Raw genomic sequence first — 72,089 nt, 5'->3', positions numbered from 1 at the left:
AAATGAAAGCTGCTCACAGACCCTACAGATGGCTATGGACCAGAGGGAGTGATCTGTGGGGTCGTGCTACAGGGTCAGGACAGTCAGGGTCCAACCGTTGCTGGAATGACTCGAGGTCATGTCAATGATGATGCTGTATATCTCCGTGAAATGCTGAATTTTGCACCATTATTCCCATTGCTCTCTCTCTCTCTCTGTGGTTTTTGTGGCTCTCAGGGCCACATGGTGACCTGTCTCAGCAAGTTGAAAACCAGTTTAACCACCATTAACTCAGAAAGCTGCAGCTGATAGCCTTGAATATACAAGAGACAATTTCTATTTTGGGATAACCATCAGAGGACAGCTATTAGCTGCAAGGTGAGGATCACATGACTGGTGATGATCTGTTAATGTGATTACTGTATACGTTTTATGGCATGACGACTGTGGGCAGTCTGACTTGTAACTGGAGAGGCGCTGGTTCAAATCCCAGGACCTTCAGGTCAAGGACTGAAGTGCCCTCGAGCAAGGGCTCCCCGGGCGCAGTAATGTGCTGCCCACTGCTCCTTGCATGGTGTGTTCACTTGTGTGTAAAAAATGGATGGGTTAAAATTCAGAGGTTGAATTTCCCCATTGTGGGATTAATAAAGTAATGAATCTAATTTTAGTAGTAAAGTACAATACATTAACCAATAAGAGGAAGAAACATCTCTAATTATACCACTGTAACCACACAAATGAGAAACTAACTTTTATTTAATTGATTGTGAATTGAGAAATCTGTTGCATTCATAATTATAAAAGATATAATGGCTATATATAAAAGAATACCTCTTACATTCACAAAAAATGTTTGAATGTGAGAGGTAAAATTGTGAATGTGAGAGGCAAGAATGAATTATGGCCTAAACAGCCCCTCATAGATAACTGTCACATAAAACAAACATATACTACCATATAGCTTACACTGACAAACTGGTATAAGTCAGTTGTTAATTAAAAAGCTAATCCAATTAGAATAGGGGTTTGGTATTGGGCCTAGGGCCATATACAAGACTCTCTGGAGACCACCCCAAACTGTAAATACAACTTTTAAACTGAACAGCTATGAAGAGGAGCAAACGATCGAACTGACGGTACTGCACCCAAAAGAAGTTCATTGGAGTCGCCGAAGTAGAGAGAGCTGGTTGTGGAGACCCAGGACAGCAGCCAGGCGGTCATTCAACCTACATATCTCCAGAGAGGGAAGGTTAGACTAACCCAGGGAAATGTAGGTCCAGTCTTCATGTTGAAGGACGCTTTCACAACCCAAGTCTGTTTGGTTAGTCCGAATCAGAGAGAAATAGATACTTTTTGTCTGTTTAGTATTTAATCTGGTTTCCTTTGACAGCGCATAAATGTAAGCACACCAAATTAAAAAAGAAAGATTTGTGGAGGGGTGTGTATGAAGGTGGAGGGCTGGAAATATACTCTCTGTTAGAGGTCCCCAGAGGCCCCACGATACGATTTTATCCCGATTCTGATGAGTCACGATACGATATTGTTGCCATTTTAAGCATTTTTGCAATAAGGTGAGTATTGCGATACAATATATTGCGATTTAACTGTTTATCTGCATTTTGCATCCATAAAACTTAATTTAATCAAGAATTATTTGGTCAAATAAGAGAAAATTCTCAGTCTATTCATCTCACTTCAGTCTTTTTATTTCTCCACAATGAGAGTCAAACCCACAGACTGACCAACAAAGTATTCAGTCAAACTGAACAGCAACAACATCAAACTTTCACAAACAACAAGCTTCACTGCAGCGTTATTTCGACAACTTCCCGACACGATATCCAGCTTCCTTAGATCTTTTATTTTTATGTGATACCAGTATCTCCAGTATATTCCTACAGTGAGCTATGGCCTCTGGAAAAAAACGGCAAAAAAATACTGACGGCCCTATGGTCGTCGGACTGCAAATATGAATACTGTATTGATTTTTTCCTCCACCTTTACTCACTGTATTATTTTGTTTTATTGGTCAGAAAGGTAGCAGTGGAAAAACTGCACCCTGAGTACCTTTGATTATACTGGCTGTAATCCTGCTATAATGTTCCACCAGAGTACCATTGGAGCAACCAAGGACTTAATTGCACCAGAGTTTGATTGAAACTGACTACAGTTTGGGTTGTGAAAGTTCCCTTATGCAACAGTAGAGGCTACCAGGTTACAGGCTGGCTAGCCTTAGAAGGATATATGATGAGCCAGGATCAGCACAGCAGTCTTACAGGAATGTTGTTAGTTTTGCCAAAGCTTCACCAAAACCTTCAGGCTTTATCGTCTGGGCGTATCTGTTCCAATGTCATGACAAGCTATCCAATAGTTGGTGAGATGTGTCACTAAAAGCTTAGAATGTGATTTTCTTTAACCAACTGCATTCATTAGTTGGAATTCTTTGTCCTTTGAATCCTGTCCTATACATGTACAGTGCATGTTTTCCACCATACCTGCTAACTAACTGTTCAGAACAGATGCGGTATACACCAACAGAACCGTTTCTAAACGGCTGCTGAAATAAAAACCCACTGCAGTCCTCATTCAGACACAGAAGGCGAGCAGGAGAAGGAGACAAAGCTGGAGGGCTGTGAGCAGAATGTTTGCAGGCTTCTTTCTGTTCCACTGCTCCCCTCCCTCATTCCCTCCACCCCAGTTAGCTGGAGACACACAGAAAAAACACAGGCTGTTTGAAAAAAAAAAAAAAATGGAGGCAAAACGGAGCTACACAAAGGCAGCGCTTGCTTTCTCCATCGCCAACTTACTAATCGGCGTCTTTGCTGTGCTCGATGCATGCCTGTCGCCCGTTACACGGCAGCATTGCCATGGCGACAGGGGTCTGAGTAATCATTTGTGCAATGACCCCTATTCTCCAGAGGGAAGACGGAGGGATGGAGGAGCTGAGGGGGGAGGAGGCGAGAATGAAAGCAGAGCCAGCAAAAGCAGAGGAAGGGAGGGAGGAGGGAGGGAGATAGGGAGGGGTGGGGAGCAGCAGAGCAAAGCAGCAGGACCCAGACAGAAACAAAAAGGAAAAAGAAAACAGATTTTCTTTCTACTGGCAGCAGGGAAAAAACCTTTTATGTTTTTTTATATAACGAACAGAACTCTCTAAAAAAGAAGGGAGTGGGAGAACGTATCCTCAAGAAAAACTGTGATTCAGTCAGTGATAATGGTGGGAGGATAAATGCCGGACTAGAAAAGTGGAACATGCATCTAGTGGACAACAGAGGGAGATAGAGAAAGGACAAGAGAAAGACAAAGGCTTTTAAGATAGTAAGAGAGCTAATGTGCTGTGCTCATTACTGCACAACATGGAAGAGTTACAGGAGCCGGAGAAGCACTCATGTGGTCATAATACATAGAAAACAGTTCTTGCTACTTGTGATGGGCGTTTGGAAGAAACCTGCCAACTCAATTATCTATAATGATCTAACGATCTAACGATCAATTAATCGATTAATTGCTGCATGCATACATGGGCAAAATAAAAGATATATATACTGTGCTATGCAAAAGCCTGTTTTGATAACGGACGCTTTTATTTTGAAAGGATGAAAAGAGACTTGATCCTGTCAATCGTGAAATTAAATCAACTGAGATTAAACTGTAAAGATAATGTCAAGGAGTTCAGTGTTTTATGTTATGAGGTTAGTTTTCACAGCAATCTTCATATTTAAATGTGTTTTGTGTTCAAATACGTTTTGGATCAAATTAAACCTAGTAATTCATGCTAGCAAGGTTTGATGCAGAACACTAGTTTTGCTAAAAAAAAATAATACTCTTGTATTTCTGTGTGTTTTACAATTGTTGTTGCAACTTTCTGCAACTTAATTCTCAGCTCATTGGCTTATTGGCGTACGGCCACAGAACTGAACGCTCAACGTGTGTCAGTTCAGTGATACTGAATACTGAATACACAGTCAGAGATAAAATGAATAAATACACAGATCGATTTAAAATTCCACATGATCGACCAAATTCTTAACGACCAATAATCGATCATCAATTAATTATTCCCATCTCCACTTGCTATACAGAAACAGATATTTGTAATGTATAAGGGAACATTTTGGATTGGTGGTGGCAATGCAGACTCATCTCCTGGAGATCATCATAATAATTCCAGGATTTCTTACTCTGGAAGTGTTAGACAGAGAGATGAACAGATGAACAGATGGACAAACCAACATTACCCCACCCTCAGTGGGTAAAATATACAAGTAAATTAATTAATATATGTCCGACCGCTTAGGAACTGAGTTGGAAATTACGCGGTCAAAATGAACATATCTATTTGATCAAATAATCATCTAGTGATATTCTCAAGATCTTTGTAGTTGTAAATGTAACTGTAGCAGCAATCTGTCCAATAATCTTCTTTACCGCCATTATTAAGCGAAACCTTCAGCAATAAGTTTGACTGGTAATGAATCTTCTGATCAGGTAACTATGTTCAGAAATCTTTACTTGAAAAAGCAAAAACAAAGTTACAAGTTTCAATCATGAACGGACTGTCAAAAAACTATGTTGCTCCTTAGGCTGCTTGATCATAACTGACTCCCAAGTGGCTGTGACATCACAAACAATCAATCTGAAGGAGCATTTCACCATTTTTCTGTTAACTATTGAACACTGTCATTATGGCTCTTACAGTAACTAATAAGTTAAGCTAATAGAGTTCACTTAAATGTATGCATGTTATCCATTTTTCAGAATATGTCCGGTTAGGAACTGAGTTGGAAATTACATAAATACATGGCCCAAATGAACATATCTATTTGATCAAATAATCATCTAGTGATATTCTCAATAGCTTTAAAGAATTCCTTGACCCAAAATTGTATATTTTGACACCAAGATTGACCTTCTAAGTGGGTTGGAAGATTAATTGGTTCTTGGTTGGTTTTATGGTGGTTTTATATGGCAGCCATCTTGGATCCACCATCTTGATGAAGTTACTCCCATTGAAAATTGAAACTTATGAGGATGGAGAGTATGTGGAAAAAATTTGGTGCTTTTGGCCGGCGTGTCCCCATTCTTCTCAAATCTGGTTCTAAGCCCACTGACTATAGGTAGCTCTGTGTATTTTGGCTTTTTTTGTTAGCTATTAAGTAATTCTCATGCCACAGAAACCACAGAGAGTGAATCTTGTGTTTTGGATGTTATAATCATTCCGTTAGTGATGTGTTTTAGAGGAAAATCTCATGGAAAGACCAATACCAACAAAGCTGCACCATAAAGCTCCACTGTTGCCCTAAAACTATATATAAAAAACATATCAGTAAGCCACACTATTGCACTGGATGATGTGTTCTTTCATTACCACGAACACACTGCAGTTTATTTTAGACTCAATCCCATGTAACACCAACTGCTTTCCAGCAAATGGACCATTTAATCCTGAGCAATATTTGATAAAAACTACAATGGCCAGTTTTGAGCATGTTAAATAAATAAAACTGTATTGCGAGTTGTTGTTTAAACACATCTTCAGTAGGAACCAATGTTTGTCACAGGGTAGGGAAGTTGGAAGAAAAAGCATTTCTCTGCCTTTCCATGATTATTGGGTGGTTTTCAACAATAATATAATTTAAAACGTAATGCAACCCCAATTAAAAATGTTGGGACTGTCTCAAACGCCAATAAAACAGAGTCCCAATATAATATATTCAACTGAAAACGGTACAAAGACATTCATGCATATGGTTTATTTATATCTACTTTTTACACATTGTCCAAACGGCATGTTTGTGACCACAAAAGGAATCAACAGTGTTTGTAGGTGATCCAAACAGCCACACTCGTAGCTGGCGTGGGAAAAGACACACAATGGCCCTCATTTATCAAACAAGCGTACGCCAGAAAGTGAGTGTAAAGTGGGCGTACGATCATTTCTATGCAAGGCTCGGCATTTATCAATTTGGACGTGAGCAGAGGGTACGATCAGATCTCATGTCTGCTCTCAGCTCGTGTACGCAAATTTGAGTCAGCGTGAAGTCCACACGTCTGAGTTGGAGAATTGATCTTAGACTATTGTTAAATGGTCCAATGCTACTCTGCTGACAACACCACTGATTTCCTTCCTTTTCACTTTTTATGCTGCCAAACAAAACCAGTTTGTTGTGTTGCAGTTGTTGAACGTCAGCGTTTCACTTTCTGACTCTGAGAAATTCCTCTTCTTTTGGGATTAAAACTTACTTTAAAACATTGTTTACCTTCAACCAAAAAGCTGTGAAAACTTTTAAATCTGTGCTCCAAATGTAAAATATTCACAGAACTTGGTTGAGTTTATAACTATGAGTTTATACTAAGTACTTTTATTTCATAAACCTCCGTCACTGCGTATTTCTGTAAAGTGTATAATTCACTTCAGTTGTATTGTAACGGTGCACTTTGCTCATAAAGCTGACATAAAAAAAAAATACTCTTTTTGGCCGTATTAGCCGTAAACTCGTGAGGCGAGTCATCTGAATCTGGTATATATTAGGGCGTGGTATTTAAATGACACTTGTTTCAAGTCGCCACATTTATCAACAGCCGATCATTCGTACGCTGTTTGATTAATCACATGTGAACCCTGTCGTAAGACAAAATATATGTCAGATCTGTGCTTGTTTCTACGCTTGTTTGATAAATGGCCAATTTATCAATTCCTTATATCTATTTTTACTGTAAAATAGTCAACTTTTCATGTCAGAAAAACAGAAACCCTTTTTTAGCTTTGTGAGGGGGCATTTTGTGGCGTCTTCTCCTCTTCTTTTGTTGTTGGTTATTTTTTTCAACACAAACTACTGCACACACTAGAGCAGCTGGAGCCAAAAGCTGCTTCTCTCCTTAGTTTTTACTAAGAGCATGATGGGGGGAAAAAATGCTAAAAGAATCTAGTTCAAGATTGCGAGGCTGCAAGATTCAGTCTGAGACTAGGCTGGGACTAAAAACACTTGTCTTTAGATGTGAGCAGGTGTGAGCTGATAGTTTTCCGGGAGTCTTTTCCAAATCTTTTCAAAGTCTTCTGATGTATAGGTAGCAAAATATATGTCATATATGTGCTTTTTTCTACGCTCGTTTGATAAATAAGGGCCAATATGATTTAAATTGGGCAAAAACTCTTCAACTCTCTTCCCAACGACATTCATAGGTGTTGCACAGAGCTGTTCAGATGGAGGGAATGGAAAAAAGAGCTAGTAACAGCAGTTCAAACCCTGACTCTTTCTCAACTCCTCACAGCTGACTGATTACAGCATCAAATGGATGTCGGCTTGTCGGTTTTGAAAGTAGATGGTTGATATAGACCTCCTGACCTGATGTCTGTGACTTGGGACCACACCCAGCTGTGACACCGTGCCCTCTGAAGACTTGTTGTTAGGGTGCAGCAGAGAATATAAAAACTGTTAAATGGCAGCATGACCAAGATTTTCAGGCTGGCTGCAGTTACTCCTTCAAAGGGGATTAGAGAAGAGGATGTGATTGGCCATTACTGAAGCTCGCCATCATTAAAACTCTACCTGCTGATACTGCAGTTCTCTGAATAATAATGTATTCATCCAGCTCCCACCTCTCTCTCAGCCTGTGCTACGCTGCACCAACACTGTGGCTGTCAATACAACTAGTATAATCTAATTATTTAGTAACTATGCCCTGGGTTTGTGCTGGCAATTATGTTAGTGCCTAGTTTCAAGAAATCGTGTTGAAATGGCAAATTCCTAAATGTAAACATTGATCTGCCAGCAATCATTAAAGCTGCACGGATCAATTTCAAATGGGTCAAAGGGCAGTTTGTGATGTGAAAGGGTTGTTCATAGTTATGGTTTCACAACCAGCAACTTCACTGTTTTGGTTCGGTTCACCTGGAAACATTCAAATACATTTTGTTTCTGTCACACACAACTGAGACATGGTAGAACAGTTCAGTTCAAAACAAGCCTTAGTCAGTCCATGGTGAGGCAGTCAGTGAGGCGGGGGTATCCAAAGGGTCCAGGCAAAAAGGCAAAATACAAAGCAGGGTTTTGTGAAAACAAACACTCACAAAAAAATGTGTGTATGTGACATATACAGATATGCAAACATCCACCCGCCCCCCTATCCCACTCCTTCACCGATTCGTACCCCCAGCGAGACAAGCGGGTTTGTGACCAGCGGCTCAATGACTGCAGGACTGCCTGGCTGCTTGACTATGCTGCCCCCCCTCCCCTGTGGCATGTCATAAGTCTGTTCATGTTGTGAAGTGTATTGTGTATGTGCTTATGTTGCCAAGGGTTTTTTTCATTGTTTTTTCCTCCTTTTCCTCTCCTCACGTTGTGCTATATTTCTTTTCTTTCATCTCTGTCTCCCTGTTCTGTGTTTTAAGTATACGTTTGGACGGGTTGATGACTGATTTCGTTGTTCTAGTACTTTACACAGTTACTCTGTGCAATGACAATAAAGGGGATTCTGATTCTCTGAGGTAAAATTGTGAATGTGACAGGGGTATACTCACTATCGTTGCTTCTCCCACGTCACTTCTGCCTTGGGGTCATTGCATTACATTAAATACCAAAGCTACTAGAGGGCTCAGACTGCAAACATAAATATGTGACCCATAGGGTTGTATTTTGGTAGCCTGGCTAACGCCAGACTAATCACAAATGAGATTAGTCTGGAAACCAGCCATTCATTTTTCCGTAGAGGAGGCGTGGTTTACAATCGTCCAGAGCCGTTTATTTGGCGCTACGAATGTCTATCAAAAGTGTCTGTACGTAGCTCTTTGCCAATCGTATCAGTTATACCAAATGACGTATATAAAGCGACAGAAATTGATGTTTACATAGCCAGACTAGCCCATCTCTACTTTGAGACTAAAATGCTCAATTCTGCTTATGCAACGTTTTTCTGCAGCATGTTCTGACTCTGGCTGCTCACAGTCTACCGGCAGTGTTGGTGTGTGTGTGTTGTTTGCTGCTTTGCTTCTCCAGTTTTCGCTTTCTGCAAGATTATTTATTTTTATGCCTTATTCCCCCTCATCATCATTCAGCCACACACATCCACTGATTTTATGGGCAATAGACGAGCTGCTGGGGGTCTCTGGGCGGCTCCGCTGTCCCCCGACTCGTAGCCAGATCACCGTGATCACCGCGTTACAGCAGCGAGCGGTAGCGGGGCTAGTTGGTAGATCAGGCTTTGGCCAAATCCTGTCGGAAGCAAGGCTAAAACATCCTTTTTGGTGATGAAACAGGAGTGTAAAGTCAAACGTTGTTTTTCTTTTAAAATCAACTTTAGCTCTAAACTATTTAAAACGCCGTCTACAGCTAGATCCAAAGAGAGTTTCGCGTCTGCTGCAGCCATGTTGGATCCGTAAGAAAACTACAAAACTACAAGCTTCCACCTGTCGAGTAGTAGTCCCTCCCCGTTCTGTGATTGGATCCCTAAAACAGGGCTAAGAATCGGCTGTGGTTGCCAGACCGCCTTCAGGTTCGAAATGAAATTGAGCGTGCAAGGCAGTATGGGTATACCCAGGCTAGTATTTTGGCGGAGAGCAGTCTCACTATTCGCATTGAAAACTGTTCAAAGCATGGTAAGTGGATTACCACAGACACTATATATGGAAAGATATGTTGCTGTCAATTTTTTTAAATTATTTACTTTGAAACAAAATTGCATTTCTCCTCCATTGCATTGATGTTGAGGCAAAAAAAATTCTGTGGCTATGAGTGGCATCACATGTTTTTGTGTTAATTAAGCGGATCAACCCAAAATACATAAACTGACAATCTGATTGTATCTGAACTTGGCAGCTGCTCACAAATATAAGCAGGTAATATATATGGAATCTCTCATTAGACAACGCAACGTTATAGTGAATCCATATGTAAAAAATATTACTAGTTACCAGATCAAACATTGTTTCTTCCCTTAGGCTTATCACACAAGGTATTTCTCCCCAAAGCCTCATTAAATTCCACTAGCATGTGATTGTGTGTGATGGACATACATGTTAGGATGGAGAAGGCAAGCGTGATAGTCCTTCACAGGCCTCACTGAAGGAGAAAATAACTCAAGTCTTCTTCAATAAATCATTATATGCATCATTTTCAGTACTGTTTATTGTCTTCTTTTGTGGAATGCATTGCTGAAATCTAATTTTCTAAAACATCTGCTACAAACAATTTTTCTTCCACAAGGATAAGCAGAACAGTTGGAGGAGAGGAAGGTGAGAAGTGCAGTAATTAGACTCTAGATGTAGAACATAGAATAATATCTGCTGTTTGGATCCAGGAGAAGCACAGACAGTTACTTCTACAGGCTCAAGTGCTGACCATGCATGCAAAGGAAGCTGAGAGAAAACGGCACCAACTGTGTTGCAATGTTGCACTCCCTCTCCAAGCTATACAGAGAGTGGAGAAAAAAAACATGCTTAGGTGGAAGCTCAGGGGCGAAAATAAAGAGGATGTCAGTGCAGTAAGCAGAGGGGTGGTACAAGGAGACAATCGAGCAGTGAGGCTGAAAAGATGAGGGGGGACATAACTGGAAGAGATGAGCGAGGATGGGAGGACGGCTGTGAAAGTGCAGATACAACGAGGCAAGACTTAAAATAGAAAGAGAACGCAATATAATGGACTGAAAGAAAGCAGGAAGATGGAATTAAATCTGTGTGATAGTGTCATAACTGACAACAAAATTAGCATTTTTTTGAATAACTATTTATGCACTGGAATTACAATTTAAAAGAATATGTGCTTTCTCTCTGACAGACAGATAAAGATCACATTAACCATATTATCCTTCTAATCTTTACAAACTTTAAGCCCAACTCGGTGGATATAGGGTCTCATATAATTCATTATCCTCAACCGCTTATCCGCAGTCGGGTTGCAGGGGGCTGGAGCTGATCCCAGCTGATGTTGGGCGAGAGGCAGGTCCACCCTGGACAGGTCTCAGACTATCACAGTGCTGACACACAGAGACAGACAACCATTCACTCTCTCATATACTCCTACGGGCAATTTAGAGTCACCAATTAAACCGAGGTGAATGTTTTTGGACTGTAGGAGGAAGCCGGGGTACCAGGGAAGAACCCTCACTGACACAGGGAGAACATGCAAACTCCACACAGAAGAGGCGGGAGGCCAACCGGTTAGCTAAAGTTAGCCGGCGATCGATAGCGTGCTAAAGTTAGCGGGCTAGCAAGACCAAGACCAACTCGTGCCATTGAGAGAGACTCTAAAATGTTTATCATTCAGAGAACCCACGCTGACACGGGGAGAACATGCAAACTCCACACAGAAGAGCCGCAGGCGGGAGTCAAACCTGCGACCCTCTTGCAGTTCTTGAGTTTGCTGACTGTTTTGCATAATGTCTCTAACTTTTGTTTCCATACAGCTGTTTTTCACAATGTCATGCCGAGCATGATCCGCTTATGTGTCTGTTGATGCATTTTTATTAGGGCCTGTTTACATGTCAACGCTCTCGGGTGAAAACAACAAAATATTTTATCAGATGAGCCTTTCTTTTAGATAGTGACGGTGTTTTTGGGGCTTAAAAACGCAAAAAAAAATGAAACCACCCTCCAGAGTAGAAATCTAAATAACGCTCCACCGTTGCGTTTTCATGTCAGAAAAACAGAAACCCTTTTTCAGCCTTCTGAGGGGCATTTTGTGGCGTCTTCTCCTCTTCTTTTGTAGTTGTTGTTGTTGTTTTTCTAACGCAAACCACTGCACACACTAGAGCAGCTGGAGCCAAAAGCTGCTTCTCCTCTATTTTGTACGTTTTTACTAAGAGCATGATGGGGAAAAAATGCACGGTAGATAAAAAATGCTAAAAGAAGTTGTAGTCTTGTAAATAGTGACCCTGAAAGATTCACAGTCTGTCTAAAATCTCAGTGTGAGACTAAAAACTCTAAACACTTGTCTTTAGAAGTGAGCAGGTGTGAGCTGATAGTCTTCCAGGAGTCTTTTCCAAATCTTTTCAAAGTCCTCTGATGTATAGGTAGCATCCTCCAGCCTTCTCTTTCAGTCTTTTTTCCTGTGTTGTTGCAGCTTGTTGGGCTTAATTGGCTCCAACCACCTGCAGCCTGTTGGGCTAGATTGAGTCACACACCACACCGCTCTTATGTGCACATGTCAGTCTGACCCTGTCAATCAAGTTAAAACCACACCTACCATAACACTCACCATGTCCCAAAATGCTTAAAATCGTAGCAATATCATATCATGACTCATATCAGGCCTCTGCTGATTCACACCTCTAGCACTTAGCTTGTTCTGTCCACCAACACAAATATAACTGTTTCTGAAAGAAGTGATAAAACAAATGACATACAACATTTTACTTAGTGAGCTTCTGAGGTGTTGGAACAGAGGCAACCAGAGCTGACCTTATCCTGACTCATCACCGACTCTTTTCTATCAAATTAAATGTGATAGTCTCTCAGCAATTTTACTATAACATGCCATTTACGTCTATAATAAATACTAGAGGTGGGGGAAAAAATCAATACAGTATAGTATCGCAGCATTTGGCGTGGCAATATTATATTGATTCATGGCTGCCAAGTATTAATATTTAGCGTTTTCACCTGGTTTTAATATATTGGAGATACTGGTATCATATGAAACTAAAAGATTTCAGAAATCTAAAAGCATCATGTGCGTCAGGATATTGTGTTGAAATAATGCTGCAAAGTTTGGCTTTTTTATGTTTCATTCAGAAATATTTTTAGCAGTGAAGCTTGTTGTTTGTGAAAGTTTGATAAAATGCTGCAGTTGTTGTCGTCCATACATGTTTGATATCAACTCAGTTCACTTTGACTGAATACTTTGTTGGTCAGTCTGTGGGTTTGACTCTCATTGTGGAGAAATAAAAAGACTGAAGTGAGATGAACAGACTGAGAATTTTCTACTATTTGAGAAAACAATTCTTGATTGAATTTAATTTTGTGGACACAAAATGCAGTTAAACAGTTAAATCGCAATATGTTGTATCTCAATACTCACCATATCGCAAAAAAAAGCTCGCTGACTCACACCTCTACTAAATACATGAGGAAATAAAAAAATATGTGTAACGCTTTATATTAAGGTCCTTGTAGTAACCATTAATTAACAAGTAATAAGGCCCTTGTGAGTCCTTACAAGATGCTTATTAACATTATTGTGTGTTTATAAGCTTATATAAGTGTTAATAATGGCATTACAAACACCCATGATCCACCCATTATGTCTTTGCCATGCCTTTATTAATCTTTATTTTGTTTGCTTATTAATATTAAAATATACTTTAATTGCTCATCTATTATAAGTTAACTATAAGTTAACCATGCTTTTTGCAACTACCGGATCTAAAGCGAGAACAATGCCTTATTACTTGTTAATTAATGGTTATTAAGGACCTTATTATAAAGCGTTACCTACATATATATATATATATATATATATATATATATATATATATATATATATACATTCTTTCATTTATTTCAGGGGACTTTTATTTCATAATGTTACATTTACGTTTTTCAGAGGACTTTTTCATTTCATAATGCCACATTTTTCCCCAAGCTCTTTTATTTTAATTAAATATTAAAATGATGAGGCTTCAGACGTGGCTGCAGTCTCTGTGCCTCTGAGACTGTTCAGTTGTGATCTGTGCGGCCTGGTGGGATCACTGCTGATTGTAGTGTGACAGCAGCAGGAAGGATTTGTGGTATCTCTCCTTCACACGGTGCAGCGGAAGCAGTCTGTCAGTGGAGGAGCTGTCCAGTGCTGTCAGAATTTCCTGCAATTAGACATCTTCCTGCTTTCTCCTACCACTTCCACAGCACTGGGGGAGCATCCACAGACAGGGCCGGCCTTCCTACACACTTTGTTTAGTCTTGTTTAGTCCTGTCTGTGCTACTGCTCCAGTGGCAGTGGTGGAAGTAACTAAGTACATTTACTCAAGTACTATACTTAAGTAAAGTACAAGAACCTCAAAATTGTACTTGAGTATTTCCATTTTATGTAACTTTATATTTCTACTCCACTACATTTAGATGCAAATATTGTACTTTTTAGTCCACTACGTTTATCTGACAGCTTTAGTTAATTTACAGGTTGAGATTTAACATAAAAACATGATAAATTTAAAGTGATTTGACATTTTTGTTTTATGACTTAATAACAGTATATTAGGTAGTTAAAATGAGCCCAACCTTAAGAAAAAACGACTGCTATAAATGCCTCAATTATAATAATAATCCAATAATATGTTTGGAATATATAAAACATTACATGTCATTTAGCTGACATGTAATGTTTTATATATTCCAAACATATTATTGGATTATTATTATAACACTCTGAGTGTGTCCATTCTGCATAACGAGTACTTTTACTTTTGATACTTTAAGTACATTTTGATGCTGATACTTTTGTACTTTTACTTCAGTAAGTTTTGAATGCAGGACTTTACTTGTAGTGGAGTAATTTCACAGTGTAAGGGATCTGAATTAGGAAGTCAAGTAGTCACAGTTTATTATTAGCTGGAATTAGCTGGCTTGACTTTTATGAAATGAAAGTCCCCTGAAAATAATAAAAGCATTCCTTTGAAAATTTAACAATTATTTCTGCATATCTATCTATCTATCTATCTATCTATCTATCTATCTATCTATCTATCTATCTATCTATCTATCTATCTATCTATCTATCTATTTATTTTATAGACATTATTATTTTTACACGGTCGCCCATTAACTTAAATTAATTATGCATACAACCACAAACTAGAGACCTAGAGCATTCAGAGGATGTGCAGCTTCCCTAGGTATATTGACAATAACGAGGTTTCTCAGCAGTCTGAGGAACAGAAGTGCTCGTCTTCCAATCGCTGAAAATACAGAAATCTCCAAAATGACAAAAGTTTTTGAACCCAAATCTCAGCATGGATTCTTCTATGTTGTTCTAAAGGTCTTGGCATGTTGATGTAATATTCTGAAGGGTATTTTAGACCATTTTTATCCATTCTGGGTATGAATAAAATTGCATTATTGAGCACCAAATGTGTGTATCAAATGGTATCAACCCAAAACTAGCTGCAACAACTTATGGGACATAGTTGAACATGGAAATGGACTTAACCTGCAAAAGTGTGTCACTTGCTCAAAATGGATAACTCATTCCTCAAAAACAAGTATTTATGTCAATGAAAGTATCAGTGTCATCAAGATGAAAAGTCCTGACACCATGTTTATGAACGAGATAGTCAAATGTCTCTGTCATGTTTTCATTATGACAGTTTACTCTGGAAATGTTTTCCAATGCAAAAAAAGTCAGATCTTGGTGACGCTACCTGAAAATGCTCAAGTTACACATTACTGTATTCAGTGAGGTAACGGAGTACAACACACTGAATGTTTATGTTTCACATTTTTACTGCATTTGTTCTTTGCAATTATAATTTGTTCACAGCATTGTGCAAAAGAAAAAAACCCTTATTTACAACAAACATAAAGTCCCTTTGGGTAGATCTGTGCACAACTGTAAACAATATTGCAGTACATAATGGAACTGAACATATAACATACATAGTACTGTAAATCATTCATGCACATCCAGACGTTCCTCTCTGTCTGGCCACATAGTTTCATCTACATCACAACCAATATCATCTCTGGTAATGCAGCGAGAAATGTATCTCCTTGAGTTACCAGTCCACCCTCTGCAGTGAAAGCTGAGGTTCACCTGAGAGAAATTACTCCATTTAGGAGACATTTTCAGGAAAGAAAAAGATTTAGAAAAAATATATAACATTTGCTTGACAGATTTTGACAACTAGTTCAACATTTTTGTATGTAGTGACTCAAGCAATGAAATGAGGCCTTTTAGTTTTATATGGAATGCCTATTCAGCATTCTCAAGTATAGTTAATTTTGACTGACATGACATAAGTAAATGATAATGTTATAAGACAGCAGATAGTTGTATGAAAGCAATTGATGCATGTCCAAAACCATTTGTAATTTGTTGAAAGGAATGAGAAACTGCTACTATGATGAGCACAAATGACTAAGTGTTGTGGAGGTTGAACTAACTGTTGTGCAAATGTTAACCCTTAATAGGGCACTCATTGAAATACTTGCAAATTCCAAATTTCAACCCTTGAGAATATTGGAGGATATTATACAGCCAGAATGTGGACTGTGGAAAAAAACATAGGGACCCAGGGGAGGGGGGTAATATTTTGAGAAAAAAATTTACAAGATTAAAGTGGCAAATCTACGAGAATTTTTTTTGCAGATTTATGAGATTTAAAGTGGTGAATCTGTGAGAATTCACACAGATTTGACACTTTAAATCTCTTAAATCTGTCACTTTTTTTTCTTGTGGGGGTCAAGTCACTGAAGAATAACACGACTGTTTCTTGCAGATTTTTTTTCTACATTTTTAAATTTTACATTGGAGGTCAAGTCAATAAAGTTAATATTATTATATTATTATCATACTGATTGGTCAAATGTCATGGTGTCCACTGAATATCCACTGAAGTCAGTCAGTGAAGGGTTAACCCTTTATCGGGCGAAGAACCATATTTGGCAACTTCAGTGGATACCAAAATGGGGTCCCCATGTCTCTCTGTGAGGTCGTAGAACCACATGGATTTCTTCCAGCTAATCAGCAAAGATCAGGCTTCGTTACTAGATTAAAGTGGCAAATCTACAAGAAAAAAAGTTGCAGATTTAAGAGATTTAAAGTGGCAAATCTGCACGAAAAATGTCACAAGAAACAACAAAAAGCGAAAAAAAAAAAACTTTTTTTCTCCCAGATTCACCACTTTAAATCTCATGAATCTGCGCTTTTTTCTCATAGATTTGCCACTTTAATCTCGTAAACTTTTTTACCATTAATTTGAGATTTTTTTCTCATAAATTTGTAATGTTTTTCTCAAAATATTACCCCCCTCCCCAGGGTCCATATGTTTTTTTTTACACATTCTGGCAGTATGCAAAACCTCCAATATTCTCTAGGGTTGAAATTTGGAATTTGCAAGTATTTCAGTGAGTGCCCTATTAAGGGTTAATAGTGATGTGAGGAATGCACAAAGCAACTGAGAAAAACTGTAATTATATGAATCATTATACACCTTCATAGGTTGCAATAATTAAATAATGAATTAATTAAGTCATTTGTAGTCGATATTTTTGACCAGAACAACTTGACACACAGGGCTGCACACACAGCTTTCACAGCTTCCAGATGATGTCATCACTTCTATGTGGCATCTACTGTTGACCTGCTATCTCCCCCTAAACATCCACTGCCCACAACCACCAATTCTACAAAAAAGGACCTTGAACACTAAATAAGTTCTGAGAATATATTGCACTTTATCTGTCAATAACAAATCACATTGTCACAATCATTTCATGGAAAGAGGTAAAGGAAAATATTTAATACCAACTTTATGAGCAACCATGTATTTATTTATTGATTTATGTATATATGTATTTCTTTAATTAACATTGGCTCAAATTGCAACTTGCATAATTTCCACATGGATTAAGAGAACATTGAGTTCTGCAGATGGTCCTGATGTCGACTGTCACACTGTAGAGATATTCTCAAGAACATGCTCATATGATTTCTAAGAAAACTTGTGCAATGCAGTTCATATAATGTTGTCCGTGTATTGTTACAATGCTATACATTTGATGCATTGTCTTGTATTTAAAAGTGGGCCTTTGTTCCTAAACGTGTCATTCAAAATGTTCTCTACTCTCACAGAAGATTCCTTACTGAAAGCTTTCCTGCACAGATCAATACGGCACAGATTGCTTTGTGTGGATGCTCTTCCTTATATGTTGACGATGAGCTCCTGCCACTCCAACGAGCCTTTATCTATTAAAACTGAAGGAAACCTTTGGAGTGCAAACAGCTCTACCTCCTCTGAAAGGAAAGATGAGCGTGTGTGTCCCATTCTGCATCAAACATTCATCGTTCACAGAGATCATTAGGCGTCTCTCAGTGTGCTCCTGGCCTTATACATCCAGAGGGAGTTGCATGTTCTCATGACTGCTGGGTTCAACCTCCGTGGAGATAAATATATTGTTGCAGGCTGCAGAAGCACCGTCCCGCCTCAGAATGAGTAACAAAACACTAATCACACAGGGCAGAAAACTAGTGCTGCACTGGCCTCTACAGGTTCAACACAGGTTATTGCACTCACATGACAAACACATGAACCTCTGCTTTAACCTGTAGAGGCCACTGCAATGCTGGCTCCCTGCAGCATGTGACTGACTTCATCTGGGACTCAAGTCAGACTACACAAAGAAAACGTGTGTTTTCCTCTCTTCACATCCTTTATTTGTTTCAGCGAGATGCCTTTAGGATTAGATTACTCACAGTAAACTGTTTTATTTATCAGTTATCTTTCCAAAAATGTTTTCTGACAATATTGGTTATGATTTTTGGTCCAAGGACTCACTACAAATACATCAGATACTGTGATGTGATATGAAACTTGCTGTCTACTTGACTGTGACTCCTGAACTGCTGCTACAGTCATGGAAAAAATGATTAGACTGTTTTTTTCTTCAATTTCTTGTTCATTTTAATGCCTGGTACAAATAAAGGTACATTTGTTTGGACAAATATAATGATAACAACAAAAATAGCTCATAAGTGTTTAATTTAAGAGCTGATATAGAGACAGTTTTTTTTTATAATAACCAAAGTCAGCAAAATCAGCTCTAGCTCTTAAATTAAACTGTTATGAACTATTTTTGTTGTTATCATTATATTTGTCAAAACAAATGTATCTTCAGTTGTACCAGGCATTAAAATAAACAAGAAAATGAAGAAAACAATGGTCTAATATTTTTCCATGACTGCATATCTACTCTAATAATTAAAACACTGACATAGTAGCTGTTGTTTTGCATTGGAGGATTTGGGTTTTATTGCACACTGCCGTTTTAATTTAGTCGTATGTACATGTGTATTTCATATAGACTGAAACACCTCTCAATCAAATCAACCAAATAGCCATTATTGTCATTATATAGTCAATTATACAACCAAATTTGGAGTGCCACTGTTTGAGGTGTATAGTTAAAGCAAACATAACAACAAAACAAACATTATGAGTAAAACATTTAAAAATATGGTAGACCACTGAGCTAAAACAGGGACTTGTGATGTCATAAATAAATATAATAATAGATTATTACCACTGAAAAATACTATAAATATAGTATAGATGAGGTGTGTTGCACATATTAATTGTATTGCACATATCAGTTTTATTGCACATCTGTCCTGTACGAAACTCCTCCAAAATATTATTATTATGTAATTTTTGCATTAATTATATTCATTTTAAGTAGTGATGTGCCAGTGAAGCCTCATGAACCGTTTTCATTATTTTCTGAGCCCACTAGATGGAGCTGTTGGTTTAAAGAAAAAGGCTGAAGCTATGGTAATTGATTGTTTTCAGCTTTTTGTTGGACAGAGAGCGCCATCTAGTGGGCTCAGAAAATAATGGCAATTGTTCATGAGGCTTCACTGGCACATCACTAATTTTAGGCCACTTGGAGTAGCAGAATACAGCTGTAAGACTGTATGGCAGTGTCATGTTCATTGAGGATAAGGTAAACGTGTTAACAATATTTAAATGGGTCCCAAGATTAACTGATCTAGATCGATAAATAGCCACATATCAGAGAAGATTCTACTTCAAACACACGCCCTCCTTGTCTCTCTGAAAGTCAAACATTCCCAACATTTAGCCACGTTAGCACAACTAATGCTACTTTGAATTGCCCCTAATTCTGCCTCAGTTACTGGAGTTACTGTGTACTGTTTTGTTCACACAGACAGGCAGCCAGTGTTGCTACAATACCAAAATTAGAAGGATGACACTCAGTAAACAGTGTCTCAGTGAGGATTTGATCATCCAGTGCATCACTGTTTGCTACTGTTGCAAACTGTACTGTTGCAGCTTAATGAAATCATATCAAGTCTGCTTTAAATTGCATGTGTGTCATATTGTTACCACTCTACCAGTCAAACTTCTAGTAGCCACAGAACAACATCACCATTCATTCTGAGTCGTGTTCCTTTTCACCCGATTTAAGCCTTTAATATTGACTCTCCTTTAGCAGCTCTCTCTCTCTTTTAACGGTTTGGTGCAGAGCAAATCTGCCGAGTGTTTAAAACAGCTGCTGCTGCAGAAAACAACGCTATAAGAGAGCTAAGCGTTAATAAGTTGTGGACTCTATATAACTGTAGTTGGTGATTCTTCTCTATCTGATGACCCATTGATGAAAATCATTGTCAGTGGGTCAAATTAGTGCAGCTTTAACCTTCATAGCTTTAAATTGACACAAACAAGTGAAGTTGGAGCCTCAGTAGAAACTCTGACCTCCTGTGGATAAAACAAACAAGTGAAAAGTTCAGATGTTGTGAGTTTATTTCATGGTGGTTGTGGTCTGTTTGTGTGTCTTCACAATATCCATTAATTAAACTTCTTCCTGCAGAAAAGTAGTGAGACTTTGGCCAGGCTTTGAGATATTTATGAATGTCTAGAGTGAAATAAGATTCTGTGTTATAACAATTTAATGATTTGCTAACAATTTCATAGGGACCTTTTTATTTTGTAGGAAGTAGTTCCAGTGATAACAGGACAATATTTCTAAACAGATACATGCTGCTTTCATTTTTAAATGCAATTTTCCAAAACTGTATGCAAATGTCAGAGACAGATATCGAAAACAAATAAAAAATAGATACCTCAAGAGGTAAGTGAAATGTGTGTGTGTGTGTGTGTGTGTGTGTGTGTGTGTGTGTGTGTGTAATGTATGTACATGTCTCTCCAGGTCTTTATACTGTCTCGTACTACTTCATATTGCTATAAATCCTTCATTTAATTATTTGTTTCTTGTCATGTCTGTTTTTTTTAACAGTTTGGGGACAAAATAAAGTTATGACTCAGCTACCTTGTTTAAAAAAAAAAAGATTAAAACAAATATTTTAAAGTGGATCAAAGGGAAAACTTTAAAATAACCTGTGACTACTTTTAACTGTGACTTTATTGTTGTTGCTGTTCAACTAACTAACTCACTAACTGGTTTTGTGGAAGTTCCGACTCTGGGGCAGCAGAAATGCGGACATTCCTGTTAGACAACCTGGGAGGAATTTGAATAGTACAGAGGAACCGCCTGACGCTGATTGGTCCAGAGCGACATATCTCCAGCATGCCAGGCTGCTACTCAAGAGCTACCAGGCAGCTGATTGGCTCTCCCAGAAGAGGGCGGGCTCTCCGTCTGGACTATATATGCATTCTGGTTTCAGGCCATCTGCGAATGAATGCTTGGTTTCATTGAGAGGCGGATCATTGTGTCCAATGTGTCTCCACAGAGCTGACTTAAACATTTCTCCTCGAACAAAACGAGTCCCCTTCAGATAGCTGAGAGTCGGGTTCGCTCTCCCGTAGAGGAGCTGGAGGTGGATTATTGGGGAACAATCATAATGATCAACACCATGGAATGCGCAGTGGACGCGCAAAGCCTGATCTCCCTATCCCTGATGAAGATCCACAACTCCAGGACGCAGAGAGGGGGGATCAAGCTGCACAAAAACCTGCTGGTCTCCTATGTGCTGAGGAACGCCCGGCAGGTCTACATCAAGGAGAAATACGCGGAGATCTACAGGATGCAGCAGTACGAGGAGGTGATGACGGTCTGCAACGAGATCCAGGAGCTCAACCCGCTGGATCTGGACGCGGAGGACGCCGACGATGAGGAGCAAACGCGGGCTGCTTGCTGCGGAGAGGAGGCGAGTCTGTGCGGCTCCGGCTGCCACCGAGGCGCGGCGCAGCCAGCGGCGCACGCCCGGACAGCGAGCGCTCTTTTCGGCTGCTCTCCGCTCGATGACTGTAGCAAGGAGCCGGATCCCTCCTACTACCGCAGCTGCTGCATGGAGGCTTCACCTGTGTCGCACTGTGACCAGTTTCCTGTAAACGGCAGCACGCACTGCAATAAAACAACAGTGCTGGATTTGGACACGCATGTGGTGACCACGGTGGAGAACGGCTACCTCCACCAGGACTGCTGCTGCGACGCGCTCCAGTGCAGCCAGGGCGCGCAGTCCCCGGCCAAGAAACGGAAGGTTGAGTTCGGCTGTTGTGTCTCCGACGTGGAGGAAGTATCGGATTTTACCGGGGCTCGCAAACGGGCGAAACGCGAGGACTGTTCCTTCTCCAACATAGACTACACAGACACTTCCAACATCTCCAACCTGATCTCCATCTTCGGCTCGGGGTTTACAGGGCTGCTGAGCAGACAGACGGACTTGGAACAGATCTGTAGCAAACAGGTCCTGGCCAGTCTCGGGGCATGGACCCGTGCGATTGTGGCATTTTGAATATAACCCTTTATTTTATAGGAGAGACCGGGTCATTTGTAATGTGTTTTCCCTCAGAAGTATTACAGTAAACCAGATCTACTGACAGTTCTTGTTGGGGAACATTTTCCAAGCTCAGGGGAATGTTCCAGGCTGATTGTTCTCCAGGAGATGTCGGTCTAAAGGTTTAATTTGTGGAACTTTTTTTGCATACTTACACCTGAAGCTCCACGAAGTCGTTTACTAATTGATCACACAATAATCAGTGATGTTATTTACGTGTCCATGACGGAATGTTTTAAAGAAAAACCTTCCCACAATTTCCGAAAAGCATTACAGAAAATAACTGGGAACGTTACCAGTTCACTCAGAACTCACTGTCCTGTTCTGTTCCACATCACTTCTCTATGTGCCAACAGTGAAAAAATGTATTTTGTTGAATCAGTGTTTTCACACAAGTTGTGTATTTATGGGTAGCCCCATGTGTGAGGTCAGTAACAATGCTGCAAAATAATTCAACATTTTTGGCGCAAAAATATGAGTTTGGTGAGTTGTAGATGTCAGTGATGGTCACTGCTTTGCTTATTAACTAACTATTATTCATGTTAAACACTGATATGGACATTTGAGCATTAACCTATAACTGCATGCATTACAATTGACCTTGCAGGGAGAACAACAACTCTGGATATTGGATTGGCTCCCCTCAGCAGCTTGTGGAACAAAACAGTGAAAATATAAAGAATTATACTTCAAAAACACACCTTTGTCTTTAAAAAAATCAATAACATATGTGAGTGAGTGCTCATTGGTGTGCAGTGGGGAAACATCCCTCACGCTGGTTTCTGATTGGAGCATATGGAGGCGTTACAACTGGGCCCGGTCTCCCCTACAAAGGTTTTTCAAATCAACTTTATTTTTGCAGGAAAAAGAAAAAGCTATTTAAAAAATTGAGCATTTAAATGGCAATAGTTTTGGCAGGGAGAGGCCAGAGTTGGTGCCATATATATATATATATATATTGTCACAATGGGAGAAACATGTCTCTGATGAAATGGATTGACTTCCATTGCCTTAAATCAACGCACACCACTGCTAGCTATAGTGTCATGAATTGAAAGTATGTTGAATGTCTCCTGTTCTGGGCTGAGGAGTCTTTTTGGGAAAATGGACCTTGCACACTCAGTTTGTTGTCATGTGAACATTAAAGAAGAGATGTAAGCGGACTCTGACCCACTCATGTCAGTGCCAACACTTCCATACTGTAACACGATATTTGGGCTACACTGTGGTTACCACTTCACCTCCACTCCCAGTGTGTGATAGTAAACAGTAAACAGGTTATTTTGGCAGTTTGACGTCCCTTCTCCCCTTTTAATCAAAGTTGTTGCTCAAAAGCCTTCACAGCAATTCATAATTCCAACTTCGTCTTGGTTTTGTGAGTTTTTTTAAATGATTTTTTTTTAGTCCTTTTGTTTTAAAAAGGCAAACTCATGATTTTAGCCATAACCTGAGAATCCACGCATTAGCTTTATGAGCACTATGTGTACCAAAATAAAGAGAGTATTCAGCCATTCTCTACATATTTTGTTGTTATTCTTGTATTTTTGTGCTTACTAAATTGTATATCACCGGGTAAAACTGTTCGAGAAGATATTTGTTAAAAGATTTATAATCTTAATAAAAAATGAAAACCTTTAATGGTAACTGTTGTTGTTTGACTGGAGACATTTGGGATGAATTAATACTGTAGTTGTCACACAGGAGACCCTGTTAATGAGAAACACACTTTAATGCACTAGCAGGAAATACTTCTACTACTAGATCAGTCTATAAGAGCAACATTTAGACACATAGGGAATAAAAAAAGTCTTTGGTTTTAATAATTAATAATAAGCTTCACAAGTCCACAGTTATACATGCAATTAATAAAGAACTTTTCTAATAATGCATCAAGTCTGCAGTAAAAGTTTAAAGCAAATATTTATATTACTCTTTTATTAGATAGGAAGCTACAGCTTAGTTTAGCACAAAGACTGAAATATATATATATTAAGATTAAGATTTCCTTTATGAGTACAAAAAATGTAAAAAAAATATATATATACATAAATAAATAAATATATACACCTTCACTCATAAAGTTGGAATTTATTTGTTTCACCTCTTTCCACAAAATTATTCTGACAATGTGATTTATTATTGACAATAAGTGTATATAACCTCTCAAGACTTTATTAATTAAGATTAAGATTCCTTTATTAGTCCCAAAATGGGGGAATTTCAGCATCAAGATTGATAAAATAACAATAAATGGTAAACAGCAGTATAAACTAGAAATATTAGAAAAGTATTAGCAAATTAACAAGTAAAAATATTTTTTAAAGTATTATAAATTTAAACAAGTAGAAAATATTTCTTAAGCAATTCAAACAAAAATAAAATAAAAAAATAAGAACATTATATACAATGTAGAAAAAAATCAATAATCAACCTTTTTTAAATGGTAATGTTGAAGCCTATTTAATACATTTATTCCCTAAATAAATGTGGAACTGTTCCTTTAATAAGTTCCTACTGTAAATGGTTATGTAGTCCGTATTCTGCACACACTTCCAGATGTTATTTTTCATAACAAGGTAACCTGAAACTTATTATCAACTATTTAACAAACTATTTGGATGGATGGATGGATGGATGGATGGATGGATGGATGGATGGATGGATGGATGGATGGATGGATAGATAGATAGATAGATAGATAGATAGATAGATAGATAGATAGATAGATAGATAGATAGATAGATAGATAGATAGAAAAAATATATTAATGAAATATAAAACTTTATATTTTTGTTTGACTTTGGGAACAATAGTTTGGTAGCTAACCTAAGATCCACATGTTGTCATAGTGTGGGGCTTTCAGCTGCATGCCATGGTCTTCCTCAGTTATGGATGTATGGAATTAGTTGAAAGCTCCAGAAAAAGCTGGTAAATGGACCTTGAGTTACACTGTAACTCTATTTAATTTAGGGTAAGATACCGGCAGCTGTGGTTGCCAGAACTTCACCGTAAAAAATACATTCAGTGGGTTTTTCTACTGTAAATTTAAATGTAAATATCAGCAAAACTGTAATTTAGACTGAGTAGTCCCTTTATTTTAGGGTAATTTTGTCCATGTGACATTATGGTATTTCTCCATTAAATTAACAAGAAAAAAACAGTTGTGTCCTTTTTCTTGATTTACTGTAATTTTATGCATCTACTACTTCAATTTTTAATTTTACGCCCTATTTAGCGTTTTACTGTTATTTTACAAACATTTTTTACAGTGTAATTATGAATCCACTTTTTACAGCAGTTTGCCCTCCATTCTCTGAGCCAAAATGTTGCAGAAAGTGACCAAGGTTTGTCATACAATCTATGTTTAACATCATAAAAAGGCTCATTCTTATTTTTTTCCTTCTGCCCGACCAATGCACTAGCAGCACCATATGTAACTTAGCCTACACTTTCCATTTCAGCCTCCTCCCTCGCTAAAACTTTAGTCCTGTTATCTCTGCTCTGTGCCACTTGGTGGTGTTCTTTAAAATCAATGAATGAAGATATCAGTCAGTCTGGGCTGCGTATGCAGAGTAGAGCCACCTCAGGCTGACCCTCCCTCCAACTCTTCCCTCACCAGCCCCCGGCACAATCCTCCTCCTCCTCCTCCTCCTCCTCTTTTTCCTCCTCCTCCTCTTCCTGGCTGCTTCATGTCTCTGCCTTTAGAGTGAGGCATCACTCTGCCCCAGCACATCACGTCCATAGCTGCTCTACTCGTTCGCTCCTCCAGCTCTGTAGGCTTTTTTTTTCCAGCTCCAGCTCTCCCGCTACCCATAATAACTTGCAGTAGGTTGGGTGTACCGGAAGGAATGATACTGTGAATAATGCATGGTGTGATTATGCAGAAATGGGATGCAGGATCTGATTATTTAAAGATCTGCCTGCTACATTAATACACAGCATCTTATCTTAAAAATAAAGATTACAAAAACATCACACAATGAAATGATATCACGGTTCAGCCCGCTCTGCTACAAATGGTGTGGACAATGGTTTTGTTTCCTGGTGTACACACAGCTCCTCCATCTGGATCGAAGAAGACTCACACCCATGAACATACACAATCAAATGCTCTGAGTTCCTGTTTGGCATCAGAGATTTCTTATGTGCATATGCATTTATATTTCCCCTCAATATTTTGATTTAATTTTGTTACAAAAAAAAAGCACGAAAACAACTATCCAAACCCGAAATGTAACAGCGTGTGGCATATTGTAAATACAATAAGTTTCAAATACAGTCATGGAAAAAAATATTAGACCATTGTTTTCTACACTTTATTTTTCATTTTGATGCCTGGTACAACTAAAGGTACATTTGTTTTTGCAAATATAATGATAAAATGATTTTAAAAAATAGCTGATAAGAGTTTAATTTAAGAGCTGATATCTAGATATTTTCCATAGTTTTCTTGATCATAACCAAAATCATTATCAAGAAAACCATGAAAAATGTCTAGATCTCAACTCTTATCAGCTATTTTTGTTGTTATCATATTTGTCCAAACAAATGTACTTTTAGTTGTATCAGGCATTAAAATGAACAAGAAATTGAAGAAAAAGGTCAGTCTAATAATTTTTTACAAGACTGTTTATAAATAAATATATACAAGGTCGCTCATAAAATGAGAATTCAATTTTCTTTTTTATCTCTTTCCATGAAATGATTGTGACAATGTGATTTATTCTTCTTTTACATAACTGTATTTCTCATGCGCATATGCATTTATTTCTCCCCTCAATATTTTGATTTAATTCTGTTGAAATATTTACAAAAAATGAACTATCCAAACCCAGAATGTAACAGCGTGTGTGATAATGTGAATACAATAAGTTTAAATGGATTAAAATGTTTAGATTTGAAGCATGACTTTGGATTTCCATACTTACAGTTAACATATTATTCGAGTGTTGTTATTTATTTCATTTCTTAGATCAACTGATCCACATTAAAGGACAATACCAGGTGGCAGTGGATGACGTGAGGGGGCTGGGGGGAGCGTGGAGACTAGTGTTGTTTTGTGGGGTTGCTGCTGGGAGTGGAGGGGGGGTGGGCTGGGGTGGGGGGGTGCAGGCATGAGGGGGGCTAGTCGGGTCGGGGGGAGGGAGGCATGCTTTGTCAGGAGAGGAGAGGGGGTTGATGTGTGTTGGGGGGTTTGCAGGCCAAATGTGACAGCAGAAGGGAGGGGTCGGGGTGGACTGTTGGGAATAGGTGTTCAGGGAGAGGGAGGCAGACTGTGGCAGCAGCACAGGTCAGCCAGGTTACACAGTGGTCTGTTGGGGGAGGGGAGGTCAGGGGGTGGTGGGGTGGTGGGGTCTGTGTGTGTGTGTGTGTGTGTGTGTGCGTGTGTGTGTGTGTGTGTGTGTAGACACATCTGAAAACTAACCACCACTGAAACAAACAATCTATCTTGCCACTACAGATTTTTGTAGATTTTTATCCAGTTGTCTGCCTCAAATATTTCCAACCTCCACCCAAATACAATTAATAGGTTAATGGCATTTAATTTAGGGTTCTTGCATAGTGAAAAAAAAACCCTGAAATGTACACAAGTAGCTACAGTCCTGCTAGCAGCTTAGTGCGACTCTACCATAGACAATAGGGGTGTTTCCATTACAGTCGATACCCGGAATGAGGCGGGTGTCACTTGCCGAAGTGCCCCGTATTTGAATATGAGCCGTCCTGAACGGTCTTTTGTCCAGACTTTTTTTGGCCCTGTCGAAGAGCAGGGCTGTTTTTCTCCTCTAAAAAAAGCCTGGTTGCTGATTGGATAGAGGGCTAAGCAGGATGTGACGTAGTACTCTACGCCACAACAACACGCGCCATTTGTAAAAGCCTGCAAAGCAGTGTTGTCGCTATATTTAGCAACTTTTCAGATCCCCCCTAGCTACTATTTTGCAAAAAAGCGACTAGCTACAAATCTAGCAACTATTGGAGACTCGTTCTTACTCTTCTTAACAAGCGGCGGGCCTGCAGCTCCTTAAGAGGAGTAAGAATGAGTCGAAGCAGCACAGTCCCGATTAGCGGAGACGCTGTACATTGTTAGCCATGCTGGTTTGCTTATGATCAGCGGCGGCCGCCGAAACACCCCTAATTTGAATATGAGCCGTCGAACAGCAGGGCCGTTTCTCTCCCCTGAAGAAAGCCTGGTTGCTGATTGGATAGAACGCTAAGCGGGATGTGACGTAGTACTACGCCACAACAACACACGCAATTTCCAAAAGCAGACGAAGTAGCGAGTGATCACAAGCAACAAGAAACATAAGCCCCTTTCATTGTGCTGTCCCGCAATTTTGCAGGAAAGATCTGTGCCGGCTCTTTGCCTTAGGGTGTTCATAGTGATCCGTTGAAGGCAAAGTGATATTCTGCCCTTTCATAGTGCAGTCTGGTATCACGGATTGAGATGCACAACAGCACAGTGCTAATAGGCTAACAGTTAGCTCTGTAGCAGTACAGTGTGTATGTGCTGTAGCAGTAGGTGTTCACTTAACGATCTCTGTTTGTTTAAAACAAGCACCAGACACTCTGTGTACAGTTAGCATACCGGTTTGTTTACAATAAGCGGCGGACGATGTGCACAGTTAGCGACGACTGCCCGCAGTTGTGCCTTCTGTTGAAACTGTTGCTAAGCGATTACGCGACGATCGAAAACCATACGTCATCTCCAGAGTCTCGTAAATCCCTCTGGGGCCTTTTTTTGTAATGGAGACACGCTGAGTGAGCGGCCATTTGAGAGGGCGTGGCCTGAGACTTTCTCAACGGCCACTCTTTACCCTAATGGAAAGTACTTTTAGGTACTTTTTAGTTACGTTTCCCTCTGGTGAGCTTCTATGGGTGTGGCTTGGAAGAGAGGATCCGCTCAAGATCCACCCAACTTCACCGGTTAGCGGCTCAGAAAGTACCTGCCTCTGGTCGGTACTTTCTGAGCCGCTACTAACTAGTCGACACTGATTGGATATGGTTGAGGTGGGATAGGACGTGAGTAGAACTCGACACAACCACAACATAACAGCACCATTTTTAAAAGAAATAAGCAGAGCAGACTGAGACGAGTGAATCGAGAACAAGAAACCAACTCCTCTCCTTCCATGTTGATGTCTTGACTGTTTGGACTTGCATCATGGTCAAAATTGTCGCTGAACAGTCACGTAAGTGTCGCAGAACTATTTATGTCATATTGGAATTCTGTTGGTTAGCCACTACAAAAGTACCTGTATGGGAACAGATGCCGAGGGGAACTAACTAGTGGGCGGAGCCAAAACACTTCACATGCTTTACAAAAATTACTCTGAAAGTACTCAGTGGAGACATGCCTGTAGTCTCTGTGACATCATCACAGGTTTCTGAAGAGCCGTTGTGGTTGCTGCAGCTGTACCTGACTCTGCTCAACTGCCAGTTAATATAAAAATGGGCAAAGAAGGTAGAGCATGGGTGAACTGAGGCAGGCCATATATAGCCTGGTTGCAACGCGCCCCCTTTCATTCAAAAATGGGCTCAAATTAGTTAAAGAGACCAACAGCGTTTCTTGAACCACGCTGTAAATCTATATTTCTCTGCTTTAAAAGTTCAGCTTTTTATCATGGGGGTTTATGGGGATCATCCCTTTTGCAGCCAGAGGCTATTTGAGGAAAAGCAGTTTTGAAAACTATTGCGTTGGTTGATTCTTAGCAGTTCTCTATCTGAGTGTGTTGTAATAGTCTGCAGACTGACACAGTGTTTTTGCTGCAGATGAAGGTGTAAAGCACACTGACACTGCTCTACTTCTGTGACTTAACAAACCTCATTAATTTTGTTATGTCGATCCACTTAATGTCATTTTCACTTTATGTTTCCTCACATTCTTCTGAAAGGTGACACAGTTCGCTGCAATATGCAATAGGACAATCCTCTTGCTTCTGGAAGTAAAAAGGGGTGAGAAAACACAAATGAGCTGCTGATTACTTACATATTAAATTAAAATACAACAACTGTCCTTCTTAATAAAAAAGAGTCTGTGCCCCTCGTGGAAGATTCACACAGGATGACACAGATTAAATTATGACCAAACATGGTGGTAATCTTATTTGCATACAAAAAAAAAAAAATAGACCACGCCCATATTTATACACAGGTCTCTCTTCTATTTTCATAGGTTAACAAAATAACAGTTGGTGCATATTATGGAGAAAAAAAAACAATTTTACATAGACAGAAAAGGGCCACACCCTGTTTGAATATTAATTAGCGGTTTGCATGTTGAAAACTAGGTTATGCTCTTATTTGCATATTGGGGACAAACTATGCTGTATCTTATTTGCATATCATAATAAACCTAATTAGGTCGCAGTGTTCCTTGCACACTGAAAATAGAAAATAAATCAAAATCATTTTGTATGCAATTTCTTCTAATAAAAACATGGTTAATAAAACCCATTTATTTATGTATTTCCCTATGAGTCATTATTGTGTTTTCATATCATTCAGTCTGTTTACAATAGAGCGTTATGTTATTGACTACTAAAGTGGCCAGAGTTTCCCTTTTATACATGTAACACAAAAAACCTCACTGGAAACCAAACTCCATTTGGTTGATGTGAGGGGTGGCCCAAAAGGCGGGACAGCACTTTGCACAAATTGCAGGGGTCATATAGTAGAGTTGGGGGAAAAACTGATACAGCATAGAATGGCGGTATTTTTGCGTGGCAATATTATATTGATTCATGGCCGCCAAGTACTGATATTTAGCGTTCAGACGGCCAGCGGGCAGTCAGTATTTTTTTCCACTTTTAAGAATATACTGGAGATACTGGTATCATATATTCATATGATAGAAGATCTAAGGAATCTAAAAATACCGTGTGTGTCAGGATATCATGCCTGGAAGTCTAAATGATGCTGCAAAGTTCGTTTTTCTTTATGTTTCATTAAAAAAATGTCAGAGCAGTGAAGCTTGTTGTTTGTGAAAGTTTGATAAAATGCTGCAGTTGTTGACGTCCATACATGTTTGATATCAGTTCAGTTCAGTTTGACTGAATACTTTGTTGGTCAGTCTGTGGGTTTGACTCTCATTGTGGAGAAATAAAAAGATTCAAGGGAGATGAATAGACTGAGAATTTTCTCTTATTGGACAAAACAATTCTTGACTGAATTTAATTTTGTGAACACAAAATGCAGTTAAACAGTTAAATTGCAATATGTTGAATCGCAAAGCTCACCATATCACAAAATACTTAAAATCGCAATAATGAAGTATTGGGTGCTGTTTCACACCTCTGTCATATAGTGCAGTGGTTCTCAACATTTCAACATTTTTCAGTGTACCCCCTGTGAAATATTTTTTCAGCCTGGTTGGAAAAAAACAACAACTTAAAAACAGAGTGCTATGCCATCACAAGACTTTTACCTGGTTAAATAAAGTGTGTGTGTATATATATATATACATATATATATATATATATATATATATATATATATATATATATATCGCTATATAAACTTTGGAACTGATAGAAACATACAAAATTCAAACATTTGAGGAAAAAAAACCTATTTCAAACAAATGTTAATAATCCATGACTAAATTTATTGCAAATATTTATTTTCCTAATTTTCCTAAAATACTTAATAATTAATTATTTTTAAAGGATTTTTGCATGGATGCTACTTTTTAAATGTATATTTTAAAATCTCACGGTCATAGTCTCTTGCTGTTCCTTGAATATTCTGGACTTTATACTGACTGAAGTTTTTCTTATGTCATTGCTTCCAGTTAGATATTTTGCTTTCTTATCGTTCTGCGCCAAACCCATTATTAAAGTGTCATGTCATACCCACTAGCTCACCGTGAGTCCTCTGTGATAACCGGCTCTATTAACACATGCTAAAGTCTTTTTAATATCTGTTTGTGTTCTTACATACAGCCTTCAGCCAGCTAATGCATGTGTGACAGGTATGTTAACACAAAGGTTCCCAACCTCTAAAGGGTTACAAAATAAAATGACGGTGTCATGAAGTCTTAATTTCACTCGTCATTGCTTTGTGTGGATGACTGTATAATTTGACCTCATTCAACCATCTGAGAAGTTAAGGGGAAAAATAACTTGGGTGGAACAGCAACACCTCAGAGACTGTGTAGTGAAGTAGAAATATAAAGTCGTAGAAACTGTAGAAATATAAAGTCGTATCAAATGGGAATACTCAAGTAAAGAGCAATTACCCCAAATTGTACTTGAGTGCTGTGTTAAAGTTAATGTATTTGTTACTTTCCAGAACTTCTCCCCACCATCTTGAGTCCGCAGCTGCCTCCTACTTCAGAAACTGCCTCCATGGAAGCCCACATATCAAGCCCAGACGTGTCAGAACGGGTCGACGCAGCTGTCCCATTCCAAACATTCCTCCCAATGAGGCCAACGAATTCAGCTTTTTTTCCCTCAGAGTTGTACCCCCAATCCATCACGCACACTCTCTTGTGAATCACAGGGATGCCCGTCTTTCAATGTAGTCTGGAGTGAGATTTGGTTTTGGCGCATTTTATGAGCAGGCCTTGTGTGTGAGGTCATCACACCTCAGCCCTGAGGAATTTGGTTTAAAAAGTTCAGCAGCCAGATTCACAATTTCTAAAGCATTTATAGATGCAAAGCCGAGTCGATAATCAGGGTAAATGATGAATAAATGTGGTTGATCAACATACTTGCCAACCTCCCAGGGTATTCCCATGGTTTGTACACAATGTCCTATGACATACGACCCGGCTGTGTTTTAAGTTAACATTGTGGAACAAAGCAATTTCATTAGGTTGAGGCACCAAAAATACAGGACAGGGTTTGTTATAAAAACTAGTTCCACACATAACTTCCAATTGGACACGAACGAGACACAAACACTGGTCTCTTGGTTGAAAGCAGGGGTTTGTTTGATCCATGAACCCCTCCTGCATCCCCTCTACCAGGGGTTTCAAACTGATCCATGCAAAGGCAGTGTGGTGTTCCAACCAAGCAGTCATTCATTCACCTTAACATCTTCACTAGGTTGACTGGTTGGTTGGAACAAAAACCTGCAGCCACACCAGCCCTTTGGTGGACCAGTTGACCTCCCTGCCCCATAAGGGACCTTAGTGGCTTTGTCACAGGACAAATTTCATAGGAAATATTACTTTTTGTAGGAAATTGTACAAACACTTCATGGGAACCTCCAGACATCAGAGTACAAGTGAAGCTGATTTATGAGAGGCTGTAAAGGCCATAATGCATTCTTCCTTCTCACTTACACAAATAATACCTCTCACATTCACAATCTTACCTCTCACATTCACAATTTTACCACTCACATTCACAATTTTACCTTTCACATTAACAATTTTACCTCTCGCATTAACAATTTTACCTTACATTCACAATTTCACCTCTCACATTCACAATTTTACCTCTCACATTAACAATTTTACCTCTCACATTCACAAAAAATACCTCTCACACTCACAATTTTACCTCTCACATTCACAAATTCACCTCTCACACTCACAAAAAATACCTCTCACATAAACAATTTTACCTCTCACATAAACAATTTTACCTCTCACATTAACAATTTTACCTCTCCCATTCACAATTTCACCTCTCACACTCACAAAAAAATGCCTCTCACATTAACAATTTTAACTCACATTAACAATTTTACCTCTCACATTAACAATTTTAACTCACATTAACAATTTTACCTCTCACATTAACAATTTTACTTCCCACATACACAAGTTTACCTCTCACATACACACATTTTTTGTGAATGTGAGAGGTAAAATTGTGAATGTGTCATTTTGATTATATAATCCTATTTTTCAACAGGCACGTTGTAGAGTGACACATTAGAACAGTTAAACAGTTATCTCAGTTGAAACCTCTTGCTTAGTGTGTGGCTCCCTGAGGATCATCATTGTGTCTGGTCCCATCCCATGTGTGCCTCTGGTGCACCCAGGGAGCCTCACCACCAAATTACCAAAAATATGCTTGGTCGTCTGGCAGGGAGCACTTCATTGCGAACTGGCATTGTTTCTGTGTTCATGAAAATACAGCTGGACACCCCAGGCTCTATTCTCAGCATTCTTGTGAACACAGAGTAGCAACTTACCAAAGACTTGTGGAGGTAAAAAGATAAAAACAAACGTGCTTAAGACTGTAAGGCCAGCAGCATATTCTACACCAAAACACAGTTTGTGGCTATGTACGATTATTAACAGTAATATGATGATGGTGACACCAAATAAAACCTGTTTTAGCCACCAGTGTTAATACATATATTAATGCAAAAACATGTTATAGCATTTCACAGATTAGAGGGTCAATTCAGGATTGGTGTTGAATCATTTCAAATCCCAGAACTCTTGTCACTCATGAATAACCAACTGAGGCGGTCTTATGATGTCACCCATGCTCTATCACAAAAAAATAGGTGCATAAATACCTATTTTTTTGTGAATATGAGAGGTAAAATTGTGAATGTGAGAGGTATTTTTGTGAATATGAGGTAAAATTGTGAATGTGAGAGGTATTTTTGTGAATATGAGAGGTATTTTTGCGAATATGAGGTAAAATTGTGAATGTGAGAGGTAAAACTGTGAATGTGAGAGGTATTTTTGTTAATATGAGAGGTAAAATTATGAATATGAGAGGTAAAACTGTGAATGTGAGAGGTAAAACTGTGAATGTGAGAAGTATTTTTGTGAATGTGAGAGGTAAAATTGTGAATGTGAGAGGTATTTTTTGTGAATGTGAGAGGTAAAATTGGGAATGTAGTGAGAGGTAAAATTGTGACTGTGAGAGGGAAGAATGAATTATGGCCTATATGGCCCCTCATAAAATTAAGCCTTTTTCATAACCAGATAAAAACTCCTTATACCACATTAAACACATTAATTTGTTTGCAAATCCACTATCGGTTGTGAGAGCACGTCATATTGACGTTTTTGAGGATGTTGAGAATAGCCCGCTGGTTTAACAGTCCTCATGTGGTGATGAGCAACAAATTCAGGCTGCAGATGGAAACAAACAGCAGAGTTTATTTCTGAGTTCCAGTTTTAACATGTTGGCTTTTTCAGTGCAGCCGTTCTCATGATGTATTTACCACTGACTGCACACAAAAACCTGGTAAATACAAACTGTAGAGCGTCTGCAGTGATGACTTTTCACTCCTCTGAAGGACACACCTTAAAGGGCTTCATCTGAATTGGAACACAGCCGCTGTTCTAGGCGAGCAACATTTTACACAAACTGCCTCAGTTGCCGTTGGACTACTGCACCTAATTCCACCACTCTCCAGAGCAGGCCAACATCCTGTACGTAAGGGAAATTCCACCCCACTCAGTATGAGGACTTGTAGTAAGCAAAAAAAAAAATTCTGTTGCATGTTGTTTGGGAGTTTGACATAATTTGGAGTTCCCCTTCTCCTGGTAACCACATCTGTTATAAGAGAGAGAAAAAAAAGCAGCATCCCTCACATGAAGGAGTAGTGTAAAGTATCTTGACTCATGCAATATTCAACACTTTCTTCCCTCATCTCAGAATCTATCTGCCTCACTGCAGGGTTCATTCTTGGGTCACAAGCTGAAGTCGAAGTCTACCTCCCAATAAAACAATGGGCCTCATGTATAAACAATCGGCACAAACATATTCATGGTTTTAAAGAATTTATTTACCAGTTTTACTTTTGGTACTCTGAAAACTCTCCATTCATGAACTAAATAAATAAATACAGGCAGCCATTTTCCATGAGTTTCTCATAATGATTTTGGTTATCATCAATAAAACCATGGAAAATGTCTAGATATGGGCTCTTAAATTAAACTCTTATCAGCTATTTTTGTTGTTATCATTATATTTGTCCAAACAAATGTACTTTTAGTTGTATCGGACATTAAAATGAACAAGAAATTAATAATTAACTAATAATTACTAATAATTTTTCCATGACTGTAGACCTGAAACCATAATGCCCTCACCCAAATTAATTAGTTTAAATATTATACCATATTAAACAGAAATTAATATATGACAAATATAAGCTTAATGTATATTCTGGTCACCATATTGTAATCACAGCTGCAAATCTGAGAATTTTTTTTTTTTTTAGGAATTTTATTGTCATATTGCAGCACATCTGTACATTTCTATATCTGTACACCAGACATTGTAACCTACTGTAGACTAGAATATTCTCATATGAACACCTCGTTAGTCAAAGACTTTCCGAGCATATCAAATCATTCCTCTTTAGCGTCAAAGAGACGACAGCAGAATCATTCACGTTTTCTGATTGTTTTGCGTCCTCTAACACACCATGGATATGGCAAAATGTGTTTAGTCTGATGATGAAGCTTTGCAGACTTTTAAAGTCTTTGTGAAAATATTTTACATTATGTTTTAGGTTAATGTGAATTAAACCTCACCACAGAGTGAAAAAATGTTGCCTTATATGTGTTACTCCTTTTGCCCTCCCTGTGTCATGAGTGTCATTCATCTGGTGTCTTGTTTCCCTCAAGTGTAATCAGTGAGGCTGATTAAGGGAAGGTTACAAAGAGTGGGCGGCGAAAACTCTCTCTCTCTCTCAGCATGAGCGGCCTGAAGCTGCTGATCAGGCCTTTGGTTTGGTTTTCCCCTTGTTTTCCGGTGGCTTAATTTTTTTCGGTTATTTATTTCTGTTCCTTGTTTCGATTAGGTTATGGTTCTGTGGCAGAAGGGCTTCTTTTGAATCCGCCTGCCCATTGAGGGTTGGTCGAACTTTCTTTTATTGATTTTTGCCAGTCCACCAGACCTTTTTGTTTTCTGTAGTTTTTGATCTGCTCTGGGTTGTTTTGTCTGTTTAACTTCTTGTTAATAAATCATTGTTTTTTTGCACCACGCCTGACTGTGTCAATTATGTTAGATCCCCTTTTTGGGTCGTAACATATGGCACATTTCAGACTATCAGTTATACTGATGAGGAAGTTTGCCCAGTTTAGAGGGGTTAGTGAATCTGGTTTGGAGATGGCGTGTATATGCAACCCTTTTAAGATTATAATATGAAAATGTTGCATGCTACCAATTTAATCTGTTTCTCAAGATTTTTTGTTGTTCACTGTATAACTAAGCCCATGATGCAGCTGAATGAGGATGAAAAGACAAATCTTTTTTCGACTTAAAGCCACTATGTGCAGGATTGAGTGTGCAGAGTTAATACTCTACCATTGGGGGACGTTTTGATAGGAATTTTTCAAACTGTACATGCATCGCCGATATTCAGGTTGGGGTCACCAGATAAAAGATGAGAAAACTGAGAAATTTATTAAATCAGGTTTGATCAATGTAATCACACAAAAATAGCTTTGATCTTTAAAATGTGCCAATTTGAACACATGCAGAATGTAACAACATGGGTAAAAAACCACAATATTTTACCTTGGTTGAGAATTTTAAGGAAAAAGCTGCACAGCACACAACCACAAGAATTTACTCAAGTATGGTCTGTCAATTTACAATGAATACAATAACTGAACCAAAAATTAAACTAAAGGGAAACAGACGGAGGAAAAGAAAATATTTCATGCGGACATTAATACCTTAGGTGACTTTTTAAGAAATTATAGTGATTTAAATTCTGTACATTCCATTGATGAGCGATTGTGGAAGCTTAAAAAATGTAATACTTTATTTTTCCCCTCTGAGCAAGACATTGAAATGTCAAATAGGGTTTTTCGACCAGGTTGGGAGCTGGTGCCCGGCTGGTTTGAAGCCAGTGATAGTGCTGGTTCGCAGTTGGTTCAACTTGTGAACCAGCTCTGAACCTTTTCCACTACCTTTTCCTCTGAACCTTTTGGGTGTCCATAGTGATCAAAATGAGCAGCACAGATGTGTTGTAGAGACATGTAGTCTCTACAACACATCTGTGCTGTTCATTTTGATTAATGTTGGACTTTGTTATAAGCTAACGCTAGCCCGCTAACATAGGCCCACTGGCCCCTATCAATCACATTGCAGTTAAACAAATCAAATAAATGCTAGCGTGCTAACGTTAGCAGGCTAGCAAGACCAAGACCAACTCATGCCATTGAGAGAGAACAACTAAAACTGTGGACTGTAGGTGGAAGCCGGGGTACCCGGAAAGAACCCACACTGACACAGGGAGAACATGCAAACTCCACACAGAAGAGGCGGGAGGCCAACCGGTTAGCTAAAGTTAGCCGGCGATCGATAGCGTGCTAAAGTTAGCGGGCTAGCAAGACCAAGACCAACTCGTGCCATTGAGAGAGACCAACTAAAACGTTTATCATTCATTAAATAGATTTTTTAGCACAGAACTGTTTAGCATGCTTACGTTAGCGGTCTATCATTAGCTTACAACAAAGTCCAACATTAACATCTTACGTTCAGTGTTAATAAGAATGTATTCCCATGGTGATCAAGTTTAGCAGCACAGATGTGTTGTAGAGACATGTAGTCTCTTGTTATTATACTTGCAGAGAGGGCAGAGACATATACAGACGTTAGCAGTGATGTAATGACGTGGCTCTAGAAAACCAAACAGATTCAGAGCTGGTTTCAAGGTGAACCAACTGCGAACCACACCAGCACTGGCTCCGAACTGGCCCTGAAACTGCTTTGGTCGAAAAGGGGTATATGACATTTTATTTAAGAAAAAAAAACCACACAGTTATTTCTTAGCAAATTATTAATGTGACTTGCATGTTTGGATGAACTGGGGCAATTAAAATATTGGTATATAGGCAGCAAAAATAAAACATTTGGCTTTAAGCAGAACCAAGAAAATACCTAAAACTGAAGAAGAAACTATAACAAAAGGTTCTGAAGAGAAGAAGTCATATATGCATCACCTCACTCTCTGAAGGAGTCTACTGCTCATGAGGATCCACTTTGAGGTAAATTCAAGCATCAGTGAGCAAAAAAAAACAAAACAAAAAACCTCCCTCAAAAAAGGAGCCGGGTTCAACCTCTATCCATTATATAAATAAAATAACAAAAATATAAAGATGCTCCAAAATCACAAAGGTCATCCACAACAGGCTCTGCATTAAAATGATAGATGGCCTACAAGCTTCACGACCACATGCGTGCACATGTGGGAATGCGTGTGTCGAACTACATGTGGTTGGTTTTCTGCTACTGTTGTATTTGCATGTGAGGATGCCAAAGGAAGGGAACACTGTTGGGATTTTGGTCTTTCCATCGTGTGCGTGGCGTCAGTGTCAAGGCTTCCCCGGCTGGATGGACAGCAGGCTGCCGAATTTAAAGTGCTGAATCACAGGGAACTTCTCCAAACACTGCAGGAAGAAGAACACAGAGAGGGACTGTTTGAGCAACATGAGAAAAAGTAAATGCTTCAAACAAAGTACAGTACTCATACTACTACTGCGCCCATTATTCCAGCATGTTTAGACTGTTCATTATACACAAAGATGATGAAAGGCAGTGTGAACCATTTTACAAAAGTTTTAAGGTTATTTTTTAGCTGATGTATCACTGTCAACTATCCACAGTAGCTTGTAGGAAAAAACATAAGTAGCTAGAGGTGTAAATCAGCAGAGGCCCCTCGATAAGATTTTATCAAGATACTTGAGTTACGATATTATTTTATTGCGATTTTAAGCATTTTGCGATATGGTGAGTATTGAGATACAATATATTGAGATTTAACTGTTTAACTGCATTTTGTGTCCACAAAATTAAATTCAATCAAGAATTGTTTTGTCATAAGAGAAAATTCTCGGTCCTTAATTGGGAAGCAGCCATGTATGTAAAGAGGAGACTTGTGGGAACCCAGAGAGCCTGTTTTAATTGAGATAGCATAGTGTCAGAGGTTGCTTTGAAAATCACCATGAAACAAAAAACTTCCCGACACGATATCCTGACGCACATGGTGCCTATAGATTCCTTCGATCTTCTACTATGCTGTATCGATTCCCCCACCTCTACAATAAGCAGTCTTTGTTGTTGCACCCTCCTTGTGGCATCCCACAATTTGGGTTGTTATGTACCATCATTATGAATTGTCAAGAAACAAATGACCAAAAAAGATGATCAAAACAAAGAAAGTAAGACGGTGTGCTGTAAACGGTCATTTACTTTAACGAATCAATATCTGACTCTTCTACTATGTTTTTTCTCAACTGAGTTCCCATTCTGCACTAAGAGTTGCAAATTTGGTTCTAAATTCTGGTCAAAGATTAAACCATTTTAAACTTTGGATAACGTAAAACCATTGCCGCTGACCACTAGCCCTTTCCATTTGCTGTCATTTCGCCTTAGGACATTAATACTGATTCCGCAACATTGTAATATCGGTGTCCCCAGTCTGAATTTACATTGCAATCCAGCATTTCAGAACGAATTCTGGTGTTTCTCACTGTAGAGATTCTACATACTTAAGTTCTTCTGCATTTTGCTGAACTTGATTCGATTACTGTCGATCTCAAGGTAGGTGTGTTTCTGATGGTACGGTCCGCTTCCTTTATTACTACCCGAGTGCTGGTTGCACCAATAACATACGTCACATATTTTCTGTTCACCTGGAACAGTCTCGCCAACTTAATGCCTCTGTTACTACCTCCGAAGGCGGTACAGAGCTAGGATCACTTGGTCCGCCCATTATGCCTCTGGGATGTTCAGATGGAAGACGAAACGTTACGGGGGCGTAAATATCGCGTCTTGAAACTGCAGTCTGAAAGGGGTTACTGTCAAACAGCCATTTAATCACAGCGGAGGAGGGGTGGGACAAATGCTACAAAGACCAACCATCACATGGAGTGCTGAACAACAGAGGTGAAATCAATACTGTTGGCCATGAAGACTGGCGGCGAGTCCGTTCTGGCTCCCTTAATGCTTCAGCTTCGCCTTAATCCAGAGCAAGAACTCTAACCTTGTGCTAACATTTTTATTTCTGTTGATAATCTGTATCCTGGTAACTAGATTTGCTGCGTGCGTCACTGCTCCTCCAAAGTGCAAGGTTTGGTGGCCAATGGAGTTGTGAAAGTAACACCAGCGATTAACTGACCAATGGCAATTTGGTTGGACAGGAGCACATTGACCAGCCAACTGACCAACAGACCAGAAGATTTCAGCCCTTGTTTGTTTTTTTCAGTATTTATATCAGATATATTGGTTGCCTACATTCATTATTTGTTAAGTAGATCAAATATTGATATCCTGCCACTGATCATTGAAGTTTCTCCCTATAATGAGTTGATACAAGCAAGTGTGGAAGCTTTGACTTCATCTGATTATGTTCAGAGACTTTCCAGTGGTTGAGATTTAGTTCCAGAACACATTCAGTGCAGCCCAAATAGTTAACCTTTACCTTAAGTGTTGCTTAAACTCTTCCTACTGGCTTTCTCTTTGAACGTGTCCAACATGGTTGTGGATAAGCCAAGAGGAAGCCCTTAGTGCCTACTGACATGGACCCAGTTTTGGGGAGCAGCGGTGGGGACGGTGGGTGTCTGCAGTGGGGGTTGGGGGAGCGCGGTGGAATTGAACTAGTGTGTGCTCAGTCTGTCTGCGCAGTGACACTATCAGTCATGATCATCTGGGCAGAACTGGGGTGGAAACACATGCCTCAGAGAACTTTGGTCTGAAGACATATTTAATCATAGAAAATGAGTAAAATCATCAAAAGGGTCACTAATAAACTCTTCAGACAAAACATTCAAAGCAATCATACTACACTGTCATCTAAAATATAAAACTAGCTTATTAAAATGTAACATACACTGAATCAACATGATCCGTCCTAACTTGATCCACAAAAGTTGTGTGTGCTCTATATCAATAATGACTTCAGTGTTTTGATACATTTTGGTCTGTGTTTCCACTATCATTGAATACCTGGAATGAGGCGGGTCTGCCTCGCTGGAACGCCCCTAATTTGAATGTGAACCGTCCCTAGTGGCGGTTTTTGGCCAAGTAGAAGAGCAGCGCCATTTTTCTACCCTGAAAAAAACCTGGTTGATGATTAGATGACGTAGTACTCAACGCCACAACAACAGGCGCCATTTTTTAAAGCTGGCAAAGTAGCGAGAGAAGTCTCCCCTCCTCCCTGGTTGCGTGTACGTCCAACTTCTGTAGAAGATGAAACGTGAATTATTACAGAAATCGGGGTTCACTCTGACTGGGATCCTGCGAGAGCTGTCAGTCTGAATCCAGCACTGCATGACTTTACCTGTGACCTAAATAAAGGCCTGCTGCATTGAGGCCAGACTTTTTCTTTCAGTTGTGTTCACTCTTGGGCTTCCAATCTGCAAACCTGATACTTTTACAGGTCTTATTTTTGTTGTTTCTTTGGCAAGTGACCGTGGTATAAGCGGGATAATGCCCTTTGGTGTCCAGAATTAGGAATTAATGGATGACATGAAGGCCATAACTGTCCCACACGCAACCAGTGATTATGATGAAAATGGAAACCTCGTCTGGCATAGAGCGCAAAAGAGGAGAAACACATCTGCCAATCATTCATATGCATATGTGCGTTTATAGAGATTAGTCGTCTCTCAACTCCAGCTCCCTTCTTGTGTATCAAGTTGTAATCAGACTGTAGAAGAAGAGGAAGTCTTGGCTGGGATATCCGCTGGCTTCACCAGAACCCCAGAAATATTGGCCTTTGAGGTTAAATCATCATCCGACTGATGGCCGATTGGTTCAGAGATTGAACCAATCATTAATGTATCTACTAACAAGTTTTTAGTGGGTAAAAAATGCATCACGTGCTTCACTGTTGCACTGGATGAGATGTTCCTTTTGTTACTAAAAATGTAACAATAGAATGACAGAAGTCTTATCTTGTAAGTGTTTCTGGCTGTTTTCTCCCTTCCAGGCAGTCTGGGTGTCATTAATTTCACTCCAGTATGTAAATTAACTTGTTGAGACTTACAGCTAGTTCGTCAGTCACAGTGATGAATTATCCATCTCGAGCAAGTCGGTGCAAGTCTGTGCAAGTCGATCTTGTATAGTACATTGAACTGAACTAATGCCAACAACCGTCTGGTGAAGAACAGGAAAAACCCCACTTGTACGCTAGTAGGGGCATTTGAACTGGCGAGTTGGTTATTTTTATGTATTCTACTGTGTAATTCTGTCCATTAAAATAAAGCTAGCAGTCCAAGTCCATCCTCCATTGTTTCCCTGTCATTTCACACAATCAGTTTATGTTCCAAACAGGTGGCCATGCCCAAGAATTGCCTCCTCTTTCCCTCTCTCTCTCATACAGAAAATGGTGGATTCTGCTCTAGTACAGTCTAGTGCAACTCTCTGCCGAAACCCCTGTGTGGGGCCAGGAAAAGGGAGAGAGGAATGCAAGTCTGCTGATGGTTGCTCCAGGCTTGGAGGAAGGTCGGGACAGAGGGAGGGGAGGATTTAATGAAGGGAACAGCGGAGCAGGAGGAGGAGGGGGGAGGGAGAGGCAGACAGCTTGGCCCCTCAGCTCTTTGGGAAGACTCACAGGCTGCTCTGGAAAACACAGGATGTGGGCATGCAGGCGGGGAGAACGGGCTTAGACATCCCCCCAACCCCACCCCCAACCGCCCACACACACGCACACACACACACACACACAATTCCATTCTCTCCATTCCTCTCTTAACCCTTTCCTGCCCCTCTGCTACTCAACCAGTCTGTTAAGGCGTTTTGCTCATAACGAACTGGCTGACAGTTAATCTGATTTCTTAAATATCATGAGAAAAAGTGTAATCGGAGTAAGAAACATCTATTTTACGCACCAACTTTTCTGTTTAGATTTTTTATACCATGTGTTCTTAACTTCGTTTCAAACAGCTTTTATATGCAAAGCCTCAACGTTTTCACTGTAACGGCAGTGCTTAGGGAGGAAAGAAATAAATCACCACAAGCGGTGATTTTAATGATGATAATGATGTTAAAACTGGGTACTGAAAGTAAAAAATGCCTATAGTGACCGCGCTCACATGTTGATGTTTGGCATGTACTGTACCATGGTTACCGTCTTTGTGTAGTGTGCTAGCTCTGATTGCTAAGATACACAAACCAAAGTCAATCTTCTACCTCGGGATGGTGCTTAAGGAAAAGTAAGAGGATCATCAACGTTATTAATAGGCATATGTCATATTCATCTTGTGAGGACAATGAATGTTTGCACCCAATTTCATGGAAATGCGCACAAAAAAGTAGGAATTTATGTCAAACCCCAAAATGCCAACCTCATGGTGGTGCCAGAGGAAAAGTCTGGGCATCATCAAAGTTATTGAATTAATGTTGAGATATTTCAAAGGGATAGACATTGGCGTCCCTAGAAATAAAACATTTTTTACACAAATTCACAGTGTAAAAATTCACACAGAATGGCTTTTGAAATTGAGCGATTGAAAACCATCAGCACCGGCAGTATTTTTGCTGTTTTTCGGAGGCTGTAGCTGGCTCACTTTTCGGAATATATTGGAGATCCTGGTATCACATGAAACTAGAAGATCTAAAGAATACATTGGCATACGCGTGTGCGTCAGGATATTGTGTAGGGAAGATGTTGAAATAATTCAGCAAATTTTTTTAATACATGCATACATGTTTGATATCAGTTCAGTTCAGTTTAACTGAATACATTGTTGGTCAGTCTGTGGGTTTGACTCTCATTGTGGAGAAATAAAAAGACTGAAGTGAAACAGTTAAATCTCAATATATTGTATCCCAATACTCAACATATCGCAAAAAGCTTAAAATCACAATAAAATTGTATCGTGGGGCTGATACGCTGATTCACACCTTTAGTATATATTTGTGTCACACCATCCATTTTATATGAGCCTCTTTGCTGGAGCAAGAAGATACAGAATGGTCTGTAAGGTACAAATACATTCCCTTAAATTGATAGGGGTAAAGCACAACACCATGATATCTTCTATAGGTTGTGTAATTCTAGTATTGTGGTGTTCTATGTAGTTTCACATTAACTACTAATATAAATGATCATGTTATGTCTCAATTAATTAAGTGGTGTGAAACTAGATTCTAACTTCTTATCTTTCCAACTCTATATCGTTTTAACAATGTACGTTAGCCTCGGGTTTACCAGAGTCGGCAAACGGACAATAACGCTAGTGAAAGAAATTCCCATCTCCTCGCTGTTAAACAATGGGGGCTGCTGATTTCTTGGGGGGAAATTGAATGTTTCTGGGTAGGCCAAATAAAGATCACCATTATCAACCATCGTTAAACACTTCAGTCCTTCACAATAAAATACAGTACAAATACAGTATGATGCTACTTTTAAAGATCGTCGCCCAAGCGTTACAAAAGTTACTTTTGTATTGTAATTAGACATGTAAATCTCCATACATAAATTAAATTTTGACACATAGATTGTTAAATATTTATAAATTAATTATACCTACACTGGTGGTGGCGATCTTATTCAAAATTACCATAAAACACCAGTCTGATAAGGGATAAAAGCTCCGGGACACAGTTACTATAAGAGGGTTTTTCCTGGTTCCCAGCAGGGGCTCAATTGCGAACGGTTCTTTGGTTTTTCACCGCCAAAGGGCTGGCTCCTGGCCGGGAAAACTGGTTCCACAGCGGCAACAACTCTTTGCTGGTCTTGAACCACAAACCGCTACGTCAGGGGCTGAGGGCGGGGCTATCTGACCAACAAGACCAACTCGGGCCATCACTAGCCCGCTAGCTTTAGCTTACATTAAAGTCCAACATTAACATCTTACGTTCAGTGTTAAGAATATCTTCGGTGTCATCAGTGTTCAAGATGAACAGTGCTGATGTGTTGTAGAGACATGTAGTCTGTTGTTATTATACTTGCAGAGAGGGCGGAGACAAATACAGACGTTAACAGTGATGTAATGAAGTGGCTCTAGAGTCTGTGGAAAAGTAAACAGGAGCACCTGCCAGGCTCTGGCTCTGAACCGGCCCCCGGTAGAAAAACCCTCTAAGTGGTAAAATCCTGACTCCAAAGAAGCTGGGATATTTGCATGTATGAAGCTTCATTTGAAAGGTAACATCTTCAGTTGTGCTTGTTTAGCTTGTGGCAAAACACAACTGAAAGATCATCAGACAAAAACCAAGACAAGCGTACCTCAGCCTTGTACATTCTGATCAGGCCCTGATTGACTTTGGACCAGGATGGGACAGCACTGATGTTCCACAGCTGGTTAGAGTGCTCCGCAAACGGACCGGTCTTCATCTAAAGAACAGAGAAAGAGTGACAGTGAGATTAGTCAAACTGCTGCTGGATGCCTGATTATGGTGGAGGGCGACTGTAGCATCCCTGGCTGAATGACGGTCCACTCTTTTTAACTAATGGTTCCCAAGATTTGTTCACAACCGTAGCTCCATGAAAATAAAAATAAGACGATTGTTTGAACGCCTTGTGAAACACTTTTACAATAGTTAAGACAACAAAAATAGCCACTAATATGTGACAGAAGAAAATAAACTCCAACTAATCATGTTCCCCTGTCAGCCAGGCACTATAGAAGCCTTTTTCATACTTTATATCAACTTTAGATGAATTAAGAAGCACTCATAATTTACCGTTCGTTTTTCATTTAACAGTACACTTTATTTCCAGTCACTACCTGTCAAAATAAAAGCACCCGTTTCACCTAATGGATGGCACCTTTTCAAAATAAAAGCATCGCAACTTTGTAAAACACCTAGAAAATATACAAACATGAAAAACAAGCTATATAATATAAATACACCACAAAGACCTTAATAAGCAGGTTTATAATTGCATATAAGCAGGCTCAGCTTATGTATGTGTGCAAACTTAAATAACAAATGATCAGTAATTCAATTAAAAAAGTGAAACATCATTATTATGAAACATTTCATGTCTTAATTTATCTAATTTCTTCTAATTATGATGATTATGGCTTGCATTTAATGAAGACCTAGAATTCAGTGTGTCCAAAAAAAAAAAAATATTACTATAAAGTATGTCCATCTATATGACTCAATACTTGGTTGGGGCTATTTGACTTGAACTACTGGAAATGGACTTTTCATCATATTCTAATGTATTGAGATGCACCTGTATACAAACATGAAAAATAAGCTATACAGTATAAATACACCACAAAGAATCTTAATAAGTAGATTTGTTATTGCATATAAGCAGGCAAAGTTTATGTTTGTGTGCAAACTTAAATAACAAAATGATGCTTACTAATTTTAACCTCAAGATAAAAAAAAAAATCATAGCTCATCACTTTAGTTTATGGTATTGCACCACAAGGTTTTAAAACATTTTAACGGGACAGCTTTAGTCCTTGGAAAACCATCATTAAAGAGGTACATCCAATATAACTTTTCTGAGTACAAGTCCCTCTTTAGTCTGAGAAAGTGGCCTACAAAAGATTCTCCACTGAGCCTGAGCTGAGTCAGTTATAATGGATCCAACTCATGACCCATTTTCATGGCAGAAAAGACATATTTTGGCAAAACCTTTAGGAACACAGTGAGCTTATTGATGGACACTGGAGAAGTGGCTTATGTTGCAAGAGTGGTTTGAACTTTTTTTTTCACTTTCACTTTTCACTTTTTTTCTTTTTTACATGGTGAAAATGGGTCACTGGTGGAATCCATTGCAAATAACTGAATTAGAGGGGGTTTTCTAACCAAGGAACAAATGACTTGATTTTTTAAAATCCAAGTTTATTTTTTGTAGTTTTTAAAAGGAACTACTTCAGTAAAAGTACTTCTACCACTACAAGTTAAAGTAAAACGTACAAAAGTATCAGCATCATAATGTATTTAAAGTATCAAAAGTAAAAGTTATGCTTGTTGCTGGTAATAAGCAGTTTAATTTTGTCAAGATAGGGCTCATTTTAACTACTCAATATACTGTTATGTTGAATCTCAACCTGAAAATTAACTAAAGCTGTCAGCTAAATGTAGTGGAGTAAAAAGCACAATATTTGCCTCAAAATGTAGTGAAGTAGAAGTATAACATTACATAAAATGGAAATACTCAAGTAAAGTACAAGTACAATTTTGACTTAAGTACATTTACTTGAGTAAATGTACTTAGTTACATTCCACCAATGAAATTATAGTAATTAAACAATGATCGATAAAGTCCGTAAACCACTCTGTAGAGAGCATGTGGTCATCTGAGCCATTGTTAATATACTGTTGATTAGAGCAACTTTAAATATCGCTGTCAACTGTCCTGCACTTACAAGCAACCCCTGATCAACTGAGGATTGGGGAGTATTGATGTTGGCCGGCTGGTCAATGATTAGCCGCGTTTCCATTAGGGACTTTTCCCTCTAGTGAGCTGCTATGGGTGTGGCTTTGGAGAGAGGATCCGCCCAACTTCACCGGTTAGCAACTCAGAAAGTACCTGCCTCGGGTAGGAACTTTATGAGCTGCTACTGAGCGGCAATTACGCGCATGCTTGATTCATTTGTAGACTGGTGCAAACTGGACGCTGAGGGGTTAACATCTCCTGCTCTGACTGCAGCTGGGAGAGACCACTGTGGGAGGACTGGGCCGCTTGTGAGTGCTTTGGGACGGTGCCTGCTACTCGTTAAGAAGAGTAGGAACGACTCTCCAAAAATCTCCAATAACAGAAAAAGTCGCTAGAGGGGTCTGAAAAGTCGCTAGATATAGGAACAAAGTCGCTAAGTTGGCAACACTGCTTGCCGCGTTGCTCTGTTGTTAGCTGTTAGCTGCTACAAAAGTACCTGTATGGGAACAGAGGCCGAGGGGAACTAACTAGTGGGCAGAGCCGAAACACTCAGCTGCTTTACAAAAAGTACTTTGTGGAAACACGTCTATTGTAGCTTTAAGCTGCGTTCACCAGCACCCAATACTGCCCCCACTGTTGTCTGATGTCTGCAAGTGTGAATTGTGTGTAAATGATACTATCAGCAGATTAACTTGATAATGTGACAGTCAGTTTTGTAATTTTCTGCTTTTTTTTTTTTTTTTTTTTTTTTTAATTGTGTAGCTTAATTATTATTTTTGGGAAAATAATGTGTGTAAAATGAAGCTAAAATTTTTATATTTTCTCCAATGTGCAATATCTGTATAATGCAAAGTACACACACACACCACACACACACACACACACACACACACACACACACACACACACACACATATATTTATATATATATATGATAAATGCCAAATAGCAAAATAGCAGAAATGTATGTATAGAATGTATGAATATGTCTTGTTTTTTATATTCTTATTCTGTCTTCTATATCTACAGTCATGAAAAAAATATTAGACCACCCTTGTTTTCTTCAGTTTATTGTTCATTTTAATGCTAGGTACAACTAAAGGTAAATTTGTTTGGATAAATATAATGATAACAACAAAAATAGTTGATATGAGTTGAGACATTTTCCATGGTTTTCTTGAAAATAACCAAAATCATTATCAAGAAAACCATCAAAAAAGGTATCAGCTCTTAAATTAAATTCATATCAGCTATTTTTGTTGTTATCATTATATTTGTCCAAACAAATGTACCTTTAGTTGTACCGGGCATTAAAATAAACCAGAATACAAAGGAAAAATAATAGCCTAATAAACTAAATTTCCTCACTGCTTGATAAATAAAGTTACATCTTATCTTAAAAGAAACATTTAGAGCAAGAAGAAAAAATGCAACCAAAAAACAATAAGAAAAACAACATGCTGACTGTTTTCCTAAAATCATCCTAATAATGGAAACATGCAAAAAAAGCTGCTGATTACAGCGCTTTCTTACCACATTGATTACTTGGCTTCCAGCAATGTCATCAATGTAGTAAAACAGAACATGCAGAACAAAAGACTGATTGTTGTTTCAGCTAAATAACATTAATACATTCTGAAATCAGTGTGTCAGCTTGCAGACACACAACAAACAGTAAGAATATACACAACAAGAATAGTGAGACGGACAAAAACAAATGTATGAATTCATAAATGTATGAATGAAGTGAGGACTTTAGACTGTTTTCCCACCATTTTTCCCAAGAGGCAGGGGAACCCAAACCCAGACCCTGGGGCATCAATCTAACAACCCCCTCCTTTTTCCATCCCCCCCTTCAACCCCCCCTTCACACTGCTCTAGACACTTTCCAGGGCCTCGCATGAGAACACATGGGGGAAGGGCCTGGAAGAGGGAGGAAAGGGGGGTGGAGACAGCCCGTATTCCCTGGAGGAAGGAGTGATTCACAGCAGCATGTGGGGAAGGAAGTGACTCATGTTTAGGACAGCGCACACACACACACACACGCACACAGAGACACGCACACAAGGGCTTTGTGTGTGAATCAAAAAAAGACCACGAGTTTGTATCCACATGTATGTGAATAGGAGGATAATAGTTGCGTGTACACTAAAGAGGAAAAACAAACAACTAACAGATTCAAGAGGAAAATAGAAGAGCCTTTTTTCTTGGGATCCATTTAAACGACAGCCCAGTAAGAGTTCACTAAGTATTGTTGCTATAGTTACACACAGTTAAAACAACAACAACATCACTTTGGGTTCGAATGGAGCTGTGCCAAGTACATGCTATAAATATACTGTGTGTGTAATAGTTTATGTAGACTACTTTCAATTTAATTGACTATTTTCAATAAATAAAATAATGAATAAAATAAAGTTATTAACCAGACAGAAACAGGATGTGTGCAGACGTTAAGGTCCGGTCCAACCAGCATTTGAAACAGTCAGTACGTTTACATGACACTTGAAAAAAACGAATTATCGCCTTAATCTGACGGCATTAATGACAAGACGTCACATTTACGCATGATCCCATGTTCCACCCCCCGCGCTGGAGTATGACGCCCGGAACAAAAGCATTCAAGAAAGCCGGTCGCATTATCCAGTCTTGCGTTAGCCGGTCACGTTAGTCAGTCGCATTAGCCGGTCAGTAGCGACGGCACAAAGTGTCGAACTGAGGTCAATCGGAAAGGGCGCCATATTAACCTGCTGAAACGACGCATATCGCCACCCAGTGTTGGGGAGAAGGACACGTTCCCGTCAGTTATTTTATTTTCTCAGTTGCATGTAAACTGGGACAAGGACAGAAGTCCTATTAGACCAAAATCAATTTTTAAGCATAGCTCGATTAAACTGTGCATGTAAACGCACTGATCGACTCTATTGAAATCACCTGGAGCCATGTAGAATTAACTGTGTTGCACCATTCACTTTTATTTAACCTTCTCTGTCAGAGTTTAAATGGCTCCACAACGTAGGGATGGCTTGCAGACAGTGATGAGACAGGAGGGCAAATATGTCTTTCAATAAACAAAGCTATAAAGCTAACTGGTAGAGGTGGGGTAAAATCGTTACAGCATAGTATCGCGATATTTTGCGTAGTGATATTATATCCATTCATGGCCGGCAAGTATCTATATTTAGCAGTTTTGACGTTTTTTGTTAAGAAATCTATAGGCACCATGTGTATCAGGATATCGTCTCGGAAAGTTGTTGAAAGCTTGGCTGTTTTTTGATGTTTCATGGTGATTTTCAAAGCGGTCATGTGACCTCTGATGTCATGCTATCTCAATGAAAATAGGCTCTCTGGGTTCCCGCAAGTCTCCTATTTACATACATGGCTGCCTCACAATTCAGAAACCGCAATATATTGCATTGCAATACTCACCATATCGCAAAATGCTTAAAATCGCAATAGTATCGTAACGTGACTCAAGTATCTAGATAAAACCGTATCGTGGGACCAATACTCTGATTCACACCTCTAATAAATATACTATGTGAAAAAAAAAAAAAACTAAATTTACAAAATGAGTGGAGTCATGGCACTAAACAGAACTCCTATGGAACCCTAACTGATGTTATAATGTAATGTAATTACCTTTTTTTGAAAAAAAAAAAAAAAAAAGTAATAAAGTAAATAAATAAATAAAAAATAAAAGTATCTAGTGTACTTGCACTTACAGACTGTATTTACCAGATTGAACCAATTTATTTAAAATAGAGAACATTCATAAAATCAGATTGACTTGTTACTCATTGTCTAACAGAGTTCACTCATTAATAAATACTGTATAACAATGTAAGAGTGGAACGAGCATATTACTCCTGTCCATCCCTTATAACTGTCATCAATGGTAAGCACTCAGCCAGTCTACAAATATCGTTTTGTCTCATCAGCAGATCAAAATCAAAAGATATTCAATGTAGCATGAAACAAAAGAGAGAAGAGCAGCAAATCTACACACTAGAGAAGCAAGAACCAGAGAATATTTGGTCATAATCATGACCGAAATACTTGCAGACGAGAAAGATCACAAAATCTAAAAATGTAAGTAAAGGATAGGAGAAACCACGGAGGCCCGTCTTTCCCTCTCAACACAACAGCAGCATCCTTTCATGGCTGTGAGGAGGAGGGAGAGGTCAAACAGCAGCAGGAGGAGGAGGAGGAAGAGGGAAGGAGGTGGTGCTTCTGAGTGGGAAGGAGGAAAAGGATGTAGCTGCTCCAACAACGCCCTCCTCTACTTCCCTCCCCTCCTTTTCCTTTCGAAACCAAAAACAAAGCGAATAGTTCCTGCTCTGGCACTGAACCAACTCAATCCATCTGCCTTTACACGCGCTTCCTTTTCCTGGACAGAGCTGAGCTGGACTCATTCATTTACAGAAGTGAAATCAGACAAAATAAGTATAATGTCTACTCAAAGTAAACACAGTACTGTACACGCATATATATAAATACGTCATGTCATAAAACATATCTTTCGAGTAAGTACAGAGTGATAGGATACAGCAACAAAAAACGCATCTACTGTAGTTCACACCATCCTCCGGGTCTGAGCAGTGACGCCTTAAGCTGCATTCTACCAAAAATTCAAGCAGGGGGCGCTGACGGCGGTTGCAGAAGCATTTGAGTCCATTCATTTCAATACAAAATGAGAAAACTTCTCGCTTGATTTATTACCTCAGAATTTTTTTAGGACAACACTGTAGTCTCAATCACTAGAAAAAAAACCTTCTTCAAGACAATTTGATGTTAATAGTTCAGATATAGAAGATAAAGAATCGTATGATTTGGGGCGTGGCCTCCTTTGATTGACAGGTCACTAACAGGAGAGAAGCAGAGCAATGCGTATCCACGGCAACATGTCAATAAAGTTATATACATATAAAAAAGGACGTTTGGTTTGGTCTCATAACTTTGACCCTTTCACTGTATTTTCCACTTAATGACAGTGTATTTTTTTTAACATTTTGATCATTAAAAATGTCTTTTTCAACGTTTGGACTAGACACTCCAAGGAGTCGCTGTTCAGTTCAGTTTTCTGAGATCAGTAACGTACATTTTGTTTTTTGCCAAAACTAACATCCCAGCTAATGCTAACATGAATAAGCAGCAGCTTCTCTCAGTCAGGTTGAGGTGTCGAGAGGCTGTAGTCAGTGATCAGATCCCTCTCGCTCCTCCACAGTCCAAATATGGTCTGCTCCCCGTATCAGAAACAAGATGGCGACGAGTGTAACGCTGAGCTCGATGACTCCAACGGGCAGTCCACAAACCAGTGGGTGACATCACGGTGACTACGTCCATTATTTAGTCTATGGTTCACACAGTGAGAGTAATGTCCAATAGCGGACAGTATTTCTATTTAGATACCCCTCTTTCCTCTATTTGCACAATGCAGTGAGACGTACAGTCAGGTCCAAAAATATGTGGACACTGACACAATTTTTAGCATTTTGGCTCTGTACACCACTACAAAGGATCTAAAATGAGACAATCAAGATGTGCTTTAAGTGCAGACTTTTAGCTTATATATTCATATTTATTGATTCATTGGAACTCACTATGAAAGCAACCAAAGACGTGCAATGGCCAAGTCAATCACCTGAGCATGCATTTCACTTGCTGAAGAGTCTACAGGTGTGAATCCCCAGAGGCCCACGATACGATTTTATCACGATACTTGAGTCACAGTACGATATTATTGCGGTTTTAAGCATTTTGAGATATGGTGAGTATTGAGATACAATATATTGCGATTTAACTGTTTAACTGCATTTTGTGTCCTCAAAATTTAATTCAATCAAGAATTGTTTTGTCCAATAAGAGAAAATTCTCAGTCTATTCATCTCTCTTCAGTCTTTTTATTTCTCCACAATGAGAGTCAAACCCACAGACTGACCAACAAAGTATTCAGTCAAACTGAACTGAACTGATATCAAACATGTATGGAGGACAACAACTGCAGCATTATATCAAACTTTCACAAACAACAAGCTTCACCGCTCTAGATTTTTTTTAAACATAAAAAAGCCGAACTTTGCAGCGTTATTTCAACAACTTCCTGATATGATATCCTGACGCACATGGTGCCTATAGATTCCTTAGATCTTCTAGATTCATATGCTACTATATATATGTAGTATAATAGTATAATATATATATATACACATATATATATATATACATTTACATGTATATATATATATATATATATATATATATATATATATATATACACACACATATGCCTTAAAGTGCTACGGCCTCCAGAAAAAAACAAAAACAGAAAAAATACTGGCGGGCCACCAGAACACTAAATATCGATATTTGGCGGCTATGAATCGATTTAATATTGCGATGCAAATGTTGCGATGCTATGTTGTAACTTTAGTTGAATCAGTCATTAACATGAACAAGAAATTTAAGAAAGGTTGGGGTGGTCTAATATTTTTTTACATAACTGTATCACACTACATTGAACCCCGGGAGCTGACGACGTGAAGGCCAACAGAGCTGAACACTAGTTTAGAGGGTAGACTCGGGATGTTTAAACAGCAGTTTGAACTTGAAAACTAGTCTTAAAGAAAAAACAGTGAGACTGTGGTCATATATATACAATTAGTATCTATGGGGAAAATTTGATTAGCTAGCTTTAGCCCATTTTGCTGCTTCATAGCAAAAGGAAAGCAATGCCTGAATAAAAATTTAACATCGTTTTGATGACGTCACCCAGAGGTTTCTGAAGAGCCAAAATAAAGCTCAATGTGTCAGAGAGGAGGAGGGTGGGGGAGCAGAGATGGGCCAAATGAAGCCTTAATAAACAATTTATATAACTACCCTGTACAATTATCATGAATGGTGAAATAAGCCATAGAAACCAATTTATCATTTATTCTTTTTTTGTAGCAGGCTGTTTACATGTTTATTTCTGCTGTAAAGTTCTGCATTGGCTTCAAGTTGCTCTTAATAGTAACAGAAAGTGTCAACAAGTCAATATGTCATTTATCATTTCATGTACATTAACCCATTGAGGCCTGAAACGCCTGTAAAACCTCTGGGCGAATTTAAAATAAGCCCCTAAAACCTGAAGTTTTTCTGGAAATTCAACAGAAGTGTCAACGCTTCTACTAAATAATAGATTTTTCAGCCTCTGTAGCGGATATAAATGAAATTCAAAAAGTATTTGAGAGCTTATACAAATACTACAAAACAACGTATCCGCTTTCCAGGCTTCAATGGGTTAATACAGTTTTAGTCATTTTAATAATACAATTAACTGACTAATATTTCTGGAGCTGAGCAGAAAAGAATTGGTCTCTGTGGATTATCGAGATCATCAGGGACACTAGTTTCTAATTTCTAAAAGTAATAAACAAATGTGCACTGAAACTGGATGTGTTTTAAACCTGTGAATGATTTTTCTCCCCACTTGGGGGCAGCACAGCGAGCTGTAAACAGACAAAGAACAACACACACATTTGTGTTTATGTTCCCCTCATGACTGTTTTGTCTGGTTTGGTCTTAACAAACTCCTAAGAAAACTATCTGGCCCTTCAGCTGCTCAGCACTCCACTATGTCCTCTAGGTCTTTTTCTTTTTTTGCCATTCAATCTGCTTATAACACCATTTCACTGAAAACAGCTGCCAGCTGTCACAGAAAAAACAGTACAATGAGAGCAGGAAGACTGAACCAAAACAGTAAAGTTGCTGCTACACTAAAAATGTGGTGATTTAGTGATAATTCTAATTCTTTTCCATGGTTTTCTTGATAATGATTGTGGTTATTATCAAGAAAACCATGAATAAATGTCTAGATATCAGCTCTTAAATTGAACTCTTAAGATCTATTTTTGTTGTTATCATTATATTTGTCCAAACAAATGTATACTTAGTTGTGCCAGGCATTAAAATGAACAAAAAACTGAAGAAAACAATGGTCTTATATTTTTTTCCGTGACTGTATGTGTGTGTATATACAAATACATATATATACATATATATATGTATGAATTAAGTCAACCCAAGATTTTATACATTTAGAAAAATGACAAAAGACAAAAAAACGATTTGTTAACCGAATAACCACAAAACATGCTTTATCGTGATATATATCGTTAGTGAGATATGAAATAACTGATATCGGGATAGAAGATTTTGGCCATATCGCCCAGCCCTAGTTAGTTTACTGTAGTAACTGTCATTCTTCTACATGCACATGCAGCATGAAATGTGTGATCCCTAAAAACAAATGTAATATTTTTGAGTATGTTTTTATTTTTTCCCACCTCATTTATGAACTTGATGCACTCCAGGAACATGTAGTCATGGTGATGCTCGTTCACCACCCTCTCGTCGATGAAGTGCCGAGGCTCCAGTGTCGGGTGATCTGCAGGAGGAGTGAGATGTAAGTGCACACTTTGACCACCAGATGTCACTGTTTACCTTCCCATTAACTCCCAGCACTGCAGAGCTACAGACCTACATGTATCACCGTCATGTAGACTCAAATCTGAGCCTTTCCCCATTATACAGGAAGAACATTTGATAAGTTAGTTGTCTTTTACTTGCTTTGTAGACATGTGATGGTAAATTAAATATATATATATATATATATATTAATCGATGTTCATACCACTACATGCAACAACCTATTTAACCTATTTAACATAAAATATATTTTTCCCATGTCCAATATCTGTAAAAGTTCTTTCAGGAAAACAAACAAACAAAAAATAAATATTACTTATAAATGCCAAAAAGCAATGTTTGTATAGAATGTATGTATATGTCTTGTTTTTTATATCCTTTGTTCTTATTCTGTTCTTATATCTATGTGTCTGTATCTTGAGCTGCTGTGATAACTAAATGTATCCACTGCAGGACAAATGGTCATATTCTATCTTAATAACAGCACAGATATAAATGGTATTGCTCATGCTGGCTCACTGTCACATTTTCATTGTATACTGGGACACTTAGACTTAACAGAGACAGTGCTTTTTTTCCAGTAACACCTGTGCAATTCCTAGATTAGCCCCGTTTTAGCTTTCACATTAGATGTCATATTTTAATTTAATGCGTGTCGGGAAGTTGTTTAAATAACATTTACATTTACATTTAGTCATTTAGCAGACGCTTTTATCCAAAGCGACTTACAGGAAAAAAAAAAAGCAAACAATCAAGGTATAGTGCACTAAGAGCCACTAGTGCAGCAATAAGTGCTGGTGACAAGGAGTAGAATTATCGTGTGGTGCTAGGAGAAATAACGCTGCTAGTTCAGCTTTTTATGTTTTATTCCAAAACATTGAGAGCAGTGAAGCTTGTCGTTTGTGAAATTGCTGCAGTTGTTGTCGTCCATACATGTTTGATATCAGTTCAGTTCACTTTGACTGAATACTTTGTTGGTCAGTCTGTGGGTTTGACTCTCATTGTGGAGAAATAAAAAGACTGAAGTGAGATGAATAGTGTAACATCAAACATCAGCAGCGCCCTCAGACACACTCAGGCTGAGCTGCAGCAGTGAGGAGGCTCTTACCTACAAACTGGGAGCTTCCCCAGATGAAGGGCAGGAACTGGAAGTCGTCCAGTCCCCACACACCTTGGCTCCCAGCCGGCTCCATCCTGTAGGTCTTCTGCAGCTTCCGCATCACTTCCAGATACCTTTAAAAACAAACAAGACACACACTATGGTGTTTAATGTTCCATATCAGTATTTAATAGGAGTAGTTAACCCTTTATCAGGCGAAGAACTATATTTGGTAACTTCAGGTAATATTTAGAGAAAAAAGTTGCAAATTTACCAGATTAAAGTGGCAAATCTACAAGAAAAAAAGTTGCAGATTTAAGAGATTTAAAGTGGGGAAAAAAGCAACTTTTTTTCTCATAGATTTGCCACTTTAACCTCGTAAACTTTTTTTCTCAAAATATTATTTTCGTATGGTTTTTTTTAGACATTCTGGCTATATGTAATATCCTCCAATATTCTCTAGGGTCGAAATTTGGAATTTGCAAGTATTTCAATGAGTGCCCTATTAAGGGTTAAAGTGGTGAATCTGGGAGAAAAAAGTTACTTTTTTCCCCACTTTTTTCTCGTAAATCTGCGACTTTTTTCGCACAGATTTGCCACTTTAAATCTCTTAAATCTGCAACGTTTTTTCTAGTAAGTTTGCAACTTTTTTATCTCGTAAGTTTGCAACTTTTTTCTCAAAATATTACCTGAAGTTACCAAATATAGTTCTTTGCCTGATAAAGGGTTAATGGTAGTGATGTGCCAGTGAAGCCTCATGAACCATTGTCATTATTTTCTGAGTTCAACAAAGAGCTGAAACCACACTCAATTCCCATTGCTTCAGCCTTTTTCTTTAAACCAATAGCTCCATCTAGTGGACTCAGAAAATAATGACAATGGTTCATGAGACTTCATTGGCACATCACTAGTTAATGGTAGTGTTTATGGTGTGAATGATTTGGATATTAGTAGTTCGTATGCTTTTCTCCCAGTGATAAAAACAAGTAATGACACACTTAGTGACATAATAAACCTTAACCCTTGTGTTGTCTTAGGGCTCAGAACTGACCCGCAACTTTGTTTAACATCATCTTCTTTCAACTTTTCCTAGAATGACCCCAACATGAGAAAAAGTTCAACATTGCCTTTGTTCATATTTCCATGAAAGCTGTTCACCAACAGGGTACAAATCTGCTCTTAGGCAGCTATAAAATAATTTTCATACCACAAAAAACATAAAAAACCATGCATGCATGTGTGCACGTACGAATGCATGCTTGCTTAAAAAATTATGTTGACACCTATGCAGTATCTTTGTAATAAAAATAATAAAAATAAACCCCTTCTATAGTAGTAACAGTAACAATTATATGGTGTGTTGTAATAAAAAACGATTCCACTGATTAAATCCAGTTTTTCTGCACTGTAAAGAGGGAAACCTTCAATATTCACAAGGTTTGTGATGAATGAAGGTTGTTTCTTCCTGCAAAATAGATTTGGGTTTTGAAATTCAACCAAGCTGCTTTATTTTAGAGGTTCAGTGAAGTGGTGCATACAGAAAGTTAGGACAACACAAAGGTAGGGCCAATCCCCACCGGACGTGTTTTTAACGTAAACAGGATTCCATTCCATTAAATGTGTATTTTTTACATGTCAAGTCTATTTATAATACAGTCATTTCAATCACACACATACAGACATTGTTGATTTCTTCCCATGAAGCTGAAAACTATTCAGGAAATATCAGTAAATCCCTGACTGAAGTTACCATTCCTAGAGCCACATCACTAGTGTGGCTTTAGAGCGCCCCATTACATTACCTTTGGCTTAACATTAGAGGTGAGGGAAAACAATCAATACAGCATGGTATCATGATATTTTGCGTGTCGATATTATATCAATTAATGGACACCAAGTAACGATATTCAGCGTTCCAACAGTTCACTGGCCCTCAGTATTTTCGATGTTGTTGTTTTTTCATGAGGCCGTTTCGGGCTCACTGTTAGGAATATACATTACAGTTTGGTTCAGTTTGACTGAATACTTTGTTGGTCAGTCTGTGGGTTTGACTCTCATTGTGGAGAAATAAAAAGACTGAAGTGAGATGAATAGACTGAGAATTTTCTCTTATTTGGCGGAACAATTCTTGACTGAATTTAATTTTGTGGACACAAAATGCAGTTAATCCTCTGGAATCTGTGATCGCACCGGCGTGATCAGACCATGCAACGTTTTCAAATCTCCGTAAAAAAAACCAAACAAGTTCACGTGGAGCGCTGTTGTCAACTTCACTCCAAATTACAGACTTGAAACTTTCATAATTTTTTTGTTTGATGCTCATCAGTCGTGTAAAACCAAAGATCAAAGATATGACAGTTTAAATCTGATAATCAGCTAACACTATTCCTATAAATATGCAGTACAGCGGGAAAAACTCACCTGTTAAAAACCAAAAAAACGATGGCCAGCTGATCGTCTACCCTGAGAGCTCCGACCTTGCAGAGGCAGCAGAGGAAAGCAGCAAAAGCAGCTTCATGCCCTGGGAAAGATAAATATAGAAACATTAAAGATCTGCAAAGATCTGTTTTGTCTGTGTACAATCACATTTTTGTGAAAAACATTTTTGCTTCACTTTAGTCCATAGAGACTTTTAAAAAAGGAGCAAAACTTTAGCAAAACCTTTGGTTCCTCCCATCTAGATGGTTTTTAGATTATGTATGTATGTTTTCATTTTTTTCCCCCTTTTTTATCCTTTTTATAATTAGACTGTTATGCTTTTAACCTGTAGCAATTTGAGATTTCCTGTAATGTAAAGTGCATGATGAATCATGATCAGAATACATGCGGGAGTGTCGCAATGCAACATTGGACTTTTCCAGAACTTTGAAATCATGGAGGAAGACGACTATAGCGGAGGAGCTCAGCAGTAAGTGACAGAAGCGATCTTGATGAAAACAGCGCCGATGATTTTATTGCTGATCCGGACTTTGAAACCTCAGAACCAATCGACTGGCATTTATGGATGAGGAATATGTTTTTAGACGACATATTTTCACAGAAGAAAAGATTTGTGGCCATCTGAAGATAATAACAATATTATTAATAATATATTATTATTAATAATAATAATAATAATAATAATAAGATGATGATGATGATAAGAAATCATGACTGTTTATGTCTTATATTACTTTATGCGTCATTGAGTACCCTGAGAAGTGCAATATGGATAAAATGTATTATTATTATTTATTATTATTATTATTATTATTATTATAATTATGATAATTATTATTATTTTTATTACAGTAGGCTAATGAGAACTATGTCTATTTCTTCCAATGGCCATATCATGTTTGCATCTTGCTAATGGGCATGTATTATTATTATGCACAGGATTTTTATTCAGTCAAATGTAACATTTGCTGAGTTTGTTGACTTTTTTAAACACTTTATTGAAGGTTTGGACAAATAAACTCAACTTCTCTTGAAAGCCACGGGTATAAGCTCTCGAATACTTTTTGAATTTCATTTCTATCTGCTACAGAGGCTGAAAAATCTTCTGTTGAATTTCCAGAAAAACTTCAGGTTTTAGGGGGTTCTTTCAAAATCACCCAGAGGTTTTCCAGGCATTTTTTCCAGGCATTTTAGGCCTTAATGGGTTAAAGATGGCGGGGGTTGCGTAAAGGTTTGATGTGGTTTGAATGTCAGGGTGAAGCCCTTTACATACTCCACAAGAAGATACATCTGTTCTTGTTCTGGAGGTGGTAAGAACAAGAAAAAAGTTCTTTCTGGCCAGGACATTTTATACTTCATGAGAAACTCAAGTGCAGAAGTTCTCACAGGGCCCTCCCACTGCAGCACTCGTCTCATTCAAATTTCTTACAAAATTTAAATCAGGACTAAAAACACTATTAACTTAACTTTAACATTTATCTGCTGTACTCTACTGCCCTTACTTTTTAACTACGCAATGTTTGACTTGTGCTTTTTATTATTTTATCTCTTTTCTTTTCCTGCTGTATCTTATTTGTATTTTTATTTCCATTTCCCTGTTTTAATTGACTGTTTTCAATTGTGTCTTGCTGTTTTTAATGTTTATGTAAAGCACTCTGAATTACCTTGTGTTGAATTGTGCTATAAAAATAAACTTGCCTTGCCTTCTGACCAATAACACAGAGCTGCAAGAACAGAGAGGACAAATTGCTCTGTTCTTGCGGATTATGTATTAGCCTTAAGGGTTACCGCATCGTTGGCGACAGCGCCCCAACCCTCTGGATCTCCTCCCTACCAGGCGGCAATCTCCGTGCCTGAGCATGGGGGCCAACCAGGAAGTGCCTTAAGCCTGCAATTCACCGAAAATTCCAGTAGGGGGTGCTAAGTTTGGCTACAAAAAAAATCTGCCAATTCATTTCAGTGCAAAATTTGAAAACTTCTCACTTGATTTATTACCTCAGAAATTTTTTCAGGACAACATTATGGTCTCAATCGCTAGTAAAAAATCATCTTCAAGACAATTTGATGTCAATAGTTCTAATAATGGCCCCATTTAGAAGAAAATAGAAGATAAAGAATCGTAGAGCAATGCGTATCCACGGCAACGTGTCAATAAAGTTATATATAACGTTATATAGATAGAAAAGAGGATGTTTACCGATTTGGTCTCATAACTTTGACCCTTTCACTGTATTTTCACTTAATGACAGTTTATTTGAACGTTTTGTTCAGTAAAAATGTCTTGTTCAGCGTTTGGTTGGACTAACAGACACTCCAAGGAGTCGCTGCTCAGTTTTCTGAGGTAAGAAAGATACATTTTGTTTTTGTTTTTTGCTAGCCAAAACTAACATCCCAGTTAATGCTCCAAAACGCTGAACTCGAGGCTTCCAACGGGCAGTCCACAAACCAATGGGTGACGTCACGGTGACTACGTCCATTATTTATATACAGTCTATGCTCCCTACTCACATCCGCAATTCAGATTCTCTCCACGCCTTCAAAAATCAACTCAAAACCTTTTCAAAATAGCTTACAAGACCTGAACTAATAATCTCTCATCTCTGTTTAGTTTTTGTTTTTTTCTGCATTTTGTGTTTGTGTGTCTCAATTTTGTTAGGTTAAGCGATTTTGAGTACCTTTTAAAAATGCTATAAAATAATCAAATGTATTATTATTATTATTATTATTATTATTAAGAGTGATGGCAGGACGGCTGTGAAAGGCATAAGTCTGTCTCAACCCATTGATTGCACTTTTTAATGTAACTTTGCTAATAACAACTTTATATAAGCGTAGCAGAGTGTAATTGAAAACATTCTGTATTTCAAGTAATTTAGGGCAATATAGCCAACAGGAAACAAGGAGGAGGCGAGTGGCTCAGTTGATGGAGCGGTTCGATCCCTGACCATGTCCGCCCACATATCGACGTAAACAAACTGCTCCTGATGCATGTGATGATGTGTTCATTGGTGTGTGAGTGAATTCCTGATATTGGCAGGTGGCGCCATGTAGGGTAGCCTCAGCCACCAGCATGCATGCAGGCCACCAGACTAACTTTTTGCTTTGGTTGCACTGGTGCTCCTTAATTTCTTAAAATTGTTTTTTTTCGGTGCACCAGCACAAAATTTAGGTGCACCCAAATTTTTCATTGTGTCGCCTTTAGCGCCATAAGGTCACCTTTTTATCGCTCTCCATAACTTTCATATAAAGTGAATGGTTTTTAAACAAGAATAAGGTGTAGAGAAAGCGTTGTCTATTGAACTGTTCTCACTAAAAGCACAATTATATAAATGGAAAAAAAAGTGTTTAAAGTTCTTCACTGAGCTCAACTTGAACATTTCAAACTAAAACGTAAAGCAAAATAAAACAACAAAAAGACAACAAACATCTTTCTACATTTATAATAAATGAAAAGAAAAATCGTTCTAGAAGCTTTTTTCCTTTCATGATCCGTTATTTCCACCATTTAGATTTATTATGGTTATTATTAAAGTTAAGAAATAAATTCATGTTTTCACCCGAGCAGGTGTCAGGTGCACCAGTGCGACCTAGAAAAATTATTAGTCACACTCTTAAAAGCATTAAAGCGATTTGAGTGGTTGCAAAGACTAGAAATAGCACTATATAAGTGCAGCCCATTAACTATTTATCCATTCATGCACCAAAGATGCTTAACCTCGGTAACCAGGACCTCTGATTTTGCTGTTATTGTCATTTTAAACTGTCCAAAAACATGATTTATATAGATATAGATATGCTGGGCTGAAATAAAAAACACATAGCACATTTACCTGTTCCATAGTCTATCCTCGTGGCGTTCCCCACAGATTCTTTCAGATAGACAGCGATCTCTGCAGCTGCAGCACATCTGTCAGCAGGGAGCACTGCTGACACCAAGGCCTCCGCTTCCTGCAGAAACATCAGCGGTCAGCTCAACGGCTTCTATACACAGAACATGCACTCATATGCATAGAAGTGTATGAGAGTTAATTAAACATGGGGAAGCTTTATAAATTGCATGGAGTGAGATAAGGGTTACAAAGTTAATCCTTGGAAATTTTGCACAAGTTTACTTTTTTGAGAGTTCAGTAAAATTATAACCCTTAATTCATGTGAAAACAGTGGTTGGGCCTGTACTTTAAAGTAGTGATGTGCCAATGAAGCCTCATGGACCATTTTCTTTATTTTCTGAGCCCACTAGATGGCACTCTCTGTTCAACAAAGAGCTAAAAACACACTCAATTACCATAGGTTCAGCCTTTTTCTTTGAACCAATAGCTCCATCTAGTGGGCTCCAAAAATAATGAAAACTGTTCATGAGGCTTCATTGGGACATTACATTTAGTCATTTAGCAGACGCTTTTATCCAAAGCGACTTACTGCTGCTGCAGGAGGTGTTCACTTAGCGATCTCTGTTTGTTTACAACAAGCACCGACACTGTTTCTTCTTCTACAGTTTGGCATCTAGCCCGCCACACTGTATAATCAAATGCTACGCTGCCCCCGTTTTTTTCCTTCCAGATATGATGAACTATTCAATTTTTTTTTATTTAATGACTATTCAAATATTCAAAAATCGATGCCCATCCCTAGTTGTATGTATGTTGTACTATAACAAAACTAAAAATTCAGGACACTTTATTTATGGTTGCAGTTCTTTTGTTAGTTTGTCCTGTAAATTGTTGCTATTTATTTTAAGTTCAGTATTTTATTAACTACCTCAGGCATTGTGATTCCCTTTATTTGTTAAAGAAAAATGCTGCTGTGTTATTGTTTTTCAATCAAATAAGATTCAAACATTGAAGGTTCAGCTGTGAGTTATAAAAAAATCGGTATCGGCGAAAATCGGAATCGGCAGGTCAGGCTTTTTAAAAATCGGTGATCGGCCAGAAAATTGCAATCGGTGCACCCCTAGTGGTTACAAAACTAACAAAAATTATAGTGAAAGCGTCCTTCGTTTTCGTCTTTGTCAACTTTTTTCATTTTTCAAATTTACTGTGACCTCTTTTAATCTCCCACCCCACAAATACCCCATTACAAAAAACTAAAACTAATAAAAAATAAATACTAAACTAAAACTAGCAAACTCACTCAAAACACTAATTAAAACTAACTGAATTTGAAAACAAAAATTCACAACAAAATTAAAACTAAAACTAATGAAAAATTCAAAACTATTATAACCTTGCAAGGGAATTCACTATTACAATGAGGGTCCTCACAAAGATAGAAGTACAAGAATGTGTATGTGTGTGTGTGTGTGTGTGTGTGTGTGTGTGTGTGTGTGTGTGTGTGTGTGTTCTTGTACTTCCTACATAGTGAGGACCAGAACACGTTTTTAACCAAAAGAGTGAGGACATTTTTGCAAAGTGAGGACATTTTGGCCGGTCCTCACTTCTTTAAATGCTTTTTTGAGATTTCAGACTTTGTTTCAAGGGTCAAAGGTTACATGATAATGATAATTAACTGAAACGGTATTGTGTGGTTACAAAACGAACTAAAATTATAGTGAAAATGTCCTTCATTTTCGTCTTTGTCAACCTTTTTCATACATAATGAAGATGGATAATAAAAGGAATAAAGGCAAAATTTAATGTGATCTCTTTTAATCTCCCACACAACAAATACCCCATTACAAAAAACTAAAACTAATAAAAATTCAACTAAAACTAAAGCATTTTTTTAAAAAATACTAAACTAAAACTAGCAAACTCACTCTAAAAACTCATTAAAACTATCTGAAATTAAAACTAAAACTAATGAAAAATCCAAAACTATTATAACCTTGATAGGGAATTCACTGTTCCAATGAGGGTCCTCACAAAGATAGAAGTACAAGAATGTGTGTGTGTGTGTGTGTGTGTGTGTGTGTGTGTACACCAACCTGGTCTAGTTTGGAGTACCAGGTTCTGTAGGCCTTATTACCGAAGCGTGACGGCTGGTCAACAGGAGGGGTCTCGTTTATCCATCGGTCCAGAGTCCCCAAAAGATCTAGTAACTTCTCTATTGTCTGCCACACAAGACAACAATGACTGTAGAAACACATGATGGCTTTAAGAGGATAACGGCAAATAAAGAGCACACAATACACCAGCATATTTAGCTCCGGGGTGGGTGGTGTAACCAGAGAGACACTGTGTGATCACTTCACTGCAAAAAAGTTGTGTCTAAAAACAAGATAAAAACACTAAATCTGAAGGAAATGATCTTGTTGCATGGACAGATAATTTCACTTGACAAGATTTCTTAAATTAAGATTACTAGATCCAGAAATAAGCATGTTGAACGCTTAAAATAAAAAATAACTCTTAAAACAAGATAAATTATTTAACACTTCTAAATCTAAAGTTTTTTTATCTTGGTAAGAAAAAAATAATTATCAGTTCACTCTGCTCGGGCCAGTTCATCGCTGCTTGCAGCTTTAATTTATCTTGTTTTAAGAGTTAATTTCTTATTTTTAGTGTACAACATGCTTATTTCTAGACTTAATAATCTTAATTCAAGACATTTTCCTCAGATTTAGTGTTTTTATCTTGTTTTTAGACACCCCTTTTTTGTGTTTGTGCTTAAATTTAGCAGAATTGCAACTGAGGTGTTCTCATTTAGATATTTTCTGTTTCTCTTCTTCGACAATTTAGTATGAAAATGGGATTATGTTGTTCTCTGTGGCTTATAGACACCTCCTGAAGGAGAACAATAACACCATTTGAATGTGGGCTTATTGTTTGTCTGTTGAGTGTCATTTTATTAGCTGCACACAAGCATTCACAAAATTGAAAGCTGTCAACGAACAGGTATGAAATCCAGGTTTTGCACCATTTATCATTTATCATAGCCAGAAAAACTGTATAAATAGAAATTATTTTCTGCTTTGTGTAACGTGTCACAAATCATTCCATCAAGCAAAGTCACCAAATCTTTCTGAGAAATACTAATATTTCCTCAAAGTCATTTAAAATTCCTCCATAAATAAACTGTTTACATTAACAAGATCCTGTAAAAAAATCTGTGCTCTTCACTGCAACTTGAACTTGAACTGCAGACACAGAGCAGAGATAAGAGGATATAATTAAACATATAAAAAGGATATAAAAAGCACCATACCTCTGACACTTTATATTCACAGGTGAGTTTCTTTCCTTTCACACCTTCATTCAGCGTCAGAACGAAGCCCATGTAGTCAGCATACGCCTGCAAAAGGGAGAGATAACTAAAATCAATATTATGTTAAATGTAAAATATGGAACTTTTCCACATTAAATTGTCTAAAAATATCTAGAACTACCTTGCAGAGTCTTTGGTTATTGTTTTGATTGAGACAAACCTAGTGTGGTGTTGTGCGTTTAATAGGAATATTTTCACAAAGTTGATATTGACCATAATAAGGCAAATGTGTAAGGCTATAGTTCCACTATGTCAGACAAAATTCTTCACAAATGCACTTTATGAACTAAATAACTCACTTTCAACGGCCTCAATTATAATTAGCTTGGAACCAATTTTGAAAATCACAAATCATAACAAACTCTCTATACCACCACACGAACCAAACTACAGGTGTGGAGAAAAGCCCCTAAAATTAAAGAAATTATTTGAATGCCAAATTAAAAAACTGGGGGTTAATTAGAGGTGTGAATCAACGTGTCGGCCCCACGATACGATTTTATCCCGAAACTTGAGTCACGATACGATATAATTGCGATTTTAAGCATTGTAGGATATGGTGAGTATTGAGATACAATATATTGTTATTTAACTGTTTAACTGCATTTTGTGTCCAGAAAATTTAATTCAATCAAGAATTGTTTTGTCAAATAGTAGAAAATTCTCAGTCTATTCATCTCACTTCAGTCTTTTTATTTCTCCACAATGAGAGTCAAACCCACAGACTGACCAACAAAGTATTCAGTCAAACTGAACTGAACTGATATCAAACATGTATGGACGACAACAACTTTAACAATTTATCAAACTTTCAAAAACAACAAGCTTGTTTTTTTGAATGAAACAAAAAAGACGAACTTTGCATCGTTATTTCAACGACTTCCTGACACGATATCCTGACACACAATTTCTACATTTTTTTCTGGGATTTCTACTTTTTTTTGTAATTTCTACTTTTTTTGTAATTTCTACTTTTTTTCTGGTAAATTTGACTTTTAATTTTTTCTACTTTTTTTCTGGAGGCAGATTAACTGTTTTTCTTACAGTAAAACTTTAGATTAAATATAAAAATGAATGAAAAAAAGGTACTTGAAAAAGAAATCATTAAAAAATGGTTATAAAACCCCCAAAACTTTAGCCAAACTTTGCAGCGTTACGTCAACAACTTCCAGACATGATATCCTGACACGGTCTTCTAGTTTCATGTGATGACCAGTTTCTCCAGTGTAATCCTAAAAGTGTCCCACTACGGCCTCCGTCAAAGTGCTAAATATCGATACTTAGCGTCTGTGAATTGATATAACATTGCCACGCAGAATATTGTGATACTATGCTGTATCGTTTTTTTCCCCAACCTCTAGTGTTAAAGGCACTAACATGTATCTATATCACACTTAATAAGGCCTACATGTTATTATGTTATTATCTGTTCTTGGTGCAGTTTGATAGTTGGAAAGTCAGACATAAACAGAACATTTTTTAATAAAGTTCACACAGCCACATGCAGCAGACTGACCTGAGATCGCTTCCACTTGCCCATGTCAGGCACCATGCTGATTTCTTTCTTAGGCACCATGAAGGTGATGCTGTCTGTGGCTTCAGCTGCATCATCCTCAGGAGTGGAACCTAAAATAAACAAGTTCAGAGAGAAATCCATTTTTAGACATTCAGCTAGTATTCAGATCCTTTACTGTCCTTGTACAGTAAAAGTACGAATACCACACTTACCCAACACTGTGAAATTACTCCACTACAAGTAAAAGTCCTGCATTCGAAACTTGCTGAAGTAAACTTACAAAAGTATCAGCATCAAAATGTACTTAAAGTATCAAAAGTAAAAGTACTCATTATGCAGAATGAACCCACTCAGATTGTTTATATATCCTAAATATATTATTGGATTATTATTATGATGCATTAATGCAGGCAGCATTTCATTTTATCTAGAAAGGGCTCATTTTAACTACTTAATATACTGTTATGAGGTTTAATTGAAAAAGACCCAAGTTGAATCACTTTATATGTATTTTTATGTTCAATCTCGATGTGAAAAGTAACTAAAGCTGGCAGCTAAATGTAGTGGAGTAAAAAAGTAAATAGCAGATTTTTTTTTTAGCAAATATTTTTTTGTAAAGAAATTACATTTTAGTTGGTTGATGGTTTTCTTGATGATAACCAAAATCATTATCTAGAAAATCATGGAAAATGTCTAGATATCAGCTCTTAAATTAAACTTGTATGAGCTATTTTTGTTGTTATCATTATATTTGTCCAAACAAATGTACCTTACAAGTGTACCAGGCATTAAAATGAACAAGAAACTAATATTATATATATATATATATATATATATATATATGGGTGGTTGACGTGACGCTCAATTTTTGTGTTCCCAGTGACAAATATTACTAAAATTTGATAACATTTTATTAAAATTAATGTTTTAATATGCAGTTCATTCTTCTACATCTAATCCATCTGCAAACAATGAGTATCGTTCTTCAACTATGCAAATATTCTGTTTTGAACATGACATTTGTCCACCGGTGCAACTGTCCTAGATAGCATTACTTATCTTAAAACAACTGTAATTTAATGAAAAATTAATCTTAATACATTAAAATACTTGAATGCATGTCATACGAGTGTTTACTTAATGAATCTAGAGGATATAAGTGTTAAGGTCCCTATGTAGAGTTATTATGACACATTACATTTTGTCCGCAAAACTGGTGTCCTCCTGGAGCAACGCCATGATATAGATATAAAACAGGCATTAATGTGACCACCCCATTACTGAGAGGGGTCCTTCCAGAATCAGGAAGGACAGAAGACATCTCTGGAGCAGGTGGACTGCACACAAGATCACTTCTGTCTCAAATATTTTCATAATATTACTATTTCCGTGCAGTGTTGGAACTGGTCGTCTTAAGGTAGTCCTTAGGTGATCTGAATATTTTTATCAATTTACATTGATTGATCATTGAAAATAATGTAAATTGATAAAAAGAAATATTCATAACTAATATGCCTTGGGCTTATCTATCTTATCTGTCCAACATTCTCTGAATTAAATAATGACATTCTTTATTTTGTTGCACCGGGGGACACATTTTAGGACTACCACACCAAAAAGTTAATAATATGCTAAATATATGAAGAACTAGAAATGGACACATTCAGTTTTGAATTATTCACATATAAGGGAATATAATTGTATGTCATTTGACATATATTTTTGAATTATTCTTTTTTTCACTTTGAATTTGAGTTCACGTCAACCACCCATATATATTATTTATTTATTTTTAATTTTCTTATTATTTTTTTAAGAAATCACATTTTAAAAGATATATCGTCAGATTATTGTTAACCCGAAAAAAAAACAGAGATTTTTTTGCCCATATCGCCCAACCATCAAGGTTGCTTGCGTTTATAAAGCACCAGAATAATTGAACCTTCCTACTTTTAATCACATTTTGATCTAAAGTTATTAATAAATGAGTATATAAATGACACAGTGCAAACTATCTCCTGCAACTCCATCCTACGTACATCCTAGCTAACACCTTCTGGACACTGAAGCAGCCAGCTGAGGGTTTTTATTGACAATGACTGCACACAAAACATGACAAAGCCAAACTTCAGGCAGCTACACAAACATAAAAGAGGTGAAATGTGAAGCTGAGTTATTCTAAATGTAAAGTTATTATGGTTGGCTTTGCATCAGGACAGTGGCGATTTGCCTCCTGATTATCTAACAAACGCCAAGTTAACTGGTTAAATGATCCCTGTGGCAGTGTGCTATATAGCTCCTAGAGTTATCAGAGTTTGACACAAGAGAGCAGAAAGCGACACAATAGTTTCTAGAGCTCGGCTAAAAGCATTGAGCTGTGTTTTACCTGACTGCTGCTCTGGCTCCGCCATGGTGAGGCTCAGTCTTCTTCTTCGGCTCTCAGGAAAAGTTAAAAACAGCCACAGCTCACTACTGCCCCCGGCTGGTCGGTGCTTGAATCGCGTAATTCCCAAAAATATAGCTAGATAGATGAATAAATGAATAAATATCTAACATTAAGTGGTGAAATGTAACTAAGTACATTTACTTAACTATACTATACTACTACTGTATTTGAGTACAATTTTGAAATACTTTACTTGAGTATTTCCATTTTATGTAACTTTATACTTCTACTCCACTACATTTAGAGGCA

General features: G+C 38.1%; 2 protein-coding genes across 2 annotated transcripts; one reads left to right on the top strand and one right to left on the bottom strand.

Moving 5' to 3' along the window:
- Positions 1 to 21,359: 21,359 nt before the first annotated feature.
- ier5l (immediate early response 5-like) lies at positions 21,360 to 24,077 on the top strand. Its single transcript, XM_059357292.1, has one exon. The coding sequence runs from the start codon at positions 21,504 to 21,506 to the stop codon at positions 22,395 to 22,397; it is 894 nt and encodes a 297-aa protein (XP_059213275.1). The 5' UTR covers positions 21,360 to 21,503; the 3' UTR covers positions 22,398 to 24,077.
- A 13,668-nt stretch (positions 24,078 to 37,745) lies between these two features.
- On the bottom strand, positions 37,746 to 71,827 carry ptpa (protein phosphatase 2 phosphatase activator). The gene is made up of 10 exons (XM_059357290.1): positions 71,781 to 71,827; positions 69,395 to 69,504; positions 67,819 to 67,905; positions 66,599 to 66,724; positions 64,506 to 64,623; positions 60,658 to 60,757; positions 58,246 to 58,370; positions 56,996 to 57,096; positions 46,548 to 46,655; positions 37,746 to 39,765 (listed from the first exon to the last, which is right to left on the bottom strand). The coding sequence occupies exons 1-10, from the start codon at positions 71,803 to 71,805 to the stop codon at positions 39,691 to 39,693; spliced, it is 975 nt and encodes a 324-aa protein (XP_059213273.1). The 5' UTR covers positions 71,806 to 71,827; the 3' UTR covers positions 37,746 to 39,690.
- Between the last annotated feature and the right edge of the window lie 262 nt (positions 71,828 to 72,089).

Source organism: Centropristis striata, chromosome 19, assembly GCF_030273125.1.
Source record: "Centropristis striata isolate RG_2023a ecotype Rhode Island chromosome 19, C.striata_1.0, whole genome shotgun sequence".
Taxonomy (NCBI): domain Eukaryota; kingdom Metazoa; phylum Chordata; class Actinopteri; order Perciformes; family Serranidae; genus Centropristis; species Centropristis striata.
This window is presented reverse-complemented; position numbering and strand designations above follow the sequence as displayed.

Excerpts from the sequence above, each read along its gene's own strand:
- ier5l (XM_059357292.1), top strand. The coding sequence starts at position 21,504 with ATGATCAACACCATGGAATGCGCAGTGGACGCGCAAAGCCTGATCTCC.
- ptpa (XM_059357290.1), bottom strand. The coding sequence starts at position 71,805 with ATGGCGGAGCCAGAGCAGCAGTCAG. Across the intron at positions 64,624-66,598 it reads GGTACTCCAAACTAGACCAG|GAAGCGGAGGCCTTGGTGTC; the intron begins GTTGGTGTACAC and ends ATGTTTCTGCAG. Across the intron at positions 57,097-58,245 it reads GGGAAGCTCCCAGTTTGTAG|ATCACCCGACACTGGAGCCT; the intron begins GTAAGAGCCTCC and ends CTCCTCCTGCAG.